This window comes from Desmodus rotundus, chromosome 12 (assembly GCF_022682495.2).
Source record: "Desmodus rotundus isolate HL8 chromosome 12, HLdesRot8A.1, whole genome shotgun sequence".
Classification (NCBI taxonomy): Eukaryota; Metazoa; Chordata; class Mammalia; order Chiroptera; family Phyllostomidae; genus Desmodus; species Desmodus rotundus.
In genome coordinates, this window is record NC_071398.1 from 70,882,941 (window position 1) to 70,943,888 (window position 60,948).

Here is a 60,948-nt window from a genome sequence, read left to right on the forward strand (position 1 = left end):
TGAATAACTAAAGAAGAAAAGTAGAAGTAGAAAAGAAATAAGAATGAAAACAAGCACCTAAGTCTTTGAAACACTGCAAATTCTGAACAACAGATTGTGTCTGGGATGACTTATTTCTCATCCACGGCGGCTGGGAGAGCTCCGAAAGATGGGGAATCCCACATTTGGCAACCAAACAGGGATAGAGGCTATGAGCCATCGCTGCGGACCGCACAGCTACACAGACGGATTCGGCACCTTCATCCCACAAATAAGGAATAGCGGCACCAGCACTTTTGGCTGTGCCGAGGGTGTGTGTAAGATAAGGGAGGGGGATTTCTTCCAGGACCACCTCTCTTGCGGCCCCTTTGCTTTCAGTTTCATCATCTCTCCTCCCTCCACTTCCAGACATACTAGGCAGAAGAGGCTCACAGATCTATTTAGGCAGAGCTAGGGCTGCTTGCTTTCTTATCTTTTGGGAAACTTGGTTTGATCTTTATTGTTTTGTTTAACCCTAGAATCTTCTGCCTCTGCTGTTTGGGCTGTGCCATTTGATCCTTTAAAGGTTATTCACTGTATTGGTTGGTATCAGATAATGTCTCTGCTATTTGGGCTTCATGCCATTTAGATCCTGTCAGGGTCATTTGTAGTACCAGGTGGTATAAGATAAGATTCTTAGGCTAGTGTCTCATTCCCTCCTTTTAGAGGATTTAATTTGGGAATACTAGTTTGCTTGAATTTTGTCTTTGCTTTAGGTTTTGTTTTTGTTTCTGTTTTGAAAGGAACAGCTCAGTCTCAGTCTCAAAATGTTTTGCTAAACCTCTAGTAAATGGAATGAGATCTCTAATGTTGTTATATCATAGGGATTCTACTCAGAAAGAATTTAAATTGATTGTTTAAAGAAGGAAAAAGATCTTGCTCCCCTCTCAGACAGTAAAAAGTTGAGGAAGAAAAATAATGAGAAAATGTGTCTTTTAAACACTCTGAATTGTCCTTCTGGAGGCCTTTGGTCCTGGGAACAAGCCATGCCACGCCTGGTGTCTCCTCCCTCCCTCTTCTCCAGCCTCCCTAAAGTCATCAAAGGCACTAGATAATGAGACAGCTCACTTGTGAGCACACTCAAGGAATGCAGTAATCACCAAGAATTAAAAAATGTAAATGTATTTATCAGTGGGGAAAAAAACTGTTTCTGAAAGTTATGAAATGTGTTCATAAATTTGTCGATCTAAAGCATGCTAATTACTTACTTTTAGTTGTCCCTAAAAGTTGGGAATTTTAATTAAATTGGGACAAAGATATGGTTTTAGTAATGAAAGTTATAAATTATGGCATTATATCTTGAAAAAAGTAGAATTGCATGGGGGTTCTTCTAAAGTTGGTTCTCTCTGGACGAGTTAAAAGGGCAAGCTACAGTGTGCCAGAAGAGTTGAAGAAGGATTGGGTAAGTTTCAGAAGCTCTATCTAAGTTGAAGAGGGTCTGTGTAAGTCATAGAGGGCCTATGCAAGTTGAAAGAGGATTGTATAAGGGAAAGAAAGAAAGAAAAGAAGGAATTAAGGAAGTGAAAGAAAATAAAGAGAAAAGAAATTAAGAAAATGAAGGACTGCAAAGGAGAAGGGTAAGAAGGAATAAAGGAAAAAGATAGATACCACATTCATGTGTGGCATGGGAAGGAAGGACATTAGAGTGAATAACTAAAGACGGGAAGTAGAAGTAGAAAAGAAATAAGAAGGAAAATAAGCACCTAAGTCTTGGGAACACTGCAAATTCTGAACCTAGGGGCTGCCAGGTCTAGAGAACAATAGGGTGATTAACTACTGCTCAAGCTCATTACAACTGCAGAAACAGCAGGGGGCCTGTCTTTCAAAGCAGAGGAAAAAAGTGACACTTTTAAAACTCAGGCTGTTTTTCAGCCACCGCTTGGAGCCTCATTCACACTGCTCTCTGCCCTTTACATACTGGGCAGCCCAGGGTTAGGGGCTTGAAGCCAATAAAAGAGGAGCCCTCGGAGGAGGGCAAGGATCAAACCTCCTGGGCTAAACAGAAAAAATGACAGGGGAATCAAGGGGAAAAAATGGGAGAACTATAATAACATAATCAATAAAATATATTTAAAAAAAAAGAAAAAATGACAGGAAAAAGTGAAAGGACTGCTAGGGGCCATAGCTAATGGCTATCACCCGTGACTCCGTGGGATTGGAAAGTTCTAGTTAAAACCTTAGTAACACCAGCTTACTAATTTGTTTGCTACTTTAAAAGGAGATGCCGAATTGACCTCACTGAGGTATCTCTCCCCACTCACTGGAGCTGAGCTAAGTCTTGTCAATCAAGCAATCCAAATTAGGCAGTTAACCCCTAAATTTGAAAGCATTGAATAGCTTTTCCTCCCTCACCAGCCACAAAGGAACTGTTAATTTACTAACTTGAGGAAGAGGGTATGCTTGTGTCTCCTCTCCAGAAGGATCCTTGGAACTGCTGGCGAAGAGGGTGAAGCCATATCATAGAAAAGGCTACCCCACTCCTTGACCCACCTCTGTTCCATTGGACTCCCCCGATCCAGGAAGAAATAGTACGGATGATAAAGATGCTCTTGTCACTTGTCAACAACTCACTTGTGACCCAGGCTTCTCTAAGCTGTATGTCACCCCCCTGAAGTGGAACTCCAGTCAGCACTCATGGGAGGAGGTCCAACATTGCTTGCAAGGGACAAATCGATCAACTCCGGCATGAGCTACGTCAACAACTTCAGGACATTAAGCGACTTACTGAGCAGGAGGTCTTTCAGAACCTGCATGACAACTTACAATGGCTCAATCCAAAAACTTGGTTTGAAAAACTAAATTTGCATGTCTGGGTCATGGGGGCTATAGGATGCCTCCTAATCATTGTGGTCTTTTGTGCCTTGAAATGTATATGCATTGTTTTCCAGAGATCATATACGTGAAAAGCAAATAGCAGGCTTCATTGGACTTACCACCGTGTCCACCATAACAAACAAAAAGGGGGGAATGTTAGGGACCGCTCTGTGTCGTTTTGGAGACTGTAGCCCCACGAGAGCAAGCCTTGAAAAAAGCCACTAAGTCTCATTGGAAGACTAGGAAGTGGCAGGCATGTCCATCCCGACACCAAAACTGAGGGTTCCCCTGGGAAACCAGGCCTGATAAATACATTGTATACTTTGAAGCCTGATCTGCTTTGCTTTGTATAGCCCTGTTTATATAAACTGGATGTTTAAGTTCAAGGCATAAGGAATAAACTCCTTATCTCATGAAACTTGTCTTAAAGACCACCTGGCGTCAGCATGACTAACAGACACAGACCCTGAGGCAGTTCTCTGTGTTCCTTCAATTGTTACCTATAGATAGTACCTGTTTCTGTTTGACTATAGCCTTTTGACATTGATTGATGAGCTACCCATATATGCTGTATACACCTATATAAATACCATTCCCAGTAAAAGCCATTTGGGAGAAGGGCTCAGGGCATCCTCCACTAGAGGGAACTGCCACCCCCTTTCCTCCCAGAAAAACAGATTGTGTCTGGGATGACTTATTCTCATCTGCGGTGGCCAGGAGAGCTCTGCGGGATGGAGTTCTCCTTCAAATTATACTGGCTTCTTGGGCATGTCCAATTTTATGGGATACTGGGGCACTCAAAATACATTTCACAGTGGGGATTCCAGGTTGTAGTAGGACATCATGTCCCACAGTTAACTGTTGCGTTTCCGTCAAAGCCCAGTAAGCAGCAAGAATTTGCTGCTCAAAGGGAGTATATGACTCCCCTGCAATTCTGCGAGCTCTTGCTCAAGCTGAAGTTTTTCCTGCAGGATCTGCTCTTTCCTTTCATGACACTTTCAATATGCAGTTAGAATGACCCAACCCCAGCAGCAGACACCGACCGTTTACTTTCCTTTCTCTATCGGCACTGCCTGGACGCACTACTAACTGGGTGGTCCCGCAGTCTTCGCCTTGCGTCCCCAGCCTTCACAGGGGCCCGTTCCCTTAGCCCATTCTTGTGCGACCTGAGAAGAATGCCAAATCCTCCCAGCCTGGCACTTCTAAATCACACACTTCACTTCAGGCTTACGCAAAAAGGGCACATTTTCCTAGAATCCTGTTTGTGACGCCAATTTTGTGCCATTAAGGGGCACGTATGAGATCGTGGTCACTTAATTTAGAGGTTCAGATTCATAGACAATAAAAACCCCAAATCTAATGTGAGTAACTAAGCACTTTATTAAACGAGAGCAAAGCGAAAGCAAGAATCAAGATCATATATCACCAAACAGGAGTTCACCAACACCTGAACATAGATGCTGGGGAATCCCAGAGACAGCATTGGGGTCCAACTGGGAAAGTTCCGAGCAAAGCGTCCTTCCCTTGGGTGAGATTCCAAAGTCTCACTTTGGGGGCTTTGGTTAAATATGTTTTAGACAAAAGTGGCTACAGGCACCAAGGGCCTTTCCTGACTTATCTAACCAACAGGTCCCTCTGGGAGAAGGGCCAGTTCTCCCCAAAAGAAAGGTTAACTATTAAAAGTACTAATTTCCCAGGGAGAAGGGCCAGTTCTCCTGGGAGACAGCAGACGTATATTTCATTCTTACAATGAAGGTCACGGCTCGGGCATAAACAGGGAGGATTCTCAATGTCCCTTTAACCTGACAGGGAGTAAGCCCAGGACGAGCTGCCACTGCCCACTGCTCCCCTAATTGCAAGTCTGATGGGGACCTTAGAGTTTAGAAGTACAAAGTTCATGCCCAAGAAGGGGCATGAGTATGTTGTAGAGTGAGCCCACAGCAACCTTTGTCTTCAAGGTTTTTATCTCTCTTCTGCAGGCAAGAATATTCATCAGCTTTCCAGGTGCATTTCCAGGTGATGCATCTAAATGAGCATATGGGGAGGTTTGGGATGATTTTTTGGTCCATTTTACTGTTTTACTTTTCTGTTGGGTCTGTCTGGCTCTAACCAGGTCTTTGTTATTTGTTCCCCTGACTTCATCCATCCTTGGGTTTAGCTGGCATGAATGACATTAATTGGGTGATTTAAGCTATGTATTCTCTGGTTAGGGAAGAGAGGTATAACCCATTTTCTCTCATGTATCCTTGGTTAGGGAAGATAATGTCTTGTGATTCACTGGTGAGCTATAAATTGTTTGGCTTTGTTTAATTACCTTGTCTCAGTTTCCCCATTCCACTTACTCAGGAATTTGCCTAGCTTCTTACCGTCCTATCTTCAAAGGACATTTTCAGGTCTTATACTCAAGTTCCTGACTTTTCTATTTGTTCCCTGGACCCCTCCACTGATATTTCCAATTCATTATAGTCTAAGACAGAACTCACTTTTCTTTCCTTTGCCTCTAAGCACACTTCTCCTTTTTTCCACTTTGAAGAGTACCTTCCCCCCCCCCCCCCCCCCCCGCCGCCCCATGCAAGTCAGGAAACCTGGATCGCATTGTGACTCCTCCTCTCCCATGCCCCATGTCTCATTTAGTATCAAATCTCTTCACTGCCACCAACCCCGACAGAGTACCCAATTCCAATGCAACTTCCACAGAGCCTCCATCATGATCTTTCTAAAATATAAACCAGATGTTACTCGTCTGCTAAGTCTTTCTGTGGCTCCACACTGCCTAGATAGTAAACTCCAAGCACATGAGTATGGGTGGTAATAGTCCTTCAGGATCCTGAAGGCCCTGCCTGCTTCCCTAGCCTCTTTTCTCCATACATCTCCCTCCTAACTGATGCCCAAGCACCACAGAAACTACTGGTAGATCCCTGAGCTTGCCAAGTGAGTCCACACTCTCCTTTAACATGGAGACTCACTCTTGGAAACCCTGCACCTGCATGTTTGCTCGTGCCTTATTTGCTGGGCCAACTCCTACTTGACCTCAAGACTTCACTCAGACTTCACCTGCTCAGGGATTTAGCAACTTATACAAGAACAGTTTCACTATGAATCTATTGTAGCTTTCTTTTTCAAGTCTGTTAAGGCATTTGGATTAGTGTCTAATCCTAAATGCTTTTATACAATAGTAAAGGCACCACGGCTTACAGTAATGCCACAACTACAGAAGTGGGTTTGTTTCTTTAGTCACATGTTGGAGCCTTAAAATCTGTATTGAACATTTATAAGTATTTATGAATGGTGCTTTTATTACTCATGCCATACCAAGGCAAAAATAACCTTTCTTAAACCAGAATTCTATAAAGAATGCTGTTTATCTGGTTCAGCTGACCTCATTCATTACCAGAATCCATGTAACAGCTTGGTTGGCATTAGATAGAAAGAAGGCAGCCGGAGCTGGCAAAGTCACCAAGCTGCCCAGAAAGCTCAGAAGGCTAAATGGATATTATCCCCAATACCTGTCGCCTCAGTCTTAATCAGGGGTGGAAGTCTCAGAACTGTGTATCACAACTGACCAGTTTAGGGTTCATAAAGACTGATAAAGACTACAATGCATGGTAAAAGCTTCGGAAGGAAAAGAGAACGTTTTGTAGACCATTTGGATTTGTGGGTGTGAGTGGCACTTTTTAAGTTATTAGTTTTTAAAATCAGTACTTTTTTTAACGGAAATAACTTCACCAAAAATTTGTCACAGAACTTTAACAATCATTAAAACAAAATTTAATGAGAAACCTGGTGTATTCTTTGGGCCCGCACTGTAACTTCCTGTAGTACTAATGTAAAAGGCTTAAGCGAGAGTTTCCCGTAACATTTCTGGTGACCCATCTGCTGCAACTTTAGAAATTGATAATTCTACTTTAACGTTGGAACTTTGGGGTTTTTTTGTTTCACCTGTCTAAACTGGAGGAATCATCTATCTGCATACTAAAAAGCTATGGGAGGGGGTCTGATCGTGCAACACCAAATAGGTTAGGACATAAGCAAAGAGTAACTTTATGTTTGAGCTAGTTATAAAGGCCAATTCTGTTATATGAAAGCCCATGTGTTTGTTGCATATAAAGTTTTCTGTAGTTACATCCATGTTGAGTAAATAATTGAGTAAATTTAAATAACTTAAATTTGAGTAAATTTAAATAATTGAGTAAATAATTGAATAAATTTACTCAATTGAGTGACTATTTAGAAGGACAGCTACTTGGGAGCAAGACAGCGCGGACTCCGGGGGCCGGCGCGAGAAGGGAGAGGAGACTACACTGCCCTGCACTCGCAGCACGTGGGCGCCGGAGTCGCCTGGGAGCTGCGGGCCGTCCCGCTCCGGGAACACCGCCCCTCGCGAGCACGTGACCTTCGCGTCAGGCTCCGCCCCCTCTCAGCTGGGTTAGAGGAAGGGCAAGCGGGCTGCAGGGTGAGACGGCAGTAGCCTCCGGCCGGGCACTTCTCTCCGCCCCGGGCAGAATCTCGAGCGCCTGGGAGCCATGCTGAGGAGCTGCGCCGCGCGCCTGTCCGCGCTCGGGGCCCTGCCCGGTCTGTGGGGCGGCGCGCGCCCGCCGGCGAGGAGCGCAGGACCCGCGCGGGTGAGTTCCGCGGGTGGAGCAGTGGGAGTGGGCGTTGTGGACAGGTTTTCTGTCCAGAACTGCCTGCGGTAGCAGATATGTTAAGCTATTTATCCATTACCTCAACCAGTTGATCTCAGATTAAAAGCTAGCGGCAGCTCCCGAAGGCATCAGTGTTACCAGGGTCAGAGGATCTATCTATCAGTCCTGAAATTTAAAGAGATTACGTAGCAAGGTGACACCCCTTTCGAACCATGCAGGGTATTTGGTCTGTACAGGAAGGACTGCCACTGCTACCGATATTAATAAAGCTATTCCAACAAGGTCACAGAAAACACGTAGTACGGTTGGGTCAGAACCCCTGCAGGGTGGCTAATAACCATTAAAAGATGCTCTACGACAAAAGCACTATCTCTTCCACAGGTTTGATCCTAATTTTCTCTGCTTGTCAGATAATCATACCCTCTCTAAGCCAGTTTCCTCGTCTTTAAAGGTTATAAGATTTACAGGAGATAATGCAAGTAAATGGTTAACACAGTGCCTGGCAGTAGTAGTAGATAAGTATTGCCTTATATCACTGTTCTTATTACTATATTTTGTTTCATTGTTCAACCAATTAATGTTAATTTAGTTTGGAAGAAAGAGTGGAATTGCAACATTTGTACTACATACAATGAGCTATAATGAAGTATTGGGTTGGCCAAAAAGTCCATTACGTTTTTCCATACTATGGCTCTAGTAATGCTTAGTTGTCTGTAACTTCATTCAAAACAATTTTGTTAGATTGTATTGTGACAGCTGTCAAATCAGCGTGCATTTTTTAAAAACATCAAAATTGGTGAATTTTTGTGCAGACATTTTAATATTGAAGATGGAAGAAAATATGCAACATTTTTGGCATATTATGCTTTATTATTTCAAGAAAGGTAAAAACACAACTCAAATGCAAAAAAAGATTTGTGTAGTGTATGGAGAAGGTGCTGTGCCAAAGTGGTTTGTGAAGTTCCTTGGTATTCTTGACATTTTGGCCAAATAATGCTGTGGGACTGTCTTATGCATTGGAAGATGTTTAGCAGCACCCGTGGCCTCCACCCACTAGAAGTCAATGGCAGCAGACAGCCAACATACTCAAAGTATCCTATCAATGAAGTTATTGGTGAAAATGAAAACTGTATCTTTTATTTTATGGAAAAAACACAAGGAACTTTTTGGCCAACCCAATAATAAGGGAACATACGAGGGAACAGCTCTGTATGGAACAGGAACTGGAAGCTATTGTAGCGTTCTTTTAAAGAATAATAAAGTGCAGATTGGAAAAGAAATTGTCCTGTGCTAATTTCACAACAACAAAGATAAATTCGTTTCCTTAATTGTATGTTGGTGCCTTGTAATCTGTGTTGAGACTATTTAACAGTATTTACAGACTTCATAAGCCATGTTTCTTTATGTTCAATAATTTACTCTTTTTAAATTTGTATTCATTGATTGATATTTAGAGAGGAAGGCAGAGAGAGAGAGGGCGAAACACTGATTTGTTCTTCCACTTATCGATGTAGTCATTGGTTACTTCTTTCATGTGCCCTGACCGGGGATCAAACCCATAGTCTTTGCCTATTGGGATGATGATCTAAACTCCTCAGCCAGGGCTCAGTAACTTACTCTTAAAAGGAGACACATTTTTTAGTCATAACTTAACAAGTCCCACACGAAAAATATATAACCAAAGATCAAACAAAACTTTTCCTTTACTCAGGGCAACAAAAGGTAATAATTATTCCTAACACTTATCCCTCATATGCAATCTATGCTCTGAATTTACGAGTACATTTACTTCAAGTATCTCTTAGTTTTCATCTCCTTGAACTGCAACTTTTATTTTTATTTCTCACAATATGTGGGGTCCTAAACTCATTGTGCCCCAAGCGAAAATTAATAGTTTCATTCCTACTCTTTGCTTCCTGACACACACAGGAACACTAACAGAACCTCTTTCCTTTCTTTCTATCCACTGCAATCTTCAGAGTCACCACTCTAGAATCATCCAGAACTCTTTCTACTTTCTCCTCTTCCACTATCACATTCCTCGGTCCCAATATCTCAAGTATTTCTTAAATCTTTTCATTAATCTCTAACTAGTTCAGCTTCGAACCATTATCTCACCTGCACCTTTGCAACAGTCTTCTAACTGGTTTCTCTACCATTGCTTCTCACCTTGAAATTCATCCATTACACCAGAGGGAGGTTTCTAAAACCTAAGTTTGTTTCCAAGCTCATGTGCCCCTTGCCTCAAAAGGCCAAAACTCAAAATGTCAGAGTTTGGGGTAAGGAAAGTTTATTGATCAAGAAAGCGCCAACCAAGAAGATTGGAGACCTAATGGTGCCTCTCATTCATCTTGCTCATTGAACTAAGTTAAGGGTTTTGTCAACCGATGATTGTTGGAACCAGTTCAAGGCCAATAGGAATCCCCAATTTGGGGTACAGTAAGAAAAATTATTCAGTCCAAAACAGTTCAACTGTGATACAGCACAACTGTGAAGCAGCTCAGTTGTGATGGAGCAGGGCTATGAGGCAACCCCGAGGCCAGGCCCATCTCCAGCTATCCAGCTGTGCGTGCACTGATCTGCTTCACTCTGCTCCATGGAGACATCTTCAGTGTTTCAACTCAGGCAGGGAAACATAGTCTTCTGTGGAAAGGAAAAGTGCTCCCAGAGCCAGAGGGGAGCTAACTTGTATAGACAGAAGCCCCTGCCCCTGGTCCCTTATTGGTCCATCCTGATTGCAAACAAGGACTACAAATCATTGAAGTTTGAATGGTCCAAAAGACACTGTCCCAATTGATCAGAATTGAACCACACTGATTGGTTGGTGAAGATGTCGATGGTAATTGGATGGGGAAAGGCCTCAGTCCTATTGGTTGAAATATGATTCTAGGAATTCCTTTACAAGAGCTAGGTCAGATGGCAGGAACACAGTGCACGCAGGCAGTTCAGTACAGAGGCAGGTAGTTCAGTACAGAGGCAGGTAGTTCAGTGCAGGCTTCTCCCTGAAGTGCAGTTTGCATGAGAGACCACTGTATAGAAATGGCTGCTGGGCTACTTTAAAAAATTTGAGCCCAGTTAGCCACCAGGAGCCTTTAGTAAGTATCTTATTTTTCAAGGTACACAGTTTTTAAGGTCTAGGGGGAATAGGTATGCAGAAGTGCTGGTGGGGCAAATTTTAATTGAAGGACCTTGAATCTTGGCCATTTATGTTACCGAGCTCAAAAGGTTCACCACTTGGGGTTCTCTAATGAAGAACGAGACATGGTTACAGCAAGTAAAAGATGAAGGATTTATATTCAATACTCTGTCTCCCTGAAGGGAGACTTATACATTGCTTATATACACCATTTAGTCAATTACATGTTGATGTCTTCTTGGCAGTTGGTTATGTTTATCCAGTTGAGTTTCTGTCAAGCTCATCCCGTTTACACCTGGTCTGCAAACTATTGGGCTACATTTAAACATTTAGCAAAAATAGCATTTAGTAAGAATGCCCAGATCTTGATACCTTTGTCCTATCTAACAATTCCTCCTGAGTATTTTCAGTCCTCATTCTTGAAGGAATGGGGACAAGGGTCATACTTCTGTAACTGCTTCCTGTTCAATGTGGACATAGTATGTCTTTGAGTTAGAAGAGTGAAATTCTCTGGCTGCCTCATTTATGAAAGTCCTGGGGTCCCCTAGGTTTGGGGATTCATAAGAATAGGAGTGCGTAAAGAAAGCAGTACACTAACAAGAGACTTGTGTCATACGAGACAAGACAGAAGCAGGGGGAAAATCAAAGAGACCAAGACACTGCCATTCATAAATTCACACTCTGGTGGAGATCCAATGAGCAAGATGGACCAGAATGACAGCATCTCTGAGGACAAAGATGCCAGCAAGGGAGAGAAGAGAGAAGAGGCTGTCATATTTGAATCATCCTCCATATGATCCAGGACACCATGATTTTTATTCAGGAATCACTTACTAAGCTGCTTGGTCTGTCCAGGACTGTGAAGGACAGGTAGGATCTGGGCAGGAAATGACTATGCAGAAATGGTGCAGCCAGTACATGAAGCACAGAAATCCTGGGGGGTGGGGATGGGTAGGGATTCTAGATATGACAGTTCCATACAATATCCAGGCAGTATCCCATGGTTTCTCAAGCACAGTGATGTTTGCCATGTGGCCAAGTGAAGAGCTGCACCTTGTAAGACACCTTGGCCTGGGGAGGGAGGACAGCATGTGAGGAAGTCCTGATAATGGCCCTTTGCATACACTCTGTTGGCACAGTGCATCACAGAAAATCTCCCTGTGATGACAGGAGCCATTCCCAGGGAATATAAACACATGTGCACATATACACACAAGAGGTTAAGGCCAAACATGTGAGGCCATGCTGCTCAGGCCCACATAGTCAAGAGCTTATGTGATCAAACATCCTGTTAGATATCATTCCCTAGTTAGCCAGCTACATAGCTGCAGTTCAGAGACTAAAGCCCTTCTGAAAATCAGGTCACAGGGAGAAAGCACCATTCACATGCAACCTCTTTGTTCCCTAAACCCAGTAGGCGCTGAGATGAGCCTTGAGATGAACAGATCACCTGAGGTCTATATAACCTACAGTTTTCATCTTTCACAAACTCTGGTTCCTTCACCCCTTGTTCCCAATTTGGAAACATCAGGAGTGAAGCTCTGATTCTGAGCTAAGAAGATACAGGAAACAGCTGTGGGCACAGGTTAAAATGAAGCAGGAAGGAAAAGTAAGGAGAGTGCATTTTGCAAGGGCTGTTCACATCAGGCACTTCCTTGCCTCACTTCTTCTCTCTGTCCTAGACACCCACACTAGCAAAATCACCTTCTACTGCAATTACTGGCTTCTGGACTGCTAGAGAAGATGGGCTGAGAAGGCCTCCCCAGGGCTTGCCCCCTACCCCCATCCCAGACAGGTGGGACTGTGAGAGGCAGAGGACAGGCCTGGGATGCCTGGTTTAACAGCTTGACTAACCCACCATAATTCAGACCCAGTCGCTAAAAGGAAGGTTCTGGGTGGTGTGGTTTCCTCCCTGCACCAGTCTCCCTTCCAGCTCACAACCTAGCAGTGCAATATTCTGTTCTTAAATTTCCATGGCTGCCTCTGTGACAAAACACTGGGCTGCTCCACTTTGCTGCTTCCACAGAAGAGCAAGTGCCCTGGTCAACCCATACCACTGCCAATCAGCAGACTCCCAAAGCCATAGGAGCCTGTGTACAGGCTGAGTGTGGGCCACTCCCCAAGGAGACGACACAGCTTAGAAGCACTTCATCCTGCCTGTGGATGCACGGGCATCTCTCAACCTTCTAGAGGTAAACCTAGGTTGAGAGAACAAGCTCTCTCACTTCAGCGGAGAGAGGGAGTTAATAGGCTACTGCTCGGAAAAGAAGCTAAGATCTCAGAAGTCTTCCAGACTTGACTGGACACTGACACAAGGGAATGCATGACTGTACCTTCCTAGAGTCAGTGATCTCAAAACCATCCTTGCAGATGAATGAACAGAGAATCAGTAAATTACTTCCTAAGACCACTCTGAACTCTTACTAAAAGCAATTCATTTTCCTGTGTCATTTCCACCTTCCTCCCATACTGTGAATCTACGAAGGCCAGCCTTTTGACTTCTTACTCAAAATACATACATGTGGTTGTTCCTACTTGCTTCATTTTGCAGGTCCAGTAAAGCTAACGCAAACTATATTTTTAAATCATAGCAGACTTTTCTCTCTCTTTCTGGCAACAATCCAGTCAGGTAATCTTTTTGGTTTGTTTTGTTTTTCAGTACTCCTAGGATATTTGGCCTGTGTTATCACACCTTTGGTAAAATTTCTGAAATCAAAACTGCTAATACTTCTTTATATCAGTGAGACTCTTTAAAGACATGTGTCATGTAAATTTTTCCTTTTTCTTCAGAGGAAGGAAAGCAGTGGGAATCTTATTCACAGTGCTCGTAGATAAAACCAGTAATTCTTTCCATATAACACCAATTATATATCTTTACTCCATTGGCCGTAGACTGGCCCCCAAGTCTCATAGCTACACCTTTGCCTCTCAAGACTTGCTTGTCTTCTAGGTAAGAGATCCTCTCTTCTATCTCATATCACCTCCACTGGAAACCATGAGCTCACTTGCTTGTCCTCCTTAATGAAAGTGGTGGAGCCTGTCTGATGAGAACCTTGTTCTTCAGGGAACTGCTGGGTGCCATTTCTGTTTCCCCTCAAGAGGTCCCCCCTGCCTGGGGGTGCTCCAGAAAGTGCACTCCTTGGGTGGAAGCTGGGCAAGCGTTTCAGGGGAGAAGCTTCTGTGTGGTTAGTAAATGCTGAAACCTGAGAAAGCAAAGAAGCTGCACTTAGAGAACAGTGCCTCCCAAATCCATAGTAGACTCTCAGCCAGAAGCAAGTCTGCCTTGAATAGGACAGGCAGTTTTCTACCATTGACCCATTTGTTATATTTCTTAATTTATATAACCCTTAATTTCTGCATCTGGGGATCAAATATGAATTTCCTGTTGCCAATACACACATTTACAAAAAAGACAAACAAGGCAAATGAAAATGTACACAGAAAAACAAATCCAACTCCTGCACAGGACAGATGACCAGAGATTGTCACCCAAGGATGTCTTGGGTTGCCAGCGGGTGTTCCTCAACCTTCCGGAGTTAAGACAGTCATACCAGAAGTCATTACCCAAGGATGTCTTAGATTGCCCCATGGGCATCTCTCAATTTTCTAGAGTTAAACCTAGGTTGAACCCTGAATCCAGCATCCCAGAGACAGTTCCTGCTTAACCAACCAGAAACCCAGTGCACACCAGAACTGAAACTACCCTTCTGATAACACTATACCCAATATGAGAATAAAAACACTAATTAAAGGACCACAGGGGCTGACCTACCCACCTCCCTTTCGAAGTGCTGAATGAACAGGTTCAAGTGGCCACTCTACTTCATTGTCAAGGCAGGCTAGGCAGCCACTCTAGTGATCAGCACCAAGTTGGAGTCTCATATAGAATAGATCCTCCATCCAGCGAAGATACAGGCAAATAAGCCCCAGCTAAGCTGCTGCTGTTGACTGATCACCAAGCATCTATACCAGGCCAAGAGGGTATCCTTTTACAAGAGTCCCATATGGAGTCACCAAATTTGTTACCAAACTCAAGGGGTTGGCTTCCTGGGGTGCTCTATTCAAGAACAAGACATGGTTTTCACAAGGTAGTTTTATTTACTTGCAACAAGTAAAGGAGACAGGATTCATATTCAAAGTTCTGCCTACCCGAAGGGAGGCTTAGCTATTGTTTGTATACACTATTTAGTCTGTAACCCAGATCAGAAGAAGGATCTGATACCTTCGGGAAGCCAACTACAAAGATCATGGAGGAGGTCAAACTTTGGGTCTTTGTCAGAGACTCTTCGGAGCCACTTGGCTCCCTGTCTAATTTTATCTAGGTGAGTTTCAACTTCCGTAAAAGTGTTTATATAAATGCAACATACCGAGCTGGCTGACTGTACAACAAACTGCTGACGATACAGGTTAAATTTCACATATCAGTATTTGATAAGATGTGTATTTTTGAAAATAAGAAAAACAAAGGTTGATGATCAGAGCAAATTATAAACCAGTTTTTGAGTTTATAAGGCTGTCAGTTGAGAGAGTTTTAGATGTATGGCTGGAAGCATCCTTTGTAGTTTAAAATGTCTGTAATGATGTCATCAAGTGCTCAGGCAAACTGTTTGGCTTACATAGCATCAGTCACTGAGATTGTTTAAGCAGGAGCTGTTGTGGCAATTTCTCTGAAATTTATTTCATGTCATCTAGCTGCAGTTTGGAATTGCAAGGTTCAGGAAAAGGGAAGTTTTGGTAGTCAAAGGATGGGAGAGAAATTGGAAACATGTTTGGATAGTCATAGGCAATTATTGGATAAAACTAGAAGCATTCAGGATCCAGACCAGTTTGCGAGTAAAAAATAAAACAAAACTCAAAAAATAATGGACAGCACTAGAATATATCTAATATCCATAATTATAGTTCTTTTTGAAACATAATTTTCTCTCCAAAATCACCTCCATGTTTACCAAAGATAGCCAAATTAGTACTAATTTATCTGCAAAATAAGTCAAATTTCAATAAAATTGGCCTGATTATTTGTATAAGTCCAACAAGAATAGTAATTAACCATATAGGCACTTTTAAGTCTGCGCTGGTATTTTTCATAAGGAATATACAGATTGAACTTTAAATAGCCTCTCAAGGCTAAGAAGTCAAACCACATACTTGCCATTAGACTTCACCTGTAATACCTATAGATTTGAATGAATTCCTATTCTCTTGAGGTCTTCAGTGTATCCTGAGGTGGTTCTTTGCATTTCCCAGGAAGCAACCTTTAATCCTTACCTGGAAAGATTGCTGTGAACCAAGGTACCAGGCTGTTTTCCCAAAGGGTTTTATTAAACTTATGCAAATAATCACATTGCCATAAAAATACTCATTAAAAGTTTTTTAATTCTGGAGGGATCAAGTAGAGAGAAAAAAAATAAATGTTTCAGTTCTGCTTACAAATGTATAACTTACCAAAGTGCTTTTAGTTATAGGTAGTATCTGAAAAACAAAAGATTTTTAATAGTGTATTTATTATTCCTCTTATCCCCTCTTCCACTTCCACCCACTTCCTCCTGCCACTCCCCACAGTCACCACACTGTTGTTCATGTCCATGAGTCCTTCTTCTTTTTTGCTCAGTTTCTTCATCCTACCACCCACCCCCTTACTAGACCTGTCAGCCTGCTATGAGTCTGTCTCTATTTTGCTTGTTAGTTCAGTAGATTCTGCATATGAGTGAAACCATATGGTACTTGTCTTTCTCTGACTGGCTTATTTCACTTAGCATAATGCTCTCCCGGTCCATCCATGCTGTCACAAAGGGTAAAATTTTCTCCTTTTTAATGGCCAAGTAGTGTTCTATTGTCTAAATGTACCATAGCTGTGTTATCCATTCATCTACTAATGGACGCTTGGCCTGCTTCCAAATCTTGGCTATTGTAAATAATGCTTCAGTGAACATAGGTGTGCTTATATTTTTTTGAATTAGTGTTTTGGGTTTCTTTGGCTAAATTCCAAGAAGTGGAATCCCTGGATCATAAGGCAGGTCCATACTGCTTTCTGCAGTGGCTACACCAATCTGTATGCCCACCAACAGTACAAAAGGGTTCCCCTTTCTGCACGTCCTTGACAGCACTTATTTGTTTGTTTATGGTTGATAGTCACTCTGACAAGTATGAAGTAATACTTCATTTTGGCTTTAATTTGCATTTCTCTCATTAGTGACATTGAGCATTTTTTCATATGTCTACTAGCCATCTGTACGTCCTCTTTGGAGAACTGTCTGTTCAGATCCTTTGCCTGTTTTTGAACTGGCTTGTTTCGTTTTTGGTGTTGAGTTTTATAAGCTCTTTATAAGTTTTGGATATTAACCCCTGATGTACTGATGAATATGTTCTCCCATGCAGTGGGTTGTCTTTTTATTTTGTTGATGGTTCCTTTGCTGTGCAAAAACTTCTTAGTTTGATGTAGCTTCATTTGTTTTGTTTTGTTTTTCTCTTGCTTCCCTTGCCTGAGGAGATACATCAGAAAAAATATTGCTCCAAGCAGTGTCCAAGATTTTACTCCCTATGTTTTCTTCTAGAATTTTTATGGTTTCAAGTCTGACATTTAAGTCTTTAATCCTTTTTGAATTTATTATTGTTTATGGCTTAATAAGGTGATCTAGTTTCATTTTTCTGCACGTATCTCCCATTTTCCCAATGCCATTTATTGATTAAATTATCTTTATCCCATTGTATGTGTTTGCTTCCTTTGTCAAATATTAATTGACTATAAAGGCATGGGGTTATTTCAGAGCTCTCTATTCTGTTCCATTGATCATATGTCTGGTTTTTTTTTATGCCGATACTATGCTGTTTTGATTACTATGGCCTTATTATATTGTTTGATAATAGGTAGAATGATTCCTCCAATTTTCTCAAGATTGCTGTTCTTTCTCAAAATTGCTATTGCTATTTGAGGTTCCATATAAATTTTTCAAATATTTGTTCCAGTTCTGCGAAATACAACATTGGTATCTTGATAGGAATTTTGTTCAACCTATAGATTGCTTTGAGTAGTGTGGACATTTTAATAATATTAGTTCTTCCTATCCATGAACGCTGTATATGTTAACACTTATTAGTGGAAATTTCTTTCAGTTTCTTTCTTGAGTGTCTTATATTTTCCTTGAAACTTGGCCATTTATGGTAAAGGGGCATCCACACTGGATCTTCTGGACAATGGACCCTTTGCTTCTAAAAGGATTCCAAGTGCTCAAGTTTTGGTTACATCCTGGTTCTTTGGTTCTGTGGCAGGGTGGGGAGCAAAACTTCGGTTCCAGGTGTAGCTGGAGGTCATAGTTTTCTCTGTCCATGCTTTGGTTGCATGGCTTGCAGTTTTGGTCATTGTCTCAGTAAAGCAATTCAGTATCTTGTTAAATATGATAGGATCATTTTGAACTGGTTCTGCAGTTACAAGTTTATGTTACTGCTTTGCTTAAAACTCCTTAGGTCCCCTCATAATAGGAAAAAGGTATTTTATTACTGAAGTCCCACCTTCATGATCCTTTAAAAACTCCCTTTCTTTAATTAGCTTCACCCTAAGCAATAACATTTGTGAAATCACAAGTGTGATGTGTTATTTATGTCCTTTTATAATATGCATTTTAAAATACATATATCACCCTTGTGCTATCTAAAATCATCTTTCATATTGACCTTTGGAAACATTGACCTGGAAAAATGGAATCTAAGCCCTTGAATAAGGCTAGAGAGCCTCTGAGGTGTGATGCTCCTTCTACTTTGTCATCCACATCTGGCTGCTGTTCTCTTTGCACCTTACTTCCAGAAACTGAAATCCTAGCAGCTCCCCAACATGTCATTTGATTATTTCACCTTTCTATTTCTCTGCCTGGAGCAACCATCCCATTCTATCCATAGTGAACATTTTACCATATTTTGCTGTGTATAATGCACTCTCGTGTATAGTGCACACCCATGATTTTGGCCCAAACTTTCAGGAAAAAAACTTTTGTTTTAATTTTTTAATTTATTTATATTAGAAACAAAACTGATTTTAGTATTCCAGGGTGTTATTTTGCATACAGATATCATTATTGCTTTCTAGAGTTACTTTTAACACATAAGCATAAACAAAGAATTAAATACATATATATATAGGCATGGAATTAGTACTACCATGTATAATGTGCACCCTTATTTTTCCCTCAAAAAATTTGGGCAAAAAGTGTACATTATACATGGCAAAATATGGTATCCTTTAAAAATCACTCCTCATTTTGAAGTTTTTCCTGAAAGTCACTTTGTGTCTATATCTACTTCTATTTTAGCATTTTTCACACTCAAGCCTTAAAGCACTTGAAGGTAGGGCCTAAGTCTTCTCTCTTTGTGTTACCTGTTCCTGGCAAAGAACCAGGGCACATAGTAGAGCTAAAAAGTTTGCTACATTTAGCTGAATACCAGACTTTCAATGTTAAAATCAGATAGGAGAGCCCACAGTCAAGGAAGTCATTCTAATTCCTAAAAGTCTTAAATTATTTCTGTTGCAGTAGTCCATAAATGACACTAGAACTGATCGATCCTAGAGTTGTCTATTTAAGATGAGACCTATGGGTGAGATGACCCAGATTCACAACTTCAAAGCCTACCTCTCATTTGACGAGGATTGGTCAATACATTATTATTTTGTGACTAGTCGTGTCTGTTAAATTACTTCCAGAAATCATGTACTTCGAAAGCTGCAAAATTAAACTGGACTCAAGGAAATAATCCAAGATAGAGAAAAGCTATATTCAAATGTTCTGATGAGCATTTTTATTTAAAGCAGCAAAAGATTGGGAACAACCTAAATGTCCAACTAAATGGTTAAATAAATTATAGTACAGAAGTTAAAAGACTACTTTTTAATGTTGAAAATGGTCATAATTGAGATGAAGAATATAAGAGAACACTAAGTAATTTTAAGTGATGAAGCAGAAAGAAAAATGGTATTTCTTATAGAGATTAAAAGTGAGAAAATTTACACTTCAAAAATCTTGGAGGAAATACATCAAAATTTTATTATTGGTGTATTTAGATGGAGAGATAATGGGTGGGTTTTTGTTGTTGTTGTTTCTCTTCCAAATTTTCTGAGCTGAGTTCTGAAGGGATGAGCCACCACAAAACCATAAGGAACAAACAAAGGTACAATTCCTGGGCTATAGGAAGTGGCCTGTTCTCTGCCCTGCTCACATTTTCCCTGGAGAAGTTAAGACTTCCTTTTGTTCAGCTAGGAAGGTTTTAAGTCCATAGAATTCTTTGAACAGGCTTCCTAAAATTACCATTGGGCCAGGATGTTAGCCATCCTAGGGTCAACAGAAGTCTGGATAGCTGGTAATCCATCATAGTAAGCATGACTCCATGTTACGATTTCAGGATGCATTCCAAGTGTTGTAGCTACCTTGAATGTGGATGAATTGATAATGGTGGCTGGAAGTAGAATGCTACAAAGTTGATAGCTTCTGTGATCGTTAACATCCCAAAATTTCTGAAGAATTCAAAAGGACCAATTTTCCTTTGTGGTGCCTTTGGGTATTCACTTCGTCCTGCTCCTTCAGGGCCCTTGCACCTTTCCCCTCGCTGCCTGGGCACGGTAGTAGTAGCAGTGCTCCGTGCCACAGAGAAATTGCATGGGTGGAAGCCGTTGTTACTATGACTAAGCACTTGTCCCCCTGACATCCTCTTCCTCTTTATATTCTTTCTCAGTAATTGGCTCTGTCACCCAGTCTGTTGTACATTTCAGAAACCTGGGATTGGCTCTTGTGTTTTTCTTCTTCCCTCACTCTTTTTATTTAAGTAGTCATCTAGTTCTGCTTTGTGCACTTGTAATTTTTTACCTGGGCTATCCCAGTCTCCTCAAAACATAGCCCTCCAATCCAATCTTGATCACTCCTACTATACTTCATATCATGGCCAGATCTGATCATGTCTCTCCTTGTCTAAAATGCTTCAGAGTACTGCAGTCACAATTCAAACCAGGTAGCTTAGTGTGAAGGCTTCTCTCAGGCCCTTGCCTACATCTCTGAAGCTATCTGTTCCTCCTTCTGCACTAAAACAACACGGAGCTTCTTGCAGGCCTTAGTTTCAACATCTGTAAAATGGGGATAATAATTAGTACTTAATTTCATAGAACTATAATATGACTTTCAAAACTGTTTCATGCCTCCTTGCTTCTGCACAGTTTCTTTGCCTACAATGCTCTTTCTAGCTGCCTACTTTCTGCTTGTCTAACCCACCCTGAGCCCCAGTCTGAGATGAATACCTCCTCCCTGTACTCTGGCTTCCTACGCATACACCACTGGTAGCATACCCTACTTTTTACATTGGGGAAAATGTCTATCCATCATCTCTCTTTATCTCCAGTACCTGGCTCACCTGTGCTTGATTAAGGTTTGGAGAAAAAAAGGGGGAGTCCACAGACCTGGGCTTAATGCTGGCTCTGCCAATAGCTAGTTGGGTGACACTGAGCAAATCATTTCACTCTCTCTGTCTCCAGTTTTTCCCTAGGAGGTTGGACCAGATACTGTATTTTTTGGACTGTAAGATACACCAGACCATAAAACGCACCTAGGTTTTAGAGGAGGAAAATAGGAAAAAAATTTTTGAAGCAAAAAATGTAGTCCTGCTCCTGCCTCCTGTGACCCCGCTCCACTGCCGCACCCCCACCCCCAGCGAGCCAGGTAAGCTACATTCGGACTGTAAGACACACCCCCATTTTCCTCCCAAATTTTTTTTTGGGGGGGGGTGCATCTTATAGTCCAAAAAACACAGTAATCCTTGAAATTTGCTTCCACTCCAAAATCAAGCTTCTGGGAAGAGGAAAAGCAGTACAGTAGTCTTAAAAAAATAGAATATGTTATGACATAGGATGCACCTCCCATTACTCTTCTTTTTCTTCTCTTTCTCTTTTAGAGGTCATTATTTTTTGAGGCGATCTTTCCTAAGGACTGTTCTCTCCCCAAACCCAGCTGGAGCAAGGACCTGAGACTCCTCTTTGACCAGTTCATGAAGAAATGTGAAGATGGCTCCTGGACGCCTTTGCCTTTCTATAATTATAAAGCAATTCCAAATGTTCACGACTTCATAACCTTTATTCACGGTAGGAACAGTGACTCTTCCATAAAGAATGATTTGATATTTAAATATCAGATGTTTAAATATCAAATATTAAATATATTTGGTGTTTAAATATCAAATATAAAACTAAGAACAGCTTGAAGCACTAGTTACCACTTGAAAAAAGGAAGGAGCGTAGTGCAGGGGGTTCTGTGTTCTCCAGTTTTATAGGCCAGAAATCTCAATGAATTTTGCGGATTTTGGGGACACATAAAGCCTTTCACTGAGGATAACACTGTCTTCCACACAGGCATCCTCATCACCATTAGCAGGAGTTAACAAAGAACCCCAGAGAGCCTCCACCCTCCCACAGCCTCATGGCTTCTCTGTGTTGAGGCTGTCATCAGTAATTGCATTTTATCATTTACCTCAGTGTATGGCTCTGCTACCCAAAGAAGCTTAGGATGCTTAGGTCACCCCTGCATCACCCAGACTCGTGACTCCCAAGGCAACCTACCGTACCTCCAGTACACACACACACAGTATACTTCCTGTTCTTTATGTGTGTGCGATCTCTTTAATTAAGACTTTTTTTTAGCCATTTCAGATATACAGAAAAATGAACGGAATGTACAAAGTTCCACCCTAGCTTTCCCTATTGTTAACACCTAGCATTAGTGTAGTACATTTGTTATCATTGATGAGCCAGTATTGATACATTATTGTTAACTAAAGTCCATACTTTACATTAGGGTTCACTGTTTAAGTTTTATTTCTATGGGTTTTGACAAATATATAATGACATGTACCTCTCATGAAAGTATCTTACTGAGTAGTTTCACTGCCTTAAAAATGCTTTGTGCTTCTCTTGTTCATCCCTCCCTCCTTCCCTTTGAACCCTTGAAAACCATTGATCTTTTTCTGTTTCCATAGTTTTGCTTTTTCCAGAATGCCTTATAGTTAGAATTGTTTACCGATTATTTTCTTTTACTTAATAATATGCAGTTATTAAGGTACATTTGCATTTTCTTTCTTTAATGGTTTGTCTCTCACCACTAGCACGTAAGGTCCCCATTTTATTTCCTACTGTATCTCCAGTGCTTAGAACAGTACTCAGTACATAGTAAGTGCCTTATAAATATTTGTAGGAAGAAGAGAGAAGAAGGAAGGGAGGAAACATACCAGGGGACCTGTGTAAGCGGCTCTTTTCCTTTACCTAAATAAACTCTCTGCCCTCATGGAGCAGACACTCTGCTGTTCAGAGGCAAACCATTAAATAAATAAAACATAAAGCATGTCCTGTGGCTGCTGTGGAAAAAATAAATGCACCTAGTATTTTTTTTAAGGAGAACATTTTAGTCTCTAAAATGTGGTGCCTGATCCTTGGGATAGAAATTGAGCGGAATAGTGAACCACCTTCTTTCCTGCCCATTGCTTTGCAAAAACAAACAAGAACGAGAACAACAACAAAACCCAGAAGTTTAACATGTATCCCTTATGTATGCTTGGGAAATACCCAGGGAGTAGGAGTAACTCCCCAAGGTTGTCTAAAACATCAGTTTAAATGCCATCTGTAGCTAATGACAAAAGAAAGGCATGGGGAGGGCAAAGTTGTGGGGAGGTTAGCAGGAAAAGCAGCAAAGGTAAGGTTTGTTAGGCAGATTTAAGCAGATGATTTCTCCATTGATAAGGTTCTTCTAATTTAGATTTATCCTTCTCTTTCTGATACAGGAAGGGAGCCACCCTTAGAAATGGAGATTTTCTTCATAAATGTAAATTTCCCTCACAGAAGGTTAACTTCTGTCTTCAGAGCATCTCTTACAGCTGCTGTTTCTCACCATAATCCCGATGAAGGGTTAAGAGCCAGAGCCAGATTTGGGGGTGGCATATTTTTCCACTCTTCATTCCCTGCCTTTGAAGCTTCCCCAAGAAGTTTTACATCCCAGAAGCTGAGTTGGTAAATTGCTCTATCTCACTGAAACAGTTTCTTAGTCCTGAGAATAGGTCAGTCCAGTTACCCAGTTGTGTCTCAATTCAGGATGCAGTATTGCAAGTAGTCTCTGAATGGTGTAAGCAATTGTGTATTTCATAAGACTCATTTCTGTGGAAACAAAAGAAGGACAAAGAATAATAGACCAAACTGTAAGCTCAGTTTTTTAATCCAGCGGGCAGTTTGTCTAGAAGATTTCTAGGTGTTGAGCATCTTCAGATGGAGTGAGGACGGGCCGTGGCACTCTGACAGATTTTCCTGGTTTGCAGTTTGAATGTCTCCGGTGATATCATCAGGTATTCCAGTGAGCTAGCCGAGTCGCCCACGCAGCAACAGTCAAGTTGGTTGTCCATTTTGAGCTGTCGTGGTGATTTCTCTGAAGTTTATATCACGTTGTCTAGCTTCAGTTCACAGAGCTTCAGGAGAAGCAGTGTTTGTTCTTAGTGATTCCAAGCAGAAAGGGTGGGAGAAAATTGGAAACATGAGGTTGGAAAGTCATAGCCAGGTATTGGAGGAAACTAGAAGAATTTAGTGTCCAGGCCAGTTCGCAGGTAGATAACAAAACCTCATACAGTGAGCAGCAGTAGGGTCTGATATCGACAAAGGTATGCTGCTCTTCTCTCTGCGGTCACCACCTTTCTATTAAAGATAATCGCAGTAAGACTAATTTCTTTGCAAAAGAAGTTTAGTCTCATTAAACGTGGCCTGATTATCTGCCTAAGTACACCAAGAATAGTGAGTTGGCCACATAGATTTTTTGAGTTTATTTTTCATAAGGAATCTCAGATTGGATTTGGAAAAGCCTCTTAAGACTAGGAAGCCAAGCCAAGAACTCACCATCTTTGCCTGTAATACCTATGGATTTGGGTGGATTCTTCTCTTCTCCGGATCCCCAAAATACCTTGAGGTTCCTGGGCCTACCCTATAAGCAAGATAACAGGCGGTTTTTCAAAGGGGACTTTATTGGCTTTATAAAGTCAACCCTAGTTCCTTAAAGCAGTCTGACTATGCACATTAGTCTCAAATATAACATTGCAGTCAAAGCTTTGGTAATATGACCAGTGTTTCCAACTGTGTCCTGTTATAAAGAGAACAGATTCTGCAAATACCTATATTACCATGAAAATAAGAATACTCAATAAGAGTCCAAATTCTGGAATGATCAGGTAGGGAAAAAGATAAATGTTTCAATTCTATTTTAAAAAAGTACCGTACTAAATTTTTGCAAGGTATAGATAGCTTAAGAGAGAAAAGAGAAAGTTTTCCTTAAATCTGGAAAAACAGAGCATTAGACAAGCAGCAATGTTTCAAAGAAAAAGTCATATAAAACTGTGATCATTCTCATCAGTTCATTCAGTTCCATGTAATTAATTCTTGTTCTGCTTGATTTTGGCAGTTTTACAAATCCAGTTTTCCATTTAAGTTCTGAAAATTCTTACCCAGTTCAGTGGTATGATCTTAGAGTCACCAGAAACCAATAATGGTAAGAGTCCTTTCCTTGAATCTCTTTGAAAACTAAGCACTTCTGCAAAGCACCAGTATAAAACACTACCTGTCTGTGATGACAAAAAGACCTTTTAAATAGGCTTGGTTGAAGGTTGATGAGTGTTCATTATAATGCATTTGACAAAGAAATTTGGCTACTTTTGTGACATAACATACATTTTAAGATAATAATTACAATTATTTGAGTGATGACATTATACCAGGACCAATCAGATTTCCAGAAATCTCATACAGTTTCTGGAACACTTACATTAGTAGCATGAACCCATACAAATATAACCTAAGAAAGTTAAACATCACTTCTTTTTTTTTAAATTTTTTTTAAATTTTTTATTCAGTTACAATTGTCTGCATTTTCTCCCCATCCCTCCACCCCACCCCAGCCAGTCCCACCTCCCTCCCCCACCTCTACCCTCCCCCTTGATTTTGTCCTTGTGTCCTTTATAGTAGCTCCTATAGACCCCTCTCCCTACTATCCCCTCCCCACTCCCCTCTGGCTATTGTTACATTGTTCTTAATTTCAATGTCTCTGGTTATATTTTGTTTGCTTTTTTCTTCTGTTGATTATGTTCCAGTTAAAGGTGAGATCATATGGTATTTGTCCCTCACCGCCTGGCTTATTTCACTTAGCATAATGCTCTCCAGTTCCATCCATGCTGTTGCAAAGGGTATGAGCTCCTTCTTTCTCTCTGCTGCATAGAATTCCATTGTGTAAATGTACCATAGTTTTTGGATCCACTCATTTGCTGATGGGCACTTAGGTTGCTTCCAGTACTTGGCTATTGTAAATTGTGCTGCTATGAACATGGAGGTGCATAGGTTCTTTTGGATGGGTGTTTCAGGGTTCTTAGGGTATAATCCCAGCAGCGGAATTGCTGGGTCAAAGGGCAGTTCCATTTTTAGTTTTCTGAGGAAATTCCATACTGTTTTCCACAGTGGCCTCACCAGTTTGCATTCCCACCAACAGTGCGCTAGGGTTCCCTTTTCTCCGCATCCTCTCCAACATTTGTTTGTTGATTTGTTTATGTTGGCCACTCTGACTGGTGTGAGATGGTACCTCAATGTGGTTTTAATTCGCATGTCTCTGATGGCCAGTGATGCTGAGCATCTTTTCATATGTCTCTGGGCCCTCTCTCTGTCTCAGAGACATATGTAAATATCAATTCTTATTTGAAAATGCTTCCTGTGTAATTTAATATGTCAAATAAGCCTAAATAGTTTGAAATCTGTCTTCTATAAGGAGAGAGATCAAATCTCTTGAGATATTCCAGGGGCCTTCTGGAAGTTATTTCAAGGTCAGAAGACTTCAGAATTTGATTTGGGGAAGTTTACCAAAAATAACCATAGGTTTAAAATACTTGATTAAATAGGATCACGGGTCACTGAAAAAAAACCCTAGTTGTCCATTTAACCAAAGGACAAAAGATTTCAAAGACAAACACAGGAAGTTACATAGTTTAAAAAAAAAACAAAAAAACCCCTTACCTTTTAAAATTGATAAGACTCAGTATTTTTAAGTGATCAAAGACTGATAAAGACAACATGCAGCACAGGAAATTATTTTGGTAAGACAAAATCTTTGCTTTCTAGGCAGATGACTTAAACGAGAAAAAAAACCTTTTATCTCTTACCAAGAGCTGAGTAATAGTCTAACAAAACTATGCTCTTTTAATAGATGAAAGAATATGAAATTTTAATTTTGCATTGGGATTCTATTGATATTAAAATGTATTTTAAAAACGCTTAGGATAAATTTATTTAATTTTAGCCAGCTTGACCACGTCTCTCCCTCCACTCCCACCCCCTACTTTCTCTGTCTATTCAAATACTTAGTTTGTCCTTTATTCTCTACTTTCTCATTGTGAAACAACCAGTTATTCAAAATCACTTTTTTCCCCTTAAGAAAAGCACATCTTCCTACCTCACCCATTCTTACCAAAAATACATCTTATTTTGTTTGCACAGTTTTTCCTCTTATTATTCCTAGTAATTTCAGTTATGTATATTAATTAGAATTCTTAATGCTTAGAGACCTTAAGTTCGAGTGAAACTAAGAAATAAACAGCTGTGAACTATATGTCATACCAGCATTCTGTACTTTGGCAAATTTGTGAATGCACTTCAAAATTTCTAGAACCACGGGCTTCCTCATAGTACAGTTGTCACCGTGGCACAAGATGTTTACTAACACACCCAAATGTTTTTAGTTCCTCTGTAACAAGAGGTCAAAGGTAGGTAAACTTAGAGTTATGTTTAGGAATTAATGTTTCAGTATATTATCTTATTTGAAAATAATCTAGATACTCAATTAATATCCATCACTTAGCAAAACTCTTAAGAGTGTAAGTTACCAAAGAGATTTGGGAACATTTTTAGGTTATTATAAAACCTTATTATAAAAGGTTTTAAACCTTATTAAAAGACTTATTATAAAACCTTACTACTGTTGAAAAGTTGATAAACTTTTGTCTTACAGCTATTTAATTCACCTGCTCTTAATTTTATTTACATTACTCATGAAAAATTCATGAGACATCAAACAGCTAACCATCATCTTGTTGTTTTTCTTGCTGAAAAACTTGTAACAGATAATATGAGCTTATTTGACTAGTAAACCCAGGTAGAAAAAAATTGTATGTCTGCATTAAATTTAGTGTTGGCAACTCGGAAGGCATACTGTTTTTCTGGGTGTTATTTTTATTATTGTTGTTTCACTAAACCAGCGGTAGTGTTATTTGTGAAAGATTATCCAAGTCATGTGAACTTGAAAAATACCTTGGTTGATTTCTGTATTTCTGAGAGTTTTAGGAAAACTTAATTTATATGAGCACTTTTTTGTAACCAATTAAATACAGCTTTTTTAACAAATTAATTTTTGCAACATCATCCATAGGTAGAAAAATATCACATCTAGAACATATATATATTGACATACATACATATACAGACAGACATAACAGAGATCTTATAGCTTTCATTTTTAAACTTGAGCCACGTATCAGGTATGATAATGTTGCGGAGCTTTACCTCTGAGCCCCGCATCCACCATGGATGAGAATAAGTCTACCAAGACATGATCTGCTTGGGGAGGAGAGGTGGCCGATCTCTCAAAGGAGAAGGGCCAAAAGCCTTTTCCTCCATGGGCTTTTATTAGGTTCATTTTGCACAGGAATACAGATAAAGCTCATCAATTATTGTCAGGCAGTAAGGGTCAAACAACACATAACTTATAGAGAACTTTGAGGGCTTATTCTGAGTTACGGTCAGTTAGTTAAAGGGCTATAAAACTTTGAGAGACAGACTCATTTCAGGCCTGGACCCTTATCATTTAAGCTGAGGGTATAAATAAAGCAGGTTTCACAGGATTATATGCATCTTTCTTAGGCCTGATTCCCCAGGGAATCTGTACCTCCCAGGACAGGACTGCACTGCCCTCTGTTATTGCTTCAGGCTTAAGTCAGGCAAGGGAAGTAAGGCAGCCAAGAGATTAGGAGACTTCTTGCAGACAGAATGAGGACTCAGGCTATGTCAAAGCTGAGGGGCAAGGGTCCATCATCCCCTTTTTCTATAGCCCCTCGAGTCTTTCCCTGTGGGCCTTTTCCATGACCATGTCTGTCTTAGGTTGTTTCTCCCTTGAGGAATCTTATCCGTTATTGGCTAACTGGTCAAGCTCAGGGCCAAGCAGGGTGAAGTGGGCAGAGATGGCACCCCTGCCAGGGAGATAAGCTTTGTTTCCTTAGTGGCTTGTGGTCTCAAGGTCTCTGACTCAGCCTTAACCATGGGGTTTACAGCTTCTGAAACCAGGCAGGGCAGTTCCCAACACGATAATACAAATCTCACTAGTTTCCAAAGAACAGTTGACTCTCATTTGTGTTTCAGGCAGATGGAATAAGTTAAGGTTACCCACTCAGTGGCTAAAGCTTCTAACTACTTTTGTGGAGAAGGCTTTTAAGAGTTTTTCATTTGCTCAGTTTCCAAATAACTCCTTTTTTCTTTTCAAGTAGTTGCTTTTGGGGTCTCTAGGTCGCTTTAGAGCCCTTGATGGAGGATGAGGGACCTACAGTTCAAGTGACTGTAGGGAGCTGAAGTGCTGAAGTGGGAAGGGAAAAGTCTGGGAAGGGTGGAAGAGGCAGGAGTTTGAATGGAAACATATCAAAGGATTCAAGGGAACTGAATGGAATACTGAAGGTAGCAAAAGGAGGAACAGAGCAATGGGAAGGAAGAGGTCGTAGAGGACCCAGTTTAGGGAGCTCATAACTCTCCCAAAGAAGCCAATGAAATTCCAAATTATCCTCAGCAAAATTGTGCCAACAAGAAGGAGGTGGACAGAATTGGTGGAGCCTAGAGCCAGCAGTGTTTTGAGAAAGGGGTTTCAGTTGACTGAGAAGTCTCCATGGAAGGAGCAGGATCAAAAATAGAGAACAGAGTTGGCTTTCATTGGGTTGGCCAAAAAAGTCCATATGGTTTTTTCCATAAAATAAAAGACACATTTTTCATTTTCACCAATAACTATTGATTTAGATATTTTAAGTATGTTGGCTGTCTCCTGCCATTGACTTCTAGTGGGTAGAGGCCCGGGGTGCTGCTAAACATCTTCCAATGCATAAGACAGCCCCACAGCAAAGAATTATTTGACCAAAATGTCAATAGTACCAAGAAACTTCACAAACCATTTTTGACACATTCAGTCACAGCACCTTATCCATACACTGAACAAATCTTTTTTTGCATTTCAGTTGTGTTTTTACTTTTCTTGAAATAAGACATAATACACCAAAAATATTGGCATATCTTCTACCATCTTCAATATTAAAATGGCTGCACAGAAATTCACCAATTTTGATAAGTTTTTTAAAAATGCATGCTGATATGACATCTGTCACAATACAATCTAACAAAATTGTTTGAATGAAGCTAAAGACAACTAAGCACTACCAGAGCCATCATATGGAAAAAACTAAATGAACTTTCTGGCCAACCCAATAAAAAATAGTCCTGCCTTGGCCAGGTGGCTCAGTCTGTTGGAGCATCATCCCATACACCAAAAGGTTGTGGGTTCAATTTCTGGCAGGGTGTGTATAAGAGGCAACCAATCAATGTCTGTCTGTCTGTCTCTCTCCCCCTCCCGCCTCCCTCCCTCTCCACTTCCCCCCAGTTCCTCTCTCTCTAAAACCAATAAATATATCTTTGGGGAGGATTTTAAAAGAAAAAGAAAAAGAATCCTATTAGGCTCTTAATATCAGCCTCCAATTTGGCCACCTTATGACTACAGATCTCCTTTAACAAAAATTCCTTCAAATGTCTTATTTAGTTCCAGTTTGGACAAACAGTAAATTTTCCTGACAGTACTGAACTCCTTAAATTTTTGCTTCCTTTTTTTTTTATACCAGTGACTAAAAGCCAAAACTAACAAGCCATTTATGGCTTAATGGAGACACAAGAGAAGTGCCCAAAGAGGGTATGAAATTTGATGCAGACCTCTCAAGGTCCAGAATCACTCCCAAAAGTAGCCAAAAGAAAGAAAGACACACACACCAATAGCTGGCAACAGTTGGTAGGATGATAGCCACAAATGAGGTGCAACCCACATTTCTGTCCAGCCATATTTTGGGGGCCCCAACCTGATAGTTGAGCCACTTCCACACATAAGAACCAAAAACGTGCATACCCCAGAAGACAGAAATTCAAGCCAAGTTCTGAGAACTCAAAACAAGATGAACAGGAAAGCAATAACTGTCCCTGGGAGGGAAAGGATTGATAATCAGTGGGTACCTGAAAGCTAATTCATCAGCCATAATTTAAAGAACTAATTCTTACACCTGTTTTTCTCCTGCCAAGCTGAATTTGCAAAGGAAGGAACAACATAAAATTTTTACATTTCTCTCTCAACCAGACACTAGAGAGAGAGGTCCAAGAAAGTAGACTTTGGTAAGAATTCTTACCCTTTGCCAAGTTCTGCCCATTTTTCCAGAACCCATCCCATCTGTAGGCTCTGGAGCAACTGGAATGTCCCAGCAGGTCCCACATGAGTTCCCAGAAACTATTGGGTAGGAAAAATGATTTTCCTTCTACCCTTCTGAGTTCTTGGCTGAGACTCCTATAATAAAAGACAGATTAGCCTTGGCTGGCCTGGCTTAGTAGATTGAGTGCCAGCCTGCAAACCGAAGGGTCACCGCTTCAATTCCCAGTCAGGGCACATGCCTGGGTTGTGGACCAGATCCCCATTGGGGGGTATGTGAGAGATGACCACACATTGATGTTTCTCTCCCTCTCTTTTTCCCTTTCCCCTCTCTAAAAAATAAGTAAATAAAATATTTTTAAAGACAGATTAACAAGAAAAAGAGGCAGAAGTTTATTAACATGTATATTTCACATATGCATGGGAGATACCCAGGGAAAAATGAATAACTCCTTCTGCCCATCACTTTTTTTCATCTCTTTTCTTGAGTCTGGGAGTAATAAAAACCACAATCAAACCAACTGTCATGTTTTAAAAGAGGCACATTGAAAAACTTGGAAAATTTTGCTTCCAAGTCTGCATTGGCTTACCAGTTTTTCACTAACTGAAGAGTTAAACTATTGTTTGTCAGTGTTTCTCTTAATCTGAATCACCTCAACCCTTTGGTGTAGAGCCGGAGAATCTATTTTTAACAACCTTCCAGATGATTTGGGTGCAGGTGGGTCCTGGAATTTGGGAACCACTGATTTTTGTGATGATGTTAACAACTGACTAGAAATGGAAAATTCTTTAAACTGACTTTACCTTTACTCTGAAAAGCCAGTCTTACTCTACTCATTTTTGGTTTTATTTTCCTTTAAGTGGAGATGGTAACACCAACAATTTTAGAAGATACTATAATGCCTAATTAGGTGTTTAAATTAGATTTGCATTTAAAACAAAAACTTACAGCATCTTTCCTTATGAGAATGCAAGAAGTACAGCATTTAGATAAAATCAGAAAGTAACGGTCTCCCTTCGCCCAAAGAATGTCCATTTTCTTAAAGGAGAGATCAGTGGCTTTCATAAGATTCTCCAAGGACTTCATGACCTACAAATGTTAGGAACCACTATTTAAAGAGTTTTTCAAATGTACATAGATATTGAAATAATTAGATAAATTAAATCAGGATAAATAGATAAACAGAATCTGAGTATTGAGATCTAGAAGATCGTTTATACTGGGGATGCGAGGGGACCATCAGAATCACTTAAAGGGAATTCTGAAGTCTCCGCTACTACTTCCTCCTTTTCTTCCTTGAGAATTACTAGCCTTATTTCTTACACAAATATTTTTTGAGCACCCACTGAGTGGCAGACATTGTGCTAGGCACTGGGGCATAGAAATGAAAACAATGAGGTGAGAAACCTCACGGACCAGCACTCTTCCTATTAAGCCACTGCTGTTGAAGAGAGGACACTGGGCTCCCTCAGAATGAAAGGTTGGGAACCAGTACTATAATATAACTTCTGTCTTCTCTTGCTTTCTACATTAACCCTTACAGTCAGCCAGACATCCAGACTTAACCTGAACTCCTCCAATCATGGGGTACTTGGGACAAAGGGGCTTTTTCCATTTGGGACATCTCTAATTATTAGTGATTTCTTCCTTAGACTGTATTGAGCTGTAATCTCTTGTGACCGTCACCCATTTGTTGAATTCTACCATCTAGGAACACACAGAGTGAATGTAATCCTTTCCTTGGGATACTTTACATGAAAGAATTAGGTACATGCATCTCACTCCTGTGCACCTGCCAATTCTCATTTCTATGCCAGTCTTCTCTGTTATTTTCAGGCATTTCTCCCAGAGGGTATTTCAAACTTCTTTACATACTTGGTTGCTTTTCCCAGCACATGTTTTAGTTTCTCAGAATCCCTAGTGTCTACTTCCCAGAACTAAGCTTGAACTCAAATTATGACCTTCCCATGCAGAATAAGACATTAGCACTGGGTAAGTAGCCATATCACACTGACTGACAGTCAACTAATACCCTGCATCTTTCATTTGAATAATTTGTTTCCCTTCTTCTGTACGTACACGGTTAACTTACTGAGCTGAACTGAAGAATATATACATTTCTCTCTTCATTTTTATATTTTTTAAAGATTTTATTTATTTTTAGAGAGTGGGGAAGAGAGGGAGGAAGAGAGGGAGAGAAACATCGGTTAGTTGCCTCTCACACATCCCCAGTCAGAGAGCTGGAACACAACCCAGGCTGTGCCCTGACTGGCAGTTGGGCCAGCGACCTTTGGCTTTGTAGGACAACACCCAACCCACTGAGCCACACACTAGTCAGACCTATCTCTTCATTTTTAGACTCAGCCTGAAAGACCTTTTTGATTTGTTATTTGCAACATCTAGTATTTCTTGATTTAGCAACTGTTGAGCATCTGTGCTATGCCAAACATATTCCTGAACAGGCCTGAGTTACACAAATAGGGTCCCTGACCTCATGAAGCTTATGCAGATACTTCCTGATTTACTTGTTATCTTTTAATCCAAACATATCTTTAAGAAAGATGTGGTTTGGAGATTGTGATGGTTTTATAAAAAATGAACTGAAATGAGCCCTTAATGTTGCCTGATAGTCATACTTCTTTTTCCCCTCATCTCTTCCCTCTGCTGCTCTCCTAGCCGGCTATTTCCTACCTTTCCCTCAAGCCTCACTCTTAGCTGATCTTGCCTCCTATTTCAGTAAGGGAAAAAATAAAAGCAATCAGAATAGAACTTCCAAGCTCCCACTGCCTCATTTAACTTCCTCCCTGCAGCTGTCCTAATGCTCTGCTTTTTCCTGTTTTGAGTGAACTGTCCATACTCTTAGCAGAGACTAAGCCTTCCAGTTGTGCACTGCATTCCATCCCTTTGGCCTACTTAAGGATGTCCTTTTTCTGAGAGATCTTTCTCATCAACATGCAGATGTACCACAACTGCATTTCTCTCTTTCCAGTCTCTGTTGAACCCACTCCACAGACTCTCTCTCCTACCACTTCATCAAAACTACTCTTGCCAAGGGCACCAGTAACCTTCATGCTGCTAACTAATGACCTCTCTCAGCTTTTGGCAAAGTTGGTGACTCCCTTCTCCTTGAGCTTCGCTTCCAGGGCACTGTATTCTCCCATTTCACTGGTCCCTCCTTTTCACCTTCTGATGCAGTCACCCACCTGCAGTGTCCGCGGTGTTGTGGCTGAGATGAGACAAATTCACATGGACTACCGAGTCCTGTGGAGGAAAAGGGACGGCACAGCCACTCTCTCAAGGGGAGAGCTTGCTGACCCTTGCCTTGACAGGCTTTTATTGCTTTTCTGGGCACATTACATTGAGGATGGTCCTCATTTAGTATGCACAGGTTCACTTTAGGTGGTTACCTTTTACAGAAAACAAAGGAGAGGATGTTGCTAATTACATCAAGAAAGAAGGATATTTGCAAATGTAAAGGGAAAAGTGGTTGAACTGGTTACACTTGTCCTTGGAAGGTTTAGCATAGATTTCAGGAAGCTACTTTAAAGATGTGCAGTAAACGTTTGCTGCCTCAATTCAGGGTGAGGAAGTTTTAGCAAAAAGCAAGTCTCAAAGCAGCCTAGGTACAATGCAGGCCTGATTCCCCCTGGGAGAACCTATCCCTGGGAGTGGGTCCTGTGTGCTGGACCTCGCTTCCCACTGGACTTTCCAAGTGGGAGCTGGGCCCACACCACGCAGAATGGTCTCCTATAACCTTCTTTGGCTGATACCTCATTATCCTCACACTGTTAATGTCAAGGTGCCCCATGTCTCAGGCCTTAGTCCTCTTTCTCAATACTCCATTGGTAATCTCATTCATTTTCATGGCTTTAGATAAAGGCCATCCAAAAGCTGGCAACTTCCTAATTTAATGATTGAAATGTAGTGTGTGTGTTCAAATTCTGGTTCCACAATTTAAAGCTGTATGACTCTGGACAAGTTGTTTTACCATTCCTTACCTTTGTTTCTTCATGGTAACATATTTCAGTATTTGCTGAAGGAATGAATGAAACAAAAATAAAACTACCTTATCCAAGCCCTGACCAATGTGGCTCAGTTGGTTGGTCATTGTTCCTCAAAGTGAAAGGTTGCTGGTTCAATTCCTGGTCAGAGCACATTCCTGGGTTGTGGATTCGATCCTGGTTAGAGTGCATATGATGTTTCTCTCTTGCATCAGTGTTTCTCTTCCCTCTCTTTCTCCCTCCTTCCCCGTCTCTAAAAATAAGTAAAATCCTAAAAAAAAAAAACCTACCTTAACCAAGAAAAAAATAGAGTTTATAAGTTTCTTTATACAAGTAGAACCTCCAATGAATAGAAATAAGAATTACTGTATTTTACGAATGAAGTGGAAAAAATAGTAATCTGTATTACTAATTCCATTCTCACTATTTCCCGTATCACACAATTACTTAAATGTCTTTAACCCAAGGCAGTCTGGCTTCTACCCTAACAGCTCTACAGAAATGTCTTCACTTCAGACACTAGTGACCTAAGTGCCAAATTTGGTGGACAGTTTTCAACCCTATCTGTTGATTTTATTCACCTTGAAACTGTTTTTCTCTTGGTTTTCATAACCTCTCTGACCAATCTTCCCTCTTTCTCTCTACCTGCTCCCTAAATGTCAGTGTTTTCCAGGGTTTTGATCCCACATCGTTCTGCTCACCCCCTCATCCAACCTACTCAACCTCCCATGCCTGAAAATTGACCGTCTCAGAATAGGGAAGAATTCAAGGTCCTCTTCGCTATCCACACTTGCTTTCAAACCATTACTTCCCCTTTCTTTGAGAAAAGCCCCGTTCCTTTGAGGTTTATACCGTCTGTGTTTATCACCCTCTTCTTCTTCCCCTCCTTGCTGTCATCTACCAACCTCTCCCTCATATGTTGAGTGTTTCAGCAACTGGCTAACCATTTTCCTCTCTACCCAGTTCCATTCCCCATCCTCAGCAACTCCAGCATCTACACCATGGCTCTTCAGTTCATTTGTTTCCCCATCAACTATGAACATTTTCACCCAGCCCAGCTTCACACTCCCAAGGACATCTTGGACATCTTGAGCCTTATCATCTTCAGCAAGTGCACAATCTCCAAATCCACACATTTAGACATCCTGTTTTCTGATGACAACCTTTTTCCTTCTAGCTTACTTGTTCAAGGGCACCACAGAAACAATTCTTTGACCTCATTAAAACCTTCAGTTCATTGAGTCCTCTACTTTCTCATTGTTCCCATAGCCCTCTTCTCTCTTAACCTCTCTCATCTACTTATCTAGGAAAACCCCAGCCCTGGGGCCCTGATGAATGTAACCATCCGCCATCTCTGTTTTTGCACAGGTTCCCATATAGCTGAGCATTGCTGGAGAAAATGACCGCACCTAGCAGATAATTTGGGTGACTGTGATTTTATAGTGTTTCAGTGCTGTTCTCATTCATCTTTCTTATGCCTCCAAAATCCCTCCTTTCATGCAGCTGGCAGAGTAATTGAAAATGCAGACCTATCATGTTACTCCTCTGCTTCCTTCAGTGTTATCCCGTGTTTTAAAGTACCAGTGCCTCTCAGATTTAAATACGAATATGAAGCGCCCAGAACCTTGTTAAAATTCAGGTTATACTTCAGTAGGTCAGGGGTAGAGCCTCAGATTCTGCATTTCTAACAAACTTATTCCATCAGCTTTATTTTTCTCATTTTTATGAGATAACCCTAAGGTTTGATAATCTAGACCAGGTGTTTTGGACTCCTAAGTAAAAATTAAAAGGTCCAGTGCTTATCTTACCCTGAAATTCCAGAATGTCAGAGTTGGAAGAGATCTTAGAAGTCATTTAGGTTTATCTCCTCACTGTGTGGATAAAGTATGAAGAAAGGAGCAAGTTGCAGGTCCAATTCCCAGGACAAGGTTCTTTTTAATATACCATGATACTGGTGCTCAGTTTTAAGTTTCATTGAACCTCTAAATCATTAATCTTCTCAACAACTGCCAGAGAACATAGAGTACATATTTATTCCAGTTGTTGAGCCTATAAATTCTAAAAGACAGGGTGCCCACCCCCCAGGATGCATATGGCCTAAGTAAAGTCACCCTTCCTGACCTTCTCCCCACTTCTCCCAGATCTTCTCATCTCATATCTTTTTCCAAGTCAGTAAACACTAATTCAGTAGCAATAAAAGAAACTTAGATAATGTTATGCATAGCAAATCATAATGAACTGTGAAAGAAAGCTAAGAGTTTGGGGAGTTATATCTTGAAGTAGATATGAAAGGGCAAATATGCCCTTCGTTTAGAGCAGTAGTTTTCAGTCTTTATTTTGAAGTGACCCGCATTTTGACTCACAACCTAATATATACAACTTGTGCACGGTTGTCTAATTGAAAAATTGTATATAAATAAGTGTACTACTTCCCCAGGATATATGTGAAGCATTCTGTTTCTTTTTAAAGCTTAATTATAACTCACTAATTTGATTTGATGAACCCTAATGGTTCTAACCCCAAGTCTGAGAACTTAAGAGTCATAATCACATGGAATAGTAGGCTGAACTGAACTGGTTTCTGATCCACTATGATAACTCTCTTCTGCTCAGGCTAAACTCATTTCCGCAAGAAAACCTCCCCACTGTTACATTATTCATTTTCTTTAAATCTCATTTAGTTTTTTTAAGATTTTATTTATTTAATTATTTATTTTTAGAGAGGAAATGGGAGGGAGAAAGAGAGAAACACCAATGTGTGATTGTTTCTTGTGCGCCCCCCACTGGGGACCAGGCCACCACCCATGCATGTGCCCCAACCAGGAATTGAACCAGTGACCCCTTGCTTTGCAGTCCAGTGCTCAGTCCACTGAGCCACACCAGTCATGGCTTTAAATCTCATTTAAACCACACTCCAAGAAGGAATTCTGTGTACACCTTAGTATTTTATTCAGTATATCCTCAGCATTCATGTACCATGTTTCCTGTTTGCCATGTATCAGAAAGTTCTTTGTTATTATTTCACTTACATTTACTATGTCCCCAGTTAGGCTGTTAATTCCATAAGGGTAAAGATCTTATATTCTGTTTCTTTGATACCCTCCCATTCCCTTCAGTTTTTTAAAAGATTTTATTTATGTATTTTTGGAGAAGGGGGAAGGGAAGGAGAAGAGAGGGAGAAAAACATCAATGTGAGAAACATTAATCAATTGCCTTCTACACACCCCAACCGGGGACCAAATCCACAACCCAGGTAATGCACCCTGACCAGTAATCGAATCAGCAACCTCTTGCTTTGTGGGGCAGTGCCCAGTCAACTGAGCCACACTGGTCAGGGCTCCCTTTAGTTTTATACCTGGTTGACATTGTAATCAGTCATTTATTGGCCTGTTATTCTAGCAAGGCACAGATATTTATAGCTCTGTCACAGTGTCTTTCTCAAACCTCTTTCTCATGTGACCACCCAGGTTATTTCCCTACAACCACAAAGCTTATAGACAAAGAACAACTGTCACAGGCCCAGATCTTCACCGAAAGCTTTAAGGATGGCCTGGGCTTTGAATACGTGATGTTCTATAACGATGTTGAGAAAAGGATAGTTTGCTTGTTTCAAGGAGGCCCTCACCTGCAAGGAATGCCCGGGTAAGAATGATAGCCTGCAAATGTGGGTCTAAAAGAGTGTTATCTTGCAGTATCCTCATGTATTCATAGACTAGAACGAAGGCATTAAAATGATACTATAGATGTATTTATTGACCTGGAAAGGTGTTTATAATAAATTATGGTCACAAAAGCATAGGACATAAGGCTGTAGAATATAATTTGAGACAGTATCATTGACATGTTAACAGTGGTTTGTTACTAGATGACCTTATAATTTTTAATTTATTTTTCTTCTGTTTATCCGCATTTCCTAATTTTTTAAACAATGATGTGTATAGTTAGTTTACTAAAAATATAAATTGTCTAAATGATATTTTAGCTTTTTGCTTGCTTATGATCTGATTACCATTAAGTTCTGTTTTATTACAAATACTACACTATTAAAGTCCAGGGTGTGGATAGTTGACATTTAGTACACTGAGCATAGACATATGCAAATTACAATATATGGAGGTGCTTGGATAATGTTTCTCTCTTTTCACACTACTCAAAAACATTTCTCTTTCCCTCCTATTGTGACTAGATTCCTTCATGGAGGTGCTGTTGCAACCATGATTGATGCTACTGTTGGTATGTCTGCGATGAGAGCTGAAGGACTTGTCATGACTGCCAATCTCAACATCAATTTTAAAAGGTAAATTCATAAAAAAAAAGATAAATTCATGAGTATTCTTCTTTCTTAGGTGTCACAGGTCAGATTCCCCAGCAAAAGTCACCCTTCCTGACTTTCTCCCCACTTCTCCCAGATCTTCTCATCTCATATCTTTTTCCAAGTCAGTAAACACTAATTCAGTAGCAATAAAAGAAACTTAGATAATGTTACGCATAGCAAATCATAATGAACTGTGAAAGAAAGCTAAGAGTTTTTTAGCTTTGTGTGCAAGTAATTATTAAGGAAGTGCTCCCAGAGGAAACTAGCAAGGCAGTGGGAGAAGCAGGACAGGAAAGGGGAAGAAGCCAACCAAGGTTGAGCTCTCAAAGTCCTGCAAAGGGGAGCTTCAGCCTGATCATACATGGAACTCTGGAGTGAAATGTATGCCTCAGAATTGCCCCTACATCAGACAAGGGAACTGGAGAGAGACTTCATATTTCTTACACATCAGTCATAGGATAAGTCATTGGAAAATCCAATCCTGGGGACCATAAATTTCCCGGCACTTCTCATAGTGAGTAGTAAATGAATCAATCCATGTAAACACCTAGAACAATATCTGGCCACATAACAAATACTCAGTAAGTGTTAGCAGCTTGCTATTGTTGTTATCATTAGCAACAACAAGGCACATATATGCCAAGACAAGGAATAGCTACAAACAGCCCTGATTCCTATGAGTGGAGAATAATGCTAATGATCAGAAAAACAGTAGATTGTTCTGTGTTTTCTCATGATAGGCAGGATGACCTGACTGTAATAGATCCATTTGGTTAATATTGACATCTTAACAGTATTAACTTTTAGTTCATAAATGCAGGATGTCTTTCCACTTATTTGTATCTTTTTAAATTTTTAAGCAGTGTTTTGTGGTGTACAAGTTTTGGGCTTCCTTGGTTGTTTATTCCTATGTATTTATTTTTGAGCTATTGTAAATGCAATCATTTTTTAAAATTTCCTTTTCAGATTGTTTGTTGTTAGTGTATAGAAATGCAACTGGTTTTTGTGTGTTGATTTTATATCCTGCAACTTTGCTGAATTCATTTACTAGTTCTAACAGTTTTTTGTGGAAGTTTTGGGGTTTTCTACATATAAGATCGTGTCATCTGTAAACAGAGATAATGTACTTCTTCTTCTTAAATTTGGATGCCTTTCTTTTTTCTTGCCTAATTGCTCTGGCTAGGATTTATAGTAATAAGTTGAATAGAAGAAGTAAAAGTGGGCATACTTGCCATATTCCTCATCTTAGAGACTGAAAACTTAGAGGAAAAGCTTTCAGTCTTCCCTATTGACTATGGGTTTTTTACATGTGGCCTTTAGTATGATGATTTACTTCCTTGTGCTTGGCACGTTAGGATAAATAGACAAAGCATCTAGTTATTAGTGGTAGCTAGCCAGATGAAAAATCAATATCTCAGCATTTGTATAACCCATTCCTGGCATATTGGTTGGGAAGCTCTGGATTAGACTTCTTCATGCAACATGGCAGACAAGAAATTCCAAAGGACATTCCCCTTTCATAACAACTAGACCCTGTGTCAAATTCACAAAGAAATAAACCATGAAAGTGAGAATCAGCAGAAACCATGAATAACTGATCATCAGGGACTTAAGATATCATGATAATCAGATACACAATATAAAAGAAAAGGTGAAATCACAAAAAGAGAAAGCAATAAGGAACTATAAAAAAAATTATTAAGCAGATTGGCCACAGAACCTAAAACTTGTAAAAATGAAAAGTCATTGTTTAAAGACAAAGCACCCCTCAGTGGATAGGTTAAAAGACTTTAAACACTGCTGAAAGTGAACAGAAATAGAGGACTGAAGAAATTACCCTGAATTCAGCATAAAATTTAAAAAAGATGAAAAATATAAGGTAGAGGTTAAGGTCCAGAGGACAATGAAAAGTTCAGATGTGCTCTATTCAGAGTTCTAGAAGAAGAAGTGGAGAACATGGAAGGGATATCCGGTATTTGGAGCGATAATAGATGAATATATTCTTGAACTAAAGGAAAACATGAGTCCACAGATACAGAAAGCACACCATAATCAAGCCAAGATAAGTCAAAATGAATTCGTATCTAGATATATTACAAAGAAAGTAAAGCATACTGAGGGCAAAGAGATCTTAAAAACAGTCAGAGATAAAACAGTACTCATAACAGAGCAGTCTTATTTCTTAGAAGCAGGAGGGCACTATCACACTGGCAGCAAGCTTCTCAATAGCAATAGTGGAAGCCAGAAGATAATTACATATCCTAAGAGTCCTGAAAGAAGCATGTAACTTAGAATTGTCAGCAAACAGGGACCTGGCCTGGATCAGGTCTGCCTCAAGCCATCCTGTAGTGTATGGGTTCTTGACTTCATACAGGAAAGATTTCACAATACAAGTCCAAGTGATTTTGAGAATGTGCTTATTAAAGCTGGGGACAGTCGAAGGAAGGAAGGATTTAGGATAGAAGAAGCAACAAGGGAGAGCTCAGGTGGTGCTCTGCTTTGGCTCCCTACAAATGTTATATGAAAGAAGTGAGCCAAGGTGGGGCTGCTGTTAGCTCACTGGAAAGTCATAGGAAAGGGGAGCCTTGGAGACAGGATCAGGAGGTAAGCCTGGGACAAGCTGCAGCTGCCTGCTGCTCCCCTGGTTGCAAGTCTCATGGGGACCCATAGAGGTTAGGAGGAAGTAAAAAGTTCATGCCCGAGAAGGGGCATGGTTGTGCTCAAGAGCCAGCCCATGCTGGTATTCTGTCTTCAGGATTTTATCTTTCTTCATAGGGGAGGGTTTCAGCAGAACATTCATCAGCTTTCCAGGTGCTGTTTTTTGTTTTGCTTTGTTTTATTTATCCTTACCCGAGGACATTTTTTCATTGCTTTTAGAGAGAGAGAAACATTGATTGGTTGACTCCCTTACACACCTGGACTGGGCATCATACGCCCCCTGACCAGGAATCAAACCAGCAAACTTTTGGTTATGGGATGATGCTCCAACCAACTGAGCCACACTGGCCAGGGTCAGGTGCATTTTTAATATGCTGATTCATAATAAATGAACAGATAGGGAAGTTTGGGATTGGTCTTTAGTCTGCTTCACAGTTTCACTTTTGTGTTGGATCGTTCTGGCTCTAACTGGGTGTTTATTATTTGTTCCCCTGACTTCATTAGTCCTTGGGTTTGGCTGGCCTAAATGGCATTAACTGAGTCTCTGTTCTCTATCTCCCCAAACAGGATGATTTAAGCTATTTATTCTCTGCTTAGGGAGGAGAGGTATAAACCATTTGCTCTCAAGTGTCCTTGGTTAGGGAAAATAAGGTCTCGTGATTCACTCGTTGACTGTAAGTTGTTCAAATTGGCCTTATTTAATTATCTTGTCTCAGTTTCCCCATTCCACTTACCCAGGAATTTGCCCAGCTTCTTACTATCATGCCTCAAATCATGATCTTAGAAAAACTGAAGTTTAAAAATTAGGGCAAAATAAAGGCATTTTTATTTCAACAAAATGGAGAAAGTTTACAAATAACAGGACAATACCTAGGAAACTTCTAAAGAATGTACCACAGAAAGAAGGAATGTAATCCCACCAGGCAGGAGGATGAAAAGACAGAATAGTGAACAAATACATCAGCAAACATGTAGATAACGTAACTCTAAACAGTCTACATATAAGTAATAATAATGTCTAAATTCTTGGTAGTAAAAAAAGGACAGCTAAAATATTGAACAAAAATAACATGTAGTTTGAGAGAGGGTGAACATAATTAATGTTCAACATCTTTGTATTTTTCAGTGGAGAAGAATGAATGTATAACTAAAGCCTAAACTAGTAGAAAAGTAAAAACAAAGTAAATAAAATAAAATTCCCTTTTTAAAAAATATTTTATTTATTTATTTTTTAGAGAGGGGGAAGGGAAGGAGAAAGGGAGGAAGAGAAACACCAATGTGTGGTTGCCTCCTGCACACCCCACACTGGGGACCTGGCCCGCAACCCAGGCATGTGCCCTGACTGGGAATTGAACCAGTGACCCCTTGGTTCGCAGTCTGGTGCTCAATCCACTGAGCCACACCAGCCAGGGCTAAATTCCATTTTTAAAAATGCAAGAAAGAGAAAAAAGTGAGTCAAATGGAATGCCAATAAAAGAGATGTCTAAATAAATCAGTAATTGCACTAAATATAATAACCAGACCAAATTGTTATTTCCAAGGAAGAGACTATGAAATTTATTTTGAAAAAAGAGATTATAAAATGTGAAAAGCTATGAACTGTTTATATGAGACAAAAGGAAAGAAAAATATGCCAGGAAAAAGTGAACGAGAAGAGGGCTGGAATATCAGAAAAAATATAATTAATTGTTTAAAAAGTTATGTTAGGTATAGAGATGGCTACTTCATAATAAAAGGTTCAGTTCAATAGCAGATAGTAACAATTCCAAATCAGTATGTACCTAGTAAAATAACTTCAAAGTATATAAACAAAACTAGTAGAATCCAGGGAGAAATTGACTGACTATTCACTTTCATAGTGGAAGATTTCAACACACTGTTCTCAGTTAGTGATAGAGAAACAGTCCAAAAAAAAAAAAAAAGAAAAAGAAAAGAGAAAATTTAAATACCATGAGATAACAAGTATAATTTATTGGACAGATATAGAACCCTATATCCAGTAATCAGAGAATATACTTTCTTCCCAAGCACACATGGAACATTTACAAAAATTGATCATGTAGTGGTCCATAAATCAAGTCTCAATAAATTTGAAAGAATCAGAATCTTACAACTAAATTCTGTGAGCACATTAAATTAGAAGTCAAATGAGGATAAGGGAATTTGTTTAAAAATCTATAGTAAATCAGTTAGGGAAACACTAGCTACTATTATAGTCCCAACATTTTAACTTACTTGAGTCAGTAGACTCTTTTTGTTTACATTTAGTCTCAGGTGGCATTCTGGTCAGTGAGGGACTTCCCCCTGAAATGATTCAGAGACCAGGGATCTTTCCCTCTTCTCTTAGGGCCTCAGTATCTTCTTTATCCAACTATTTAGGCTTCCTAAACTTTTTTTTTCCAATTTTGACATATATTTCTGCATATTTTTTCATTTCATCTAACTTTTAAAATTTATTGACGTGAAGTTATTCACAGTATTCTCATTTTGTTATCTGAGTTAGGTCTATAGTTATGACCTTTTGGCCTTAATGGTATTTGTTTATGCTCTCGTTTTTCTTGATCTATCTTGACAGAGATTATTAGTCTTTCAAAGAGCCATCTTTTGGATTTGTTAAGACTCTCCATTGTATATATGTGTTTTCTCTTTTATTTTTAAATTTTGCTTTTATCTCTCATCTCTTTTCTGCCTCTAATACTCTCTTAGTAAGTTACGTAGCAAAATTAAATTAAGGAAAATTATTTGAAGCCTGTTTCCTATGCCAACCAAACTAATCTGTGCCTAAATATTACTTACATTTACAAAATTATACTTTATAAATCTAGTGATTATATTGTTTTATATTTTCTGAGATCTTTTCTCTTAGCCTCTCATTAATTAAGGACTCTTTCTAATACAAGAGATAGAACTCTTAACTCTCACTAGCTTGAGGAAAGAAGGGACCCTGTTGGCCTGTGTGGTTGAGAAGACAGGTGTGGCTCGGTGCAGGTGTTCAATGATGCCATTAGGGTCTCAGCCACACTTTCCTCTGGGTCTGCTTTATCCCCAGGTACCCTTCCTAACGTAGTGCCACAATGGCCAGCAAGTGGGCTTGTGTCTTACAAGCCTCAGCAGATAAAGAACCCAGTCACAAGGGCTCCAGTGCAAGTTCCAAGACTGACCGTTTGGGCCTGTGCCCAGCCCCCACAACCATTCACTGTGTACTGGGGTGATGGGAGGCATCTGTCAACTCTAGTCAATGTACATGAGATAAGAATGGGGGTGATTCCCCAGATAAGGGAGATTGTCAGTGTGTGTGATTAACAGAATGAGGTGAGGGGTAAGACATGGAAAAAGGAAGGGAGCAATGTTAGTAGAAAAGGGGGATTTGGGCAAGCTAGAACACCTAATGTCCCTTGGGTCTTAGTAAATCTTGAATTGGCCCAAGAAAAGAATAAATCTGGGTTATTCCATCAAGAGGTTCGGGAAAAGCAAATGGGAAGGAAGAGTGAGCAAAAATTAATCACAGTGATAACTTCCTTTCCACCTGGGGTAGCTAGCTCCTCCATCCACATGGTGGTACTATAGGAACATAGAACACACCTCCCTGTTCTATGTTGTTCTGCCAGCTATAATTTCACCGTTAAAGGAATATATTTTTTTATTGATTGATTTAAGAAAGAGAGAGAGAAACATTAATGTGTTGTTCCACTTATTTATGTATTTATTGGTCGATACTTATATGCGCCCTGACCAGGGACCAAACCGCAACCTTGGTATACAACACTCTAACCAACTGAGTGACCCGGCCAGGGGAGGAAGGTCTTTTTGTTTATAGTAGTGTCCTCCAGGATTCACAAAGGTGACTGTAGCCACCAGTCACATGTAGCTATTTAAATTTAAATATAAATTAATTATAATTAAATAAATTTAAAGATTCGGTTTCTCACTCACAATAGGCACATTTTGAATGCTCAGTCACCTGTGGCTCCCATATTGGACAGCTTAGATATGTAACATTTCTGTCATCACATAAAGTTCTGTTGGACAGCACTGGCTTATTAGCACATTGAGCTGTGCCCAGCAATTTGTTGTCATTAGGTGCCTTTCTAGTGAAAGTTACTCTAAAGGGATTGCGTGAGAAATTTTGATGATGACAGGGAAAATTAGAGTTGACTATCCCGTGGCCCTCTTTTCATTTCTTTAAGGGATTTTAGCTCCCCTCAGACTGCTGGGGATTAGCAGCTGGGACAGCCTGTGCCATCACAAAGCTGGAATCCCTGGGGATCCTTTGAACCTAACCCAGCAGGGCAGTCAGGGACTGGATACCCTGGAGCCACCTGAAAGCAGTGGTGCTTGGGAGGAAAGGGATGTGAGTGGCTGCTGGTGTCAGCATTTTTAAGGAATATTTCATTTGGGACAGTCAGCTCTTTCAGAACCCAAGTATCATAAGTTGCCATCCCTTGTCATGCACTTGATCATCTCTCAATGTTACATAAATATGATGAAAACTGATTTTTTTCCCTTTTTTTCTTCTGCAGACCTGTCCCCCTTTGTTCTGTTGTTGTGATCAATAGCCAACTTGATAAGATTGAAGGAAGGAAACTGTTTATTTCCTGTGATGTTCGGAGTGTCGATGAGAATACCCTGTACTCAGAGGCAACAAGTAAGAAGCTGCCATTCCCTTTATTTTGATTTGGTTTAGTTTGGTTTGGGGTTTTTTTTGCTTTGGGGTATTTTTTTTTATTTTCTTATTTTGTTTGTGTTTTTCCAGGTCTTGTGGAGGTGCTGGTGGTTTTTGTTTGTTTGTTTGTTTGTTTTGCTTTTTTTAATAAGTCACACATGCCCAGAAATGTTTAATTCCCTGTCATTCAAAGAATAAGTTAAGAATAAAGATATTCCTTATACATGCCAGTAGGGAACGATTTGGCAATATTGATCAAAATTACCAAGTCATATACCCTTTGGCCCATTTCCAGGACTTCATCCCACAAGTGTAATAACAGGTGCAAAATCACAGTGCATGTGGCTCTTCTGGGGTCCCAGTAATTGTGTCACTCAGGCAACATTATGTGGAATAACAAAAGATTGGCAAGACACAGACATCCATAGATAGGAGCCAGGTTAAAAAGACTACAGTTGATCCGTAGACTATATTATGCGTGCCGTACAAAGTACTGTGGAGTGTTGTGGTGCCATAAATCACAGTGAGGAAACTCTTCATGCATAATATGGAGCCCTCATTGATGTACAGGGTCCAGCACAAATAACACCCCCTTTTTATTACAAAATCATAATAAGCATGGAATTCTGTAACATAACAATATCACACTCAAGCACACCATATGACATTTTAGGTGAAATGTTCAAATTAAAACTATAAATTATTACACCCATATTATCACCCTACCACCCACATTCAAGCAGGCGTTACTTCTGTTGGACCCTGTATATTGAATGAAACATACAATATGCAGATGCTATCATTAATGTAGAAAAAGTAAAGAGGTTCTTCTCATTATCTTCCCCTTTTCTCCTTCTTTCCCTTTCACCCCTTCCTTTCTTCCTGAATAGTTTATTCAAAAGTTATGCATAGTCAGGCATGGTGAACTCAGTGTGAAGAGAAGGCCAAAGGGAGAGGTGGCTGCAGTGGCCCAGCACCATGTTGGAGCCTGAGTGGAGCTGGTGTCCACACGGGGGCGTGGCCCAGCACAGGGTGTCTGAGCCCAAGTAGGGTAAGCAAGGCTTCTACACAGACAGTGGCGTGGGTGTCAGCCCAGAGAGAGAGGGTGGCGTCAGTATGGGCTGGCAATCATGATGAGAGCCAGCTTCCTCCCTGTCAGAGAAGCGAGTTCCAGGTATGGAAAGAGAGAAAATGAGAATGAACCCTGTGGTATGGGTTGGAATTGGAGGTGTTAGACATGTGTGTTTTCCCAGTCTTTTGCTTTTGCAAATAATGTTGTATTGAGTAACTTTATATTGTCATTTTGTACACATTTTGGCAGATTACTCTCCAATGATTTAGGAGCAAACAGTTCTTTGTAGTAGTCTCACAGGTTTTTTGTAAGCTTGAAATTATTTCAAAGTGAAAAGTAAAGAAATGGGAGGGAAGTGAATATATCCATGTATATTTGTATTGCATAACTATTTTAGGAAAGTCACACACATTAATATTAGCTGCCCTTGGAAAGGAGACCAGGTAGGTTGGTTTATAATTATTTATAATTATTTTATGTTAAACGAATATATTTTTATTGGATACATAAACTGTACGTATCTTCTTTCAGTTTATAAGTTGTCTTATTTTCTTTAAGAAGTATCTTATGAACAAGAGTTTTTAATGTTACTGTAGTCACATTACTTAAATTCTTTTCCTGTATGGTTAATGCTTTTTGTGTGTTAAGAAATTCATTTTTTTGCCCTAAGCATCAGTTGTTTGCTGGAATAATAGATGAAAGAGGCAGGAAGAAGATTATGAATAATTTGAATACATAAATTTAGAAACTCCATTCCAGGCTGTGGTTTATGCTTCCTATCTCACCAAACGTTTCGGTATCATAAAGGGTACCAGATGGCTCAGTTGTAATTTTATTTCCTTTCACTTCATGACTGTCTTTAATGGAAGTGGCAATGAACCGTAAAGTGACCAAGTGGTAGAGGGTCTGGTTACCTAGCAAATATATTACAGTATTGAGATAGTCAAAAGTTGATTCTCAATTTGGCTGAAAAATGAAAGATAGAAGTTACAAATATGAGTCTAAATGCCTTTCTTTGAATATATATATTTCTATTTAGAGAAGTCCCATCAGGTTGAAGTCAGTTGACTTATTTCAGTTTTTTTGTTTGTTTGTTTTTTGTTCATTTAGGCTTATTTATAAAACTGGATCCTGAAAAAAACGTTTGACATGGAAAGAGCTTCTGATAAGTTTCACTCCACCTGCATAAGGCTCGCTTTCCCCCTGAAGAAAATGTGGCCCCAGGCCTGCTCTACTCACCCGCTGTTGAGCGCCCCCGTAGGGTGAAGCCTACTAACATTGCCTTCCTGAACAGTATTCTGAATACAACTCCAGGAACTCTTATTTCTACCTTGGAAACTTTTTAACATAGGAACACTTCCTGTGAGAGTATCAGCGATTCTTTGTACTTAGAATGAGTCGTTTTCCTGAAATTTGAATGGGCTCCCTAAGGTGATATCTGCCAACTTGGACATGCCAGAAAAACAAAAGAAGGAACAAATATGTGGGTGCATATATGCATGTGTGTGTAGTATGTACATGTGTGTGTTCATGATAGATAAATTACAAAGCTAACTTTGTTGTATCTTAACAAATCTTTTTGACTACAGTAGGAAACACAACTAGTTCTTGTAGGAATAGATACCTCGAATCAGTTCTCTTGGATTCTAGGGCTTAAACCACTGTGCCATTTTTAACATGGGCTATGCAGTTGTGCCTTACCAACAGCATAGTTCACCATCACTGGAAGGAGGCTGGATTTATTTCCTACGTGTCATAATCTATTCAAGCTGCCAAAACAAACTACCACAGACTGAGTTGTTTATAAACAACAGAAATTTATTGCTCGTGGTTCTGGAGGCTGGAAAGTCCAAGATCAAAATGCCACTATAGTCACCTTGGTGAAGGCTTGCTTTCAGGTTCCTAGTGGATGCCTTCTCACTGTGTCCTCATATGGGGGAAGGGGCTAGGGATCTCTCTGAGCCCTCTTACAAAGGCACTAATCCCATTCATGAGGCCTCCATCCTCATTACTTAAGCATCTCCCAGAGGCCCCACCTATTAGTACCAACACATTAGACATTAGGGTTTCAACATAAGAATTTGGGGGGGAGTCCTGGCTGGGTGGCTCAGTTGGTTGGAGCATATCCCATGCACCAAAAGGTTGTGGGTTCAATTCCCAGTAAGGGTACATACCTATGTTGCAGGTTCAATCCCTAGTTGGCTGCACACCAGAGGCAACCAATCAGTGTTTCTCTCTCTCTCTCTCTCTCTCTCTCTCTCTTCCTCTCTTCCCTTGTCCGCATCCCCAATACACCCTAACCTTTTCCTTCCTTTTTCATCTTGCAAAGTGCATATCTTTCTTCTAAGCTCCAAGGGCCCTTCTTTTGCTATAACTTGTTTCCTGAACCCATGTGTTGTGTGGCTCACTTCTTCTACCTCTGCAACTTTCCAAATAAACTTTCTCTTATAAAAAAGAAAGAAAAGAAAAAGAAAGACTCCAGCAGACAGGTCAGTACAGAGGTGAGGTTAGCAGTTTCCTCTTCCTGGAAATCCTGATAGAGCTTAGGGAAGTACCAGGGAGCTGCCTGCGCTGACAGCTTTGCAGTTGACACAGCTAGCAACAGCCACCCTTTCTTTCCTGTCTTCCTTCTATTCCTGAAATTACAGAGTTCTTATGACTCCCTACTCTTATGACAGCTCTAACAGCTTGCTTCTCATGGACACTAGCCATGTTTAAAGATGTGGAGCCTAAGCAGTGAGCCAAGCACTGCTGTCTAGTTTCACCTAACAAGTAGGAATTTAGACAGTGAAGGCTCTTTAATCACTTAGTGAATCTGAACAGGTTTGCAAAACTGCTAAAGCACATAGACCTACATTCAAGGCAATAGGACCTAACTGAAAGAATGCCAAATGACCGGTTAGTTTTTCTTTCTATTAAGTGTGCTCACACCTCCCTTTCTATCCACTTTTAGTTTTAATTCTCACACTGGTTTGATCACCTCCAGGGTACATTGCAGCATATGAATGAGACTGCATTGCAGCATATGAATGAGACTGCATTGCAGCATATGAATGAGATTGCACAAGCCCAACTGAGGGAAAAGCAGGAGTTCCTAGTAAGGTCACAATGGTTTCTCTGCTTTGCAGCAGACTGTTCTCAAGTTTCATCAAACCCTGGCATTCTTGCCTTCATCAGATTGTATTTTGATAAAGTAAGTTTGGCAAAAGGTGGCTAAAGAGTCAGAAAGAAGGAGGGAGGTGCAATCAGAATTGTTGCTGGCTCCACTCTATCATGAGTTTGCTGTAAACCATGGAGCTATTCCTCATTACCCATATCTCCTCTCTAACAGAGTGGTAAGTAACATTTTGAATGTAGGTTAGGAATCACCCTGACCGGTGCAGCTCGGTTGGTTGGGCCTTGTCCCACAAAGCAAAAGGTCACCAGTTCAATTGCCAATTAGGGTACACGGATTATGGGTTCAGTCCCTAGACAGGGCATGTACAATAGGCAACAGATTTCTCCCTCTCTTTCTCTCTTCCCTCTAAAAAATAAAATCTTTTTTTAAGAAAAGATTGGAAATTGTTGTTCAGTGTTCAAATATCTTTGAACTATCAGTACAAAGTAAGCAGTGAGTTTTTGTCTTTAGCCCCAGATTTCTAAATTTCTAAGAAGCATAATAGTCATGTACAGAAATACAGTGTTGGAGGAATAAAAATATAATGAAAAATATTATCTTTTTTCTCTAATGGGAAAGCAAGAATGAATAAAAGGAAGTCAAGAAAACCTTTTTGTTCTATATTAAGGAAGCTTGTGTCCCTCATGTTTCTATGTTTCTCACCCCAATACCTTCTTGGGATCCTGGCCTTTTCTCTTTTTCAATTGACAAATTACTGTATTACCTATCAGCCATCATGGAACCCTAGCCAAATATATATTTTTCAGTACCAAGTATACAATATTCTGTATCGTAGAGACAATAAGGCAGTTTCTTTCAAATTTAAATCACTGAAAGTAAGTCATGGATTTTATATCTCAAAAAGGTTGGAAATTTGTGCCCTGGCTGGTGTGGCTCAGTAGATTAAACATTGGCCTATAAACCAAGAGGTTGCTAGTTCGATTCCCAGTCTGCCAGAGGCAACCAGTTGATGTTTCTCTCCCTCGCCTCTCTCTAAAAATAAAATCTTTTTAAAATTTTTCTTTTAATACTAATTTTGGTCAGACACTACTATTACAAACCCAGAAGTACAGGGTCATCTTAACTATGAGTATAAAATTAAGTGGGCTGCAGACAAAGACACCACAAGGAGGAAAAAAAACTATGGACCAAAAATCCTCGACAAGATAATAGCAAACTGAATCAAAAGATTATACATCGTGACCAGGTGGTATTTTCCAGAAGTACAAAAAGTAGTTTGACATAAGGAAATTAACCAATGTAATACACCACATTAATAAAACAAAGAAACAAAACCACACAAACATCTCAATGGGTGCAGGAAAGGCATTGACAGAACCAATACTCTTTCATGACAGAAACATTCAGAATAAGAACTTTCTTAACATAATAAAGGGCATCTAGAAAACCCACAACTAATATCACACTCAAAAGTGAAAAACTAAAAGCAATCTCCCTGAAATCAGGGGAAAAAAACATTCACTTTTACTATGCTATTCAGAATAATCTAGAAGTCCTAGACAGAGCAATTGAGCAAGAAAGAGAAAGACATCCAAATTGGAAAGGAAGAAGTATTTGCAGATAACATGATTCTGTATATAGATAATCCCAAAGAATCCATCAAAAAACTAGAGCTAATAAATGAATTCAGCAAAGTTTCAAGATACAAGACTTCTCTCCTCTCTACCTCTCCCTCATCACTCACTTTAAGGAATCCCATGTGAAGAGCATCTCTATGGAGAGGGCCATGTGTTGAGGAACTGAAGTTTCTAGCCTGTCTAGTCTTCAGAGAATGCAGCCCCAGCCTTGCACCCTTGGCTGCAACTTCATGAGAGACCCTGAACGAAAACCATCCAATTAACATATTCCCAGATTTCTAACCCTCAGAAATAGTGTTGCGAAAATTTGAAGTCATGTAGCAATAAACAACCAATGAAGAAGATTAGGTAACTTTGCTAGCCAAAGACTTTCTGAATCACTTTCCCCGGAACAAATGAGTGAACAAAAGCACAGGAGTAGGCCATCTATGACATAGAGTAAGCCTGTCTACCACCGTTCTCTCCAAATTACTCTTTGTGGGAGGAAATCGTATGCGAACTTTGAAAAGCCACTAGACCATACTACGTGACTTGGACTCCACGTTTGTGAAGGTCTAAGGGAATCTGAATCTAAAAGTACCCTGTGTGTCTCCCAGTGCATTCCACTACGATAATACATTAGTGAAGATTTTGCTCTCCTCAAAATCACTCAGGAGCAAACCCATTTCGTAGGAAGCGGATTTTTATCCAAAGCCGTTTTAGTGTTGAATGTATTTTCACTGTTCCCATATCAGTAGAAGATGTAATGAGAGGACAAGAGTGTAGCCTATGAAATGAATGTATAGTGTACTACATCACTTGGACTCTACATGATCGTGAAGGATAAAGGAGGAATCTAAATGTACCACATGGGCTACTATCGCTTTCCACTCTGATAATACAACAGTGAAGAGTTTGTGCTCCTCTACCTCACTCAGAAATTAAATTATTTCGTTCAAAAAATGTTTTCAACAAAAGCCATCTACACTGTTTGACACCTAATCTTGGAGTCATTTCAGTAGATGTAGTATCTCATGCCTCAGATACTACATATTGTTTTCTGCACCCTTTGAAGTACTTTTCTGAAATATGAAATCCGTGGATTGTGTGATAGCGATGGAACCACTGAAATTATTTTCTCTTCATAAATGAGAAAAGTCTAGGTAGCAAAAAGTGATGTCCGAACGTGAATGAGCTACTATAGTAGTTTTCTCCCATATATGTTTGCAGTAGCAATGTGTAGACCCACTAAGATGTGAAGGTACAGCCTACTACATGATTTGCACAAAACACTTTCGTGAATGTCAACATGCATACGAAGCTAACATTCCACTTACTCTACTCAAGTGAATTGCTCTCTGATAGAACAGTAATGAATTGTTGAAACCTTCCAAATCACTCGAGAATGAGCATGTTTCTTAAAAGCCTGTTTTCAGAGCACATGTTCTGCACTGCATATAACACTACCTCAATGTCCTCATTTCAGAAGAAGTTCAAGTGAAAGTTTGGGGAGGAGAGGGCTCTGCCCTCAGAGCCTTCCCACCGCCACGGATGAGAATAAGTCTACCATGACATGCTCTGCTTTGTGAGGAAAGGTGGCCCATCTCTCAAAGGGAAGGGCCGAGAGCCTTTTCCTCAATGGGCTTTTATTGGGTTCAGTTTGCACGGGAATACAGGTAAAGCTCATCAACCATTGTCAGGCAGTAAGGATCAAATAATAGATAACAGAACTCTGAGGGCTTATTCTGAGTCAGGTTTAGTTAGGTAAAGGGCTATAAGACTTTGGGAAACAAACTCATTTCAGGCTTGGACCCTTATCATTTAAATTGAGGGTGTTATCAAAGCAGGTTTTACAGGATTTTATACATTCTTTCTTAGGCCTGATCTCCCCAAGGAACCTGCCCTTTCCAGCACAAGACTGCACCCACCTCTGGCATTGTTTCAGGCTTAAGTGGAGCAAGGGAAGTAAGGCAGCCAAGAGATTAGGAGACTTCTTGCAGACAGAATGAGGGCTCAGGCTATGTCACAGCCGAGGGGTGAGGGTCCATCGTCCCTTTTTTCTATAACTCCCCAAGGCCTTCCCTGTGGCCTCTTCATGACCGTGCCTGTCTTAGGTCGTCCCTCTCTTGAGGAATCTTACTGGTCATTGGCTAACTGGTCAGGCTCAGGGCCAAGCAGGGTAAAGTAAATTGGGCAGGGGCAGTGCCCCTGCCAGGGAGATAAGCTTTGTCTCCTTAGTGGTTTATGATCCCAAGGTGTCTGACTCAGCCTTAGCCATGGGGGTTTACAGCTTCTGAAAACAAGCAGGATGGTTCCCAACAAAAGGTGTCTCCAATATTTCGTACTTGCTTTGCAACTTCTTTTGAATTATTTTTCTGAATGATCACTTTTGTGGTCATTGTGATACTTAAAGAGCTACTAAATCACTCCTCCGTCTGCAAATGCATGAACAAAAGCACAGGACCACGTCATCTATGAAATACAGTAAGCTTCTAGACCACAGTTTTCTCCAATGTATTCTTTTGAAGAGAAAAGTGTATCCTAAGAAATGCATGGATACTGTACTACTTAACTTGGACTCCACAGGTTTGTGAAGATCTCAGTGAATACACTTTTGAGGCTCCAAGTGCATCCCACTCTCATAAGACAGTAGTGAAGAGTTTGCACTCCTCTACATCACTCGGGTGTGAAAATATTTCCTACAAAGTGGGTTATCCACGAAAGCCACACACACTGTTGAACAAGTTTCCCAGGTACTCATTTCTGTAACGGTGAAATGAGTGGGGTCTCAGAGAGTACCAACCCTTTTCAGAATTGTGTTGAAGACTTTTTCCGAAATATCAATACCGTGGAGTGTATGATATTGAGAGAGCAAATGAAATTCTTTTCCATCAGCAAAGGAGTGAAGGCTGGCATAGCCACCTGTGGTCTCTGAAGGAGAATGAACTACCATAGTACAGATTTCTCCTATTGTTTTTTGCGGCAAACAAGCAGAGCCCAACTAAGACTTGCAGGTACAGCCTACTACCTGACTTGGACAAAGCAGTTTTGTGAATGTAGAAATGAATATGAAGGTAATTGTCCACTTTCTGTCTCCAAGCGCATTTTTCTCTGATAAAATAGGAATGAATTCTTTCACCCTTCCAAATCACTCGGCAATGAGCTTGTTTCGTATGAAGCAGGTACAAGTAAACTCCATCTTCAGTGTTCAAGACGTTAGGCCAATGTACTCATTTCACTAGAGGATGAAATGAATGGTGTCTCTGGTAATACGTACTGTTGTTAAGAGTTTTGTAGAAGTATTTTTCTGAAATGCCCTTTCGTGGTAAATTTGATAGTGAAAAGCTACTGAGCCAGTTTTCTGACAGCAAATGAGTGAACGCATGCATGGGACTCTGTCATGTATGAAACAGAGTGAGCTCCTTTAACACAGTTTTCTCCAAAGTGTTCTTTCTAGGAGAAAAGTGTAGCCTACATATGAAATGCCTATAGTCTGTTCTACATGAGTTGGACTCTAGACGTTTGTAAAGGCCTCAGGGTATATGAAGCTAAAATTACCTTATGGGGCTCCAAGTGCATTCCACTCTGATCATAGAGTAGTGAAGAGCTTGGGCTCCTCCAAATCACTGGGAAATGGAAATAGTTCATAGGAAGTGGGTTTTCAACTAAAGCTGTCAAAAGGGTTGAACATCTTAATAAGTTCCCATTTCAGTCGAAGAAGTAATGAGTGGTGTTCTCAGATACTGAGTACTGTTTTCAGTATTATTTCAAAGTATTCTTGAGGTATTCAGTATTCTTGACATGTAGGATCCCTGGCTTGTGTCATAGCAAAAGAGCTACTGCAATTATTTTCCGCCAGCAAATGAGTGAAGGCTGGCATAGCCATCTGTGGTTTCTGAAGGAGAATGAACTACTATAGTACCGTTTTCTCCTATGTCTTTTTTCCAGTGGAAAAGCAGAGCCCAACTTAGACTTGCAGGTACAGCCTACTACCTGATTTGGACAAAACAGTTTTGTGAATTTGGAAATGAATATGAAGCTAACAGTCTACTTTCTGTCAAGTTCATTTCTCTGTGATAAAACAGTAACGAATTGTTGAACCACTCCTAACCAGGAATGAGAATATTTCATATGAAGTGTGTTTTTACCAAAAACTGTATGCAATGTTTATAATGCCAGGGCAATGTACTCATTTCAGTAGAAGAAGAAGTGAGTGCTGTGTCAGAAAATATACCCTGTTTTCAGCATTGTGGTGAAGTATCTTTCTGAAACATCATCGTTTTTGTGGAAAGTATGATAGCAAAAAAACCTACTGAAATTACTTTTCCATGGGTAAATGAGTGAATGGATGCATAGGACTATGTCATCTTTCAAACAGTGTTAGCTTCTCTGCCACGGTTTTCTCCTTGTATTCTTTCTAGGAGAAAAGGGCAGCCCAGCTAAGAAATGCATGTACAGTGTACTACCTGAATTGCATTCTACACGTTTGTGAATGGCTAAGTGATTATGAACATAACAGTCCACTCTCTGTGCTCCAATTGCTTTTCTCTATGATAAAACAGTCATGAATTGTTTGAATCCCTCCAAATCACTCAGGAATGAGAACATTTCGAATGATGTGTGTTTTCTAGAAATCCATCTGCAGCAGTTATTACGACATGCAGGAGTACTCATTTAAGTACAATAAGAAAATTAGAGGTGTATGAGAACATAACCACAGTTTACAGCACTTCTTTTGAAATTTCTATCTGCAGGGTTTGTCGGGGGAGGCATAGGTGCTCACTTCAATGTGTGATGAATTTTAGTGGTGTATGAGATCATAACTGCTGTTTCCAGGACTCTGTTGGAGTATCTTACTGATACATGATTACTTCAGTGGTAAGTTTGATGGTGAGAGAGTACTGAAATAATTCTTCCATGGGCAAAGATCCTTAACCAGATCTAGAAAGAAAACAAAGACATTAACCTCAAAAGAATAAAAGGTCTAGCTTTATGCATCCTTCACCCCTCCCATCCCACACTGCCAGACAATGATTTATCTCGAGTCTTCTCTATATAGCTTTTAACTAGGTGCAAATTAGACCAATCTTGATAGGCTAGCTACAGATGGATTCATCATCCTTTAATTAGGATGACAGCCAGCTGCGCAGTCCCCATTCCCTCTTGCCCAGTTATTCCCTTGATGTCTAAAAGGCTTCCCCTTATCTATTCTAGATCACATAAATTAAAGATACTCCACGTGAAATGTCCAAATATCAGATAGGCAGACACTCTCATCAGACACTTGAGCAATATATATTCTTGACATTATTTACAAAATGGGAAATGAAGACCCAGGGCATTGGAAGACCTCCATGAGTCCTCACAGAGTGGGGTTTTCCAATCCACTGATGAGAAAACTGTATCTGAAAAGTTTTAGTTTTTCTTTGAAAACACAAAGTACAGGGTCTGGCACCAATAACACCCCTTTTTATTTCAAAAGCTTTTTTCACAAAATCATGAGCATCTAATTCTGTAAAAGAACAATATCACATTCAAGCATACCATATGACATTTTAGGTGAAGTGTTCAAATTAAAACTACCAGTTAGTAAACCCATATTATTATGGTACCAACCGCACTCAAGCAGGTGTCACTTCTGCCACATGCTGTATTTTCAGGGATAGTTATTGTACTTCAGGATTTTGGTTTTGAATTCCAGACAAAGAACCAAGGAATATGTAGGGGAGTATTTATTTATTTATTTATTATTGAATGTGTAAGTTTGATATTCACTACTAATTTTATATAAATTACAAACGTACAATTTTATTATACATTATCTGAATATATTGTGTTCACCATCCAAAATGAAGTCTTTTTTATCAACACTTACTTATTCTTACCCTCTTCTATTTTGCTCCATGCCACTTACCTGCTCTGATCACCATATTTTTCTCTTTGTTCATGAGTTCTTCTATGCTTAATTTTACTCTCTGTTTATAAGTCACTTTCCAAACCCATCTCCTCTGATATCTGTCAGACCGTCTTCAGTATCTATGACTCTATTTGTACTTTGTTTGTTTGTTGTGCTTATAAGGTTATAAATATAAGTGGATTCATGTGGTAGTTTTCTTTCTCTGACTTGCTTATTTTACTTAGCACAATATACCCTAAGGCCATCCCCGTTGTTCCAAAAGTTACCTTTTCTTCATATTTATGGCTGAGGAATGTTGGGAACCGCCTGCCTTGTTTTCAGAAGCTGTACCCCCCCATGGTTAAGTCTGAGTCAGAGTTGGAACCATAAGCCATTAAGGAGACAAAGCTTATCTCCCTGGCAGAGGTGCCATCTCTGCCCACTTCACCCTGCTTGGCCCTGAGCTTGACCAGTTAGCCAATGACAGATAAGATTTCTCAAGGGAGGAACAATCTAAGACAAGTATGGTCACCAGGAAAGGCCCACAGGGAAGGACTCGGGGGGCTATAGAAAAAGGGGGTGATAGACCCTTGCCCCTCGGCTTTGACATAGCCTGAGTCCTCATTCTGTCTGCAAGAAGTCTCCTAATCTCTTGGCTGCCTTACTTCCCTTGCCTGACTTAAACCTGAAGCAATAACAGAGGGTAGTGCAGTCCTGTACTGGGAGGGGCGGATTCCCTGGGGAATCAGGCCTAAGAAAAAATGCATACAATCCTGTGAAACCTGCTTTATTTGTACCCTCAGCTTAAAAGATAAGGGTCCAGACCTGAGATGAGTCTGGCGCCCAAAGTTTTATAGCCCTTTAACTAATTGACTGTAACTCAGAATAAGCCCTCAAAGTTCTCTATAAGTTATGTATTGTTTGACCCTTACTGCCTGACAATGATTGATGAGCTTTACCTGTATTCCTGTGCAAATGAACCTAATAAAAGCCCATGGAGGAAAAGGCTCTGGGCCCTTCTCCTTTGAGAGATCGGCCACCTCTCCTCCCCAAGCAGATCATGTCTTGGTAGACTTATTCTCATCCATGGTGGATGCGAGGCTCAGAGGTAAAGCCCCGCGACAGAGGAATGTTCAATTGTGTACATACCCTCATGCACTCTTGTTGAGCATACAGATTAATGCAGCGACCAGACAAAACACTATGTAGTTTCTTCAAAAATTTAAAAATTAAGCTGCCTAATGACCCAGCAGTTCCACTTCTGAAAACTGATCTGAAGAAAGCTGAAACACTACCTAGAAAATATATATGCACCCCTATGTTTCTTGCAATGTTATTTACAATAGCCAATATTAGGAAGCAGCTCAAGTGCCCATCAGTTTATGAGTGGATATAAACATGAGCTCTCACTTCTGTTCCACTGTTTTAAGTGTCTGTTTTTGTGCAGGTACTTTACTGTTTTGATTATTTGAACTTTGTAGCATAGTTTGAGACCATGGGAAGCAATACCTTCAGCTTTATCCTTTTTCTCAAAATTGCTTGGAGCATTTGGGGCCTTTTTTGGTTTCATATAAAATTTAAAATTATTCAACCCAGTCCTGAGAAAAATAACATTTGCATGTTGAGAGGGATTTCACTGAACCTGTAAATTGACTTGGGAAGTACAGTCATTTGAACAATTGGAATTATCAATCACTTCACACAATTTTTTCTTTTATTTTTTCTGTCTATACATTTTTTCAATGTTTTATAATATTTTTCATTATCTTATAATTTGTTATTACATGTTTTTTACCTCTTTGCATACATTAATTCCTAAGTAGTTCTTTCTCATGCAATTACAAATGGGATTATTTCATTTATTTCTTCTTCTGATTATCACTGTATACAAACATGGTAGATAGGTAGATATTAATTCTTCTTTTATTATTTTATTGAATTCAATTTTTTAAGATTTTACTTCTTTAATTTTTAGAGGGTAAGGGAGGGAGAAAGAGAGGGAGAGAAACATCAATGTGTGGTTGCCTCTTGTGTGCCCCCTACTTTGGACCTGACTTGCAACTCAGGCCTGTGCCCTGACTGGCAATCGAACCAGGGACACTTTGGTTCACTGGCTGGCATTCAGTCCACTGAGCCACACCAGCTAGGGCTACTGAATTCTTTCAATAATTATATTCATTTTTTTGGATTATCAAAGGTTTTCTCTTTATAATGTAATGTCATCTGCCAACAATGACAATTTTTGTCCATATTTTTGTTGTTTTTAAATTATTTTTCTTGTTTGATTGCTATGGCCAGAAAACTACAATACTGGGTTGAATAATAGTGCTAAGAGTGAGCTTTCTTTTCCTGTCCCTGATCTTAGTATTCATTAATGATTCCTTTCTTATTTTTGGTGTTAGTTGTAGTTTTTCCTTTTTAATTCCTGATTTTATTCATTTGTGTTCTTCTTCCTTTGCTGTGATGAATCTTATT

The 60,948-nt window shown here is 40.0% G+C and overlaps 1 protein-coding gene across 1 annotated transcript; it reads left to right on the forward strand.

The window, feature by feature from the left end:
* Positions 1-7,266: 7,266 nt before the first annotated feature.
* Positions 7,267-52,405, forward strand: THEM4 (thioesterase superfamily member 4). Its single transcript, XM_045183106.3, has 6 exons — positions 7,267-7,454; positions 21,535-21,721; positions 38,603-38,777; positions 39,322-39,432; positions 46,629-46,753; positions 48,954-52,405. The coding sequence occupies exons 1-6, from the start codon at positions 7,356-7,358 to the stop codon at positions 48,989-48,991; spliced, it is 735 nt and encodes a 244-aa protein (XP_045039041.2). The 5' UTR covers positions 7,267-7,355; the 3' UTR covers positions 48,992-52,405.
* The last annotated feature ends 8,543 nt before the right edge of the window (positions 52,406-60,948 follow it).

Excerpts from the sequence above, each read along its gene's own strand:
- THEM4 (XM_045183106.3), top strand. The coding sequence starts at position 7,356 with ATGCTGAGGAGCTGCGCCGCGCGCCTGTCCGCGCTCGGGGCCCTGCCC. Across the intron at positions 38,778-39,321 it reads CACCTGCAAGGAATGCCCGG|ATTCCTTCATGGAGGTGCTG; the intron begins GTAAGAATGATA and ends TATTGTGACTAG. Across the intron at positions 46,754-48,953 it reads CCTGTACTCAGAGGCAACAA|GCTTATTTATAAAACTGGAT; the intron begins GTAAGAAGCTGC and ends TTGTTCATTTAG.